General features: G+C 43.9%; 1 long non-coding RNA gene across 2 annotated transcripts; it reads right to left on the reverse strand.

Moving 5' to 3' along the window:
- Window positions 1-35,739: 35,739 nt before the first annotated feature.
- LOC144141931 (uncharacterized) lies at window positions 35,740-53,392 on the reverse strand. Of its 2 annotated transcripts, none has more exons than XR_013316756.1 (4): window positions 53,265-53,392; window positions 52,916-52,945; window positions 51,138-51,230; window positions 35,740-35,854 (listed from the first exon to the last, which is right to left on the reverse strand). It is a non-coding gene; the product is annotated as an uncharacterized LOC144141931 (long non-coding RNA). The 2 variants fall into 2 exon arrangements; XR_013316757.1 differs by lacking the exon at window positions 35,740-35,854 and adding an exon at window positions 45,831-46,452.
- Between the last annotated feature and the right edge of the window lie 7,556 nt (window positions 53,393-60,948).

Genomic DNA, 60,948 nt, shown 5'->3' on the forward strand with positions numbered 1-60,948 from the left:
TAAAATGTCGCATCACGTTTTCTTCAATTCTTAAGTCCACAGCTTAAGTGAAATGCAGGCTTTTTAAAGAAAAATTACTGCCGTCTTTCCCTTGTGGCAAGGCTATCCGATGCTGCCTGTTGTAATTCTACGCTTTGAGGATTGGTAACAGCCGATTTGTTCATATCAATGGATTTCTTACTGAAACAAGTTGGAGGTCCTAGTTACAAGGAGGTTTCAGGTTCAATGTGAATGCTACAAACCGCCGTGCGGTGCAATGCCACATTAGGTGCAGTGAATAATCTATTTATTATATTTCTTCTAAGTCGATGATTTTGTTCAGAACAGGTGTACACAAAGTCTCACATTTATGTGGGAGACTTTCATAAAATGCACAAAAAACTGGAGCCACAACTTTTGGTATTCTAAAAAAATTGAAGACGGCTTTGCAGTGTAAAGACGTGGATCGCGTCTTTCAGCCGATCATCAGGACAAAAAATAGTTCACTCTGCTCTGTGCGGAATTAGCATAAAAGAATAAAGAAGTCTTAAAAGTGTTTGATGTTTTTAATGAAAGATGTGACAGTCAAGAAACTTTCACAGGGTACTGTACGGCAGTCTTTTCATAGTTACCTTGTCGAGGGGAAGACTACTTCTGAGGAGTTTTTCTGTGTGCTTTCGTAAATCTTTAGAAACGATCACATATTTAAAAAAACGCAGTCACACATTTTCTTCATACTAAGTAAGCAAGAAAAAAACCACAATCCACAATAAAGTAGTATGTACCCACAGAATATAAATTAGGCCTCTGGTGCGGTTTTCTTTACTGGAAGCAAAGGTTTTTTCCGGCGTTTGCTAAATTCGGCTCTACGAGGTTCCTCATTCCTGCCATGCGTCCTATCGGCTGCCGAACGATACCGTATTATCCGCGAAATTGCCGGCGTCGTGGGAGTGCAAAGAATAAGTTGAACAGCACCCTCCTTTCTCCCTTTGTTTTTCACAGCGGCATCCGCGTATCACTCCGTGCCTCTTTCGAGGCTGTTTTCCACGCGTTCCTGTGTTTCCCTTCATATTGCTCCTAATAGTAAATTTAAGGAACCAAAAGTCAGTGCGCTTTCGCTATATGAAAAAGGATGACCTGCGAAGCTAGGCGCTCTCGAAGGAGTGCACAAAAAACACGTTTTGTGTTTTGCGATAGGGCGCACACATTAGCATATGTGCTGAACAAAACCTGGAAGGACTCACTGGTACAAACATGAGGCTGTTTATTCCCTCCAGCGTTGGAAGCCTCTTACTGTCTGGGTAACATATCAACATAAGCAAAACGCTCAGCCGGAAGAACAACTGACGGTTGCATAGAGCCGCGAGACTGCCACGTTTGAATCTCCTAACAACACAACGAAAAGTTCATCCATACCAACAAGCCCACCTGTAGGTGCACGTCCCCTTCCATTCACCCCCAAACGGGGCACGTATATACCGGCAATCGGATATTTGCGCGTGCTTAGGCATGGATATTTCGAGTGTAAGACGATTTATAGGTACCGTCGGCGTTGTACGAGGGCAAGTTCCACTTCACACTGAACGGAAAAAGTGAAAAGAATCATTTGCTCTTTGCAGCTACATCACCAGGTATTGGTAATTTGAGGCGGCAACAGCGGGGGCTACACGTTCGGTGTTTTCGGCTTTTTGTCATTTTTACGCCCATTCGCGCTTCTGTTGATTCTCCGCAATCATCTGATAAGGACGTGACCGCCTGTATTATCTCTTACCCTGCGTTGAAGATTACATAAATGGTGGAGCAGGGAATACAAAGGAAATACCAGGAATCGAATTTAATAGCCTTCAGCAGATTGAAAACTGGAGAGTAGGACATGTAGTCCTTCGCAGCAACTTTTGTTTTTACACGCTGTCCTCGTGTCTGTGTTGTGAGTAATCCTCATTGGGTTGGCTTTACTATAGTAGGAGATAAAAAGTGGCCACCGCCAAGAAAACAGTAGTTCTTGTTCAATTTGGCGCTTAAGGGCTAGAGCAGGTGAGAAATGGGAGCAAGAGGAAAAGAAATGGCCTTCCTACTACTGCAGTTCCAGGCAGTAGAAGAAACAAAACATAAATAAATGAGTAGGAGCTGTCGCAGGAATAGGTAGATCAGCACTTTAACGGCAGTCAAATTGAATTGCATCGAACAAATGTTTGTTCAACTCATCAAAGGACGAGTGAGACGGAAGGGAAGAGCTTTAGAGCTGGTAGCTAAGAGCGGAGAATGGCCCCAACGCCTTTAAGTGGAATTTCTTCTCAACACTTCCAACAGCCTTTACGTTGAGTGGAACTGCTTTTTTTTCTTCTGGTAATATTTTTCTTTGGGTTTGTTTAGTGGCAGTGGTCGCTTATGGCAGGCATAGGGAAAACCTGGGGCCGTAAAATGAGTGGAAGAAGCCGACAATTCTATAAGCAGACCCTTAGCATCGTTCTGAAAACAGATAATTGCATTTCGTCAAGCCTAACTAACCCTGCTAACTTTCGATTGCCAGTATAGCATTCTTGTGGCTTCTGAGGCACTTGCAGCTATTTGTTCATAATTTGATAATGGTATCTTGGGCTACGAAAGTGTTCTTGCTTGTATCATGCTCTGCTGTTGAGAGTTTTTTTTTGTTTTTTGTCCGGCATTTTGCCCATGTGCTTTGGTTTAAGATTGTTTAGATTTCTGAGCGCCCTTTTATTTAATTCTTACTAGATGTGTCTATAGCGATGTATCTATAACAATCGCCTACGGTGCGTTCAACCCCATTCTAATTGCAACAATTTTATTTTCATTTTTGTAGAAAAGGAGGCCCCTGGAGCGCATAAATTTCAATCAAATTGATGTAATTCTTCCCCACTATGATGAACTGTAGGGATGTATTTGCGTATGCCCCCGATGTAATGTCATCATAGTTATAGGAAATATCATTATATAAAAAGTTGTAGGGGACATTCACATTTAGCTCTTAACATGTAAGACGCAATACCGTTACCTTATCGTCAAGGGAAAACTTCGAACGAAGCTGCGTTAGATCGTAATTCATGGTGAAATTTATACTAACGAAAGTATCAACTACGCCTTTGTGTGAGGGAAGAAGCTTCACTGCACAGAAGCGGCAAATGACGAAAGCACGTACGCGTGTTCCCTTCTACACACCGGTATCATTGTTGGAAAGCCAACGGGCCTGCCTTCTCCTCTGCACATTCGATTTTAACTAACTACGCCTGATTACAGCATCAGGCGCGAAGTCTCTTTTGGGTGCACAAGAAGCACTTCCCAGTTGACAAAAACTCTGCCTTCCGTGGCCGCTTTATAGGTTCGGCTGATAGAAGAAAGCCTCTTTGGAAAGTCACCCATTAGCCGTGTATTGGTATCCAGTCAACAGTTGTTCACCGGCTCGTGCACCAAAGGCGGGAGAACGAACTTCCTGCGCAGATGCTACGCTATATGAGTCGCCACGCACAATATTTGTCATTTTTTGCGACGTAGCATAATTACCTGATTCTCATTTTCAGTTAACCTTTGTCTGCACCTGCCGTAGTTTCTTGTTGGCTGTGATGACGTAATTTTGTGGACACTTGATGAGCAGGGCTCATAGGGGACGCCTAGCGGGCACGGCAAAATATAAAATGAGCCTAATAACACTATCCTGTTAATTGATAAATTCGTGCGCTCATAACTGGGCATACTTCAGTCGGCATACTCACGTTGGCATAAACACGTGACCAGAACTCTTATCACTGCACCTGACGTCAACGTTGGTAGAACGGAATGAAAATGCCTACATTCAAAATGAATGCACCTCAATGGTGTCGTCCATAGCATTTTTTGGCTACTTGCTACTGACGAAAATACACCGCGCGTTCGACCAACGGCTGAGACAATCAGTCGTCCTGAGCCCTTCCCGTACTTGGATGGATTTTTTTTTCTCTGTTGTGATTCGCAAATCCCAACCCTCGGGTTTCGCAGGTACTAAAAACCTTCCGAGAATGCCCCAGGCCGCTTGTGGTTCCTCGCGTGGTGCTGAAAAAGTACACCTACGGGTTTCGAGAATTTAGGATTAGCTGCTCTGAGAACACACGTGCTGGTCTTTCCAGTCTCAGAAACCCATGGTTCGGTTCACGTCCGCCTAATGAAAGCTTTTCAATAGTGAAATTGTGCAGGCATGTTTTTCGAACGCTTTGCAGAGGTCAGGGCATCACATCTCGTTACTCCGTTTCCTGGCTCTGTCAGAGCACCGAAAGGCATCTGGATGCCAAGGGCCATTGCTGCTTTTTGTAGCCGAGGCAGAGCGAAGAAAAGAGAAATGGCCGCGCAATGTCCACCACATTGAAGGACCAACTGAAGCTTAAACACAAAAGGCAGTGGCTGTGATCCCTGACATGCCCTTGAATGAATACTGACGAAACATTTAGTCTGCAGGCTACGGGCCTTGCTTAGACCACTGTCGCTGCATTTACGCGAAGTAATTCCGTAGAAAAATCAATTCGAAAATGCATTGCTCTTCAATGCTTCATTCTTGTTAATTGCTATGACGCTTCACATTATTTCAAAAAAAGATCGCTGGGCACGCCTGTGCTACTTCCTGGCTCGCCTACCCTCCGAAGGAATCAGTCGGCCCAGCATTTAGTCACCCGTGGTCAGGGGGTAGTAGCAATTTGGCCTCTCCTTTTAAACTAAGGGGGGGCACGAATTTCAATTTCAGGAACGTGTTTTTAGTTTGTTAGGTTTTAGAATCTAACAACCTGTCAGTTCTAGTAGCGGCACACAAGAGTGTATGCCATGCTTCGCTTACTGTTACGCTAGTAGAAATCTCCAAGGCGAAAAAAAAAGCGGGGAGGTGTAATCGAAATATTATCGGTTGTAATGAAGTACATTAAAAAACCTTTGGCGTACAGAACAAAACCATGGTACAGGAGCTACTTTCTTGTGGTGGGTGAAGAATTATGGATCAGCAGCACGACCACACTTCTGCGAACGCTTTTCCGTGAGAAAAGCAGCAGCTAAACAGGAAATATAGTGGGAATTTGGGGTCGCGTACTGAACGACCACTATGAAAGAAACAATCATCTAGGCTGTTTCAAATTTCAAGTTTAATAAAAAGGATAATAGCTATACATAGGTAGTTACCATTTCGGGCACTGGAAGCTCTGGCTCATGGCCGAACGGTCTGAGAGCGCTGGGCATATGGTTTTGCAAGTATCAAGGTCGAATCCAAGGTCAGATTTTGTTTTTGGCCGATTTTTTTAAATACCAAAATCACCATTTTTACGCTCTAACGTACATTGCTCCACGAGTGCGCACTCTGACACTGAAACGCCAGAGAATTTTTGTTGGAGTGCTGTTTCCATAGCACCATCTGGTTTCGGGTAGTTGGCACAGTTCCGAATCAGGCGACCTTTGGCAGGGTGTAAACATGCCTCTAACTATACAGGCACTGGCCAGGCAAGCTTCAAAGCCAGAATAAAAGCGGGTAGCGTTTGAGTGTCTCCGCTCACGAGGAGGGCGGACATATACTGCAAAAGCTTTGGCTTGTGATTGTTCCGATTCAAGCCGTACTGGTAGGCTTCTGTGACTTACGGCCTAAAACATGGCAGAAGCGCCGTATGACGAATATTGGGATATGGAGGATACCCAACTAACGATAACGTAGGTGGCACAGCCGGTTGCATCACATAACCGAAACCATGACGCTTGAATTCCAATCTTGGACATCGTCGAATCATGAGGAAGCATTAGGTAGGTGAGTGCTGTTGCTTTGTGCGTCCGCTTCAGACCGCAAAAGAAAGCTTTTCTTTTTTTCCAGCTTTTTAAAATAAATACCGCCCTAATGCCTGGACAAACAATAACACAAGCGTTTATATAGTTCAGCCTACGTGGTGCGAAAAAAAACACGATTTGAAAAAATTCATTTCAGTGTCCTCTTAAGAAAATAGGACAACGTGTTTGCGGGAAAGTTATGGTCAGCGCTCCTCGTAGGTTTCCCAGCTTGTAAAAAGAACCTGTCCCGTAAAAATACATGGGTTTCAATGTCTATCAAACGTTCAACACCGTACGTGAAATGTGTTCAAAATGCACGATATTGGATGTCCTTGCCGTGTAGCTTGAGCTACGTGACCCAGAGGGTCCAGTGCTCTGATGGGTTGGTCGTGAACGTGACAACAGTGTACTTAATGAGAAGGGAAGCTTTCTGGTGCCTCGGCACGGCAGTGGTGAAAAGGTTGAAGTATCAGCGAGCGCGTTTACAAATCACTGAGGCTGCTCAGATGGTGCGTGAAAGGAAAGTAAGCAAACCGTCGGTTGCGCTATCTAACCGGGGGTCATCCACAACAGTGGGGGGCCATCCCCAACAGGCTACAGTGACTGTGAAATAAATTCTGCCCATGTTGGACGTCTCCGCTCTTTATCTGCCAGCATTTGTACCTGCAAGAGAAATAGATAATAATTAGCAGTCATAAGCATAAAAAATCAATTGAAAGGTAGCTCGTGTCTGTGTGTATGCTTCTCGTAACTGTGTGTTTTTTTCCGCGCTACTTATCCCCACACTCCTATACAGACAGGATAAAATTTATGATCACCATTATTATGTATGCATTTACTTCACAAAAAGCCATGAGATGTTTTATTCCGGTTTCATCCTGTTTAATGCTGCCACTTTGTCTTTCTCTCAATATGTTACCTGAGGTGTCTGACTGCAGATATTCCACCCATTTTTAAAGTAATTAGTACAAAGACCGCCACTTCAACATTTCTACGATGTTACTTTTTCTTTCGGGTCCTGTTTGCCACCCCCTTAACCAATGAGGAGGCGCTCGCGCGTGATACTGTAGAAAAGGTGTAGTTTTCGAGCGTAGTGTACAAAGAAACAGGCGCTTCATTATTGTCTTTACGACGCTGATTTAGCCAAGCTGCAGCTATTTTATAGTAGCTATAGCTCCATTTGTTTCACTTGAAAGCCCACTGTATTTGGGGTGCTAACGCTGCTAGGTTTCGTTAAAGGGTTAAAAAAAGGCTTAACAGCAATATTATGTCTACAATCATACACTCAAAATCAGAGAGTCCACGAGGAGATATTGGAGCTTCTGTAGAGCGTGCTACCTCATTTATGTAACTTTAGTTATCTGGACATTTGAAATAAAATTGGTCACTTTTGGTGGCGTTTTACAGGGTAGCTACTTTTTGTTTGAGCATTTGAAGCCGCAATATTTGGTTAATATCTACGTGGTCTGCAACCTGGTGGGAGCTTAGGCGGCGTCATGGACGTGACCCTTATTATGGAGGGGCATTGATTCTCGGCCCGTCTTAAAAACTTCAGCCACTGAAATACATAGCTAGCGTGGATGAACTGTCAAACACAATTTTCTTTTAAGGTTAGATATTCTACTAAAAAAACAAGAAGAATCAATCGCAAAATGGTAATTACAAAAAAAGATCATCCCTTGCTAACAAAAGTTGAGAGAAACGCAAAACTGATGATGTTTTTTAGCAATAAAACGCATTTTCGAGCAATATAAATGTTTGCTGATACATGATGTATGATATATACACTTTTGCGCCCCTGCTTTATGATAGATGCATGAATTGTATTTTCTAGAACTATTGGTGTGCCGTTATTTTCGAGTAACCTTTTGCAAAGAACATAAGCTGGGTTTCCACAAGAAGCGTACACTGAGTGTTTAATTTTCATGTGATTTCTAGCGCGATACTCTTTTAAGATAAGATTTACGGCCGTTTTGTGTAGAGCTACTCGTTTCGTATGACGCCATGTTTCTTTTGAGAAAAGGCAGCGTAGGAAAGCCAGCCTACAAATACCAAGTTGCCCCGATATCTTGAAAGTCCACTTCACCTAATTACACAGATTCATTCAAGGAACAATACAGGATGTCACATTTCGAACTTTGAAGTTCCTGAGGCCTTTATATCGTTATTAAATTGATTTTTTTGATTATAAGAGCTTCTCGGTCGGCCAACTAGTCTATGGGGAAATGCAAATCATTTCTGACAGATGGAGTGGAGAGCTCTTAAATTTGGCAAGTACAACACGGACGAGAAAGAATACTAACGACTGTGAAGCAATACTAATAACTGATTTATTACCGCGTGTTGAACATACGTATACGTTCTTGTACGAAAAAAGCTACAAAAAACAAGCTTGAACAAACGTGATAAAACTCTACAAGGTTTTACATGGATCGCATGCTTAGTTCTTGCTGCGACAAGAAGTGTGTTTCCCTTTTTGCAAGGATGATCGATCGTGCGCTGACGTATCCGCCTTCGTTTCCAGACACCATACAGTAGGGTTGCCGTATCTCAAGCTCCATCTTGATCCTTTTGCTCAGGAGCACTGATGTTTTATGGTACGCCGGCATGCATTCAGGTCTTCCACAATGCTGTGCCAAGTTACGTTGCGCGTTTATGAATTACCACCCGTACTTACGTTCTCGAAGCCGTTCACTTGGGAAGCGACAATTATGGGCGATATATGATTTGCCAGTGTGAAGGAGAATTTGTAGAGAACGCCTTGTTTTCATTTCACAAACATCTACACGCGTTTTACAAAACAGGTCAGGTCTGCAGTGTCAGCTTCGGCGGGCCAGCAACAAGTCAAGTTGTAATAACCTTAGTGAGAGCATCACCCTAAATGAAAAAAGACGTATAGATGCAGGGTACCCGGAGTAAGTGTTGCATCAGTCTCCTAAAAAGTGTTGAAGATGGCGGTGAATAGGTGGAATGCGCAAAAGAAGGGCAAAAAAAACGAAAAGAACAAAAACGCCGTTGCGGTAACATGCATTCTTGCTATATTGCACAGACTAAAAAAAGATGGCTGGCGCACTAGACGTGCGTGTTGTCTGTTAGCGTGGGTAGCACGGATGTATGGCAACACCACTGGCATTTTTTGGTTTATTTTTCTTTTTACCAGGACAATATAAGCGGTAATTTAAATAAATTTAAAGGTCCTGCGCTGGTTTTATTACGTTTTTATGGTTTGGTGTATTACTCTGAACGTTTGGCGCACTCTTCAGTCGTATTGAAGTAGCACTGCGTAGGCTATGAATAGGGCACACATGCAACTAACTTTTAAGGCCTCTGTATCTTCAAGACCACTGTGTGTAAGCGATGGAGAGACTCTATTTGTACTACACATTCGAATCACATCCACGGCACTAACCCCAATACGACACATACACTTTTCCAACTCCACGAAGAACAAATCCTACTCTACCCATCGTTTTTTTTTAAACGACACCATGCTTTTTATAAAACGTGTTTTTGCTTATTTAGCAAAAGTAATTCGGGAAATCTCCTTTCATACCATGCATAATAAAAAAACAGACCCTATACACTAGCCATCAACATTTTTGTAATTAGAATTTCCGATTGGTCTGTCTTTCAGGTTTTGGGCTCTTTGGCTTAACTGGCATTGCACTCGACCAATCCAACGATTATCATCTTCATAATCCTTTTCTCTGCTGGGCACCTGCACCTATGGAAGGTGAGCCAGCAAGCAGAGTATTTCGCCTTGCGGAATGCTGGTCTCATTACCGAGATGTTGGAAACAATTGTGTTTGCTACAATGCTAGAGGTTTTTCACGTTTTTACGCACACGCACACAGAGACACACACACACGCGCGCACACACTTATAATATCCAATAGACTAGTCACATTGAAAAATCATAGTAATATTTATTCTAACGTTTGGAGGGGGACCAGTGTTTTATGGTACAAGTAGTGCATGTCTGTTCGGTTTACATACAGTTCAACTGTGGGCGGAACAAAAAGATGTATCTAGCAAAACGTCGGCTCTACGCGACACAGAAGCGTACGAAGCCCCAGAACGCAGGGGTGGGAAAAAAGGGCGTTAGATTGGTGCCGGGGTGCAGAGGCGAAGGGGGCGTATCAAGAGACGCGAGGCTATAAGATAACAGGAAATCGTTGCATGGCACTGAAGTCACCACGGGAAAGCAAGAAAGTGAGGGACTTAGGAGGGGCTCGTTTCCTGCTCGTTTTTTGACTGGATATTAACTGCTTAAGAGAAAAGGGTGGGAGAGCCTAGAGTAAATTACGCGCGCCTAGACCAAGAGCTAACCCACACGAAAATAGAAAGCAAGGAAGGAGGAGGGGGATAAAGACAAGCGAGGGGTTTTTTTAGCGGGAGGGGCGAGGGAATGACAGTGGGGAAATGCGGGGATAAAAGAGGTTCAAAAAAAGCCCCAAAGTACACGGGGTTTCACAGAAAGTGAAATCGTGGAAACGTTTTACGCAGGAAAACGTTTACACCCGTCTACACCTGTTTACACCCGTTTACGAGGCGGACGTATAAAGGCACCGTCATGCGATTCAAGGAAAATGCACTGCAAAGTAAGGCTAATTTACGCGTTAACAGGACATAAGAAGAAACTTGTGGAACTGTGCAAAGGCTAATAAAGAGTCAGGGGACAAAGTTTCACTAGTATATGATAAACTCCGAATAAACAAAGTCTGGTATCAATGGGATGAAGCAAAAAAAGACAAAAAAGCTGTACGTACCGACTCGAGTGCTTCTTCAATTGAAAAAAAGCAGCAAGTCGAAGCACCGGCACTACGCCCTCGGCGCCCAAATCAACCTGCCAAACCATAGACTTTGCCAATGTGAACGCACGAAGCATTCTAAATAAATCCAAGGCTGTTGAATCGTTACTGCTTTGCATAAAACCCGACTTCTTAGCAATAACCGAAACATGGCTCACACACGACGTTATGAATTTTGAAATTACACCGCCCGGCTATGTTATCGTACGGAAAGATAGAACAACACGTGGAGGAGGCGTGGCCATCCTTATTAACAAAAAATACCTTATACTGTTATGCCTGAAGCTTTCGATGTAGAGGCAATATTCTGTAAACTGATGTTTGGTTCATGTAACGTTATTGTAGGATGTGTTTATCTAAGCCCCAATTCCGGAACAGATAGCTTGCAAGCCCTGCATGGCTACATGCAACGACATGTTGCCGGTGCAAGGGTTATCTTGTTGGGGGATTTCAATCTCCCGACTATTAACTGGGAAACATTACGATTCCAGTGCGAACGCTCGGAAATACGTTTTGATTTAATGTTGTCCTTTAACCTCAGCCAGATCGTGAAAGAGCCAACACGTGTTCAAGGAACGAAATCAAACATACTTGACCTGATTTTACAAGCAACCATTTCCCAACACATGACTCTAAAATTGAAATAATGACCGGTATATCAGACCACAAGCTAGTTCTATGTACCTCCCACATTCAAAGAAGTAAAACTGATTCAGTATCACGGACCACATTTGCGGACTTCAAAAACGCTGATGACACAACTATAATTGATTATCTTTCCTTTCAGTTAGAGTCATTTGTAAATGCTTCAGATCATCCCTCCGCCGATATAGATACAGTGTGGCAATTATTTAAAAACATTGTACTACACTGCCTTCACAATTACGTACCCGTAAAAACAAAAAGAACCAATAAGCATAACCCATGGATAACGCGAGACGTTATTCTTGCCAAACGCAGGGTTAAACGACTTAGGAAATCGCTGAAGCATAAACCTAATCCTTCTAGGAATTCACTTTGCACTGCCATAGTTGAAATGAAATCTAAAATTAAGATGGCGAAATGTCACTATTTTAAAAACGTTCTACCGAGCTTTATTCAAAACGCGCCAAAGAAATTCTGGGATTATCTTAACCCTAAAAAACGTACTGACAAACCGACCACGGGAACAAACCGCACAACAGCAGAGTCCTTAAACACGTACTTTACATCTGTTTTCACAATCGATGATGGTAAACTACCGCATATTGACTCATGTGACGAAAATCACCTCGAACCAGTGTCTGTAACTGAAGCAGGCGTACTCAACCTTTTGCTAAGTCTTGACATAAAAAAAAGCCCTGGCCCTGACAAGATTCCAAACCAATTCCTAAGAAGGTATGCCGAATGGGTAGCAAAGTATTTATATGTCATTTTCAACAAATCCCTCCTGACAGGTACTGTTCCTAAAGAATGGAAGAAGGCAAAAATAATCCCTATACCTAAATGCAATAACACAAATGATGAATCAAACTACAGACCAATTTCTTTAACATGCACAGTATGCAAAATTTTGGAACACATAATTCTTAAACATTTGACCACTTACCTCGAGCAAAAACGCTTTTTGTCACCTTCCCAACATGGGTTTCGTAGAGGGCTATCGACAGTAACTCAGCTAGCTGAACTGACACATGACTTGTCTTCGAGCATTGATAACCAAAAACAAGTAGACCTCATCTTACTAGACTTTTCAAAAGCTTTCGATCGTGTCTCACACGAAAAATTAATTAAGAAACTTCAGTCAGCTATAGGAAATTGCTCGGTTGTTCGCTGGATTAAAAATTACTTATCTGATAGGACACAGTACGTCGAGATAAATAATGAAACTTCCTCTATAGCAACAGTAACTTCCGGAGTACCTCAAGGCAGCGTCCTAGAACCTTTGCTGTTTCTTATATTTATTAATGACTTACCCCTGAATATTCCTGTTACCGTAAAACTTTTCGCCGACGATTGCATACTGTACAATGAAATTAACTCCCACGAAGATCATATAGCGCTAAACAATGCCCTAGAAACAGTGTCAAAATGGTGCGGTGATTGGCAAATGACAATTAACGCCAAAAAATCCGCTCTGCTGACAATAACTAGAAAAAAAAACAGGTCTAATTTCCCCTACACAATTAATAACATTCCCCTGCCACGAGTGTACGAACATAAATACCTCGGCCTAACAATAACCCAGGATCTCAGGTGGCACTCCCACATATCCATAGTAACCTCAGCTGCGTTACGGCGCTTGATGTTCCTTAGACGACGCCTTCGGTTAGCTCCTGCAGAAACAAAACTAATTGCGTACAAAACATTCGTCAGACCTGTGTTAGAGTATGCCAATATTGTTTGGTTCCCATTTTCTGTCACTAAAATTAACAAGTTAGAAGGAATTCAGATGAAAGCAATCAGGTTTATATACAATAAGTATCGATTATCTGACTCACCCACTGAACTTATTAAAAAAGCTGGAATCCTAACTCTTCAAAACAGAGCCAAACTAGCACGACTACGGTTCATGTGCCAACTGATACATGGAGAGATAAAGATTAATAAATCCAAATTCATTTCTATTGCACAAACAAGACTGACACGTCACACACATTCCGAAATGCTTGACGAGTGCTCATTCCACACAGATTCATTTAAATATTCATTCTTCCCATTGGCAACAAGGGAATGGAACCGGCTGAGCCCTTCTATAATACACTGTACTTCACTGGATAATTTTACTGCGGCAGTAAGAGAGCATTTACAAGGCGACAACGAATAACCAGACTACATTACAGATTCTCTGAATTACTCGTGTTCTGTACGAATTTTGTGCTTTTGTTAAATCAATAAAAGAAGGTAGTTTGTTTCAGGTTGTCATGGGTACAAGTACGAACATTGTTTGTTGTTTTATTCTATATACTGCGAGACTTGTTTGTCATGCTACGTCATACTAGGTACGATGCAAATTATGTTACCCCTTTACTGTTCATTCCTTTTTCAAACAATTACCCTGTGCTACAAAGTGACTAGCTCTCAACATGTATTCCCCTCGTGTACGTATGTGTTATAACTTGAAAGCCCAAATGATTTGTTTTTTTTTATTATTGTTTACTTTCTATGAAATGCCCTTCGTGCTAAAATCCCAAATGGGATTGGCAGTATCTGTAAATAAATAAATAAATAAATAAATATATACAGGAACATTAGTGTACATAGGGGTCACTAACGCATACAAAAAGGGAGATATACAGTGCCACATTCAGTTCTCGAAAAGCATTTTTGCAAGAATAAATTCCTAATAGCAATTGTTCAGTGCAAAAGGACACAATTAATCACAATAATAGAAACAAAAATAAAATAAAGCAAGTGGTACAATGGTGAAATCTATTACATTCGTGCTTATGCGGTACGGACTAAACACAAGCAGTACACTGACAGAGTACAAAGTACGTTGCACTACACAAAGATTTGATAAAAGTCAAAAGAAGAAGTAAAAACACTTCTCTTTCAGAACAAACTTTTCTCAGTTGCTCGTTGCATTACCCTTCTCCAGTGCTTGAATGGGCAAAGAGGACAATTGGTCCGTGCTTTCTTTTATATACATACACACACATAATATGAGCCGTTCGCCATGCGCTTTCGGCCCTGCAAATGAAGCATCCATGTCCACAAAAATACGTCTCTGCTTCGACCAGGATGCAACGACTAAGTCAGGAATATTTGAGGGCTGGCCTAAATCTGTAAAATGGCGAACGTGCAACTGAAGTCTATAAAGGAGGAAAAAGATTTTACGGCACACTGAGGGCCATCGACTGAAGTGTATAAAGGAGGACAAAGATTTTAGGGCACACTGAGGGCCATAGGATAATGGTTGTATTTATTGGAGGTTGCGGCTATACAACACTAGGGTGGCTAATATTGGTCTGGTGAGGGAGTGCGTTACGGGCAAAGGTCCCCAGGTTTTTTTTAATCTGGTGGGATATGTTTAGAACCGTGATTAGAACCACGGTCCATCTGCACTCGAGGCGGAGGTTATGCCTCTACTCCACCGCTACGCCACAAGTATACGGAACATTGGATTGAGAATAGGTGGGAGAAAAATAAATGAAGATTACATCAGTAACCTCATATGTGCTGATGACGTTGCCTAGCTAAGTGACTCGAGGGGCGAATTGCAACCAGGCCTAACGCACTGGAAGAAAAAGAGCACAACCGTGGGCCTCCAAAATATAACCCAGAAAACTAAAGTAATGATGAATAACCTCGGGTGAGAAAAGCGTTTTGAGATAGGTGGCGAGGCAGTACATGTGATAAGCGAATATATCTACATATGCCAAGTTGTGTTCCCGGATCCCAATTATGAGGCGGAGATAATTAGAAGGATAAGTTTGGGGTAGAGTGCATTCGGCGGGCATTCTCAGATAATAAATGACAGCCTACCTCTGTCCCTAAACAAGAAAGTGTGTGACAGCTTCATTTCTCCGGTACTCACGTACGAGGACGAAACTTGGAGGCTCACTTAAATTGGTCAAACCTAAATTTACAAAAATACAGCGATCAATGGAACGGAAGATGAAAGTTGTAACATTAACAGGTAAGACTTGAGCGGAGTGGGAAAATGAAGAAACGCGTGTTAAAGACGTAGTAGTAGAATTTAAGAAGAAATAGACGTGGGCAGGTCATGTAATGCGAGGGCAAGGTAAGCGTTGGTCATTAGGTTAGCAGAGTGGATTCCTACAGAAGCCAAGCGTAGCCTGGGGAGGTAGAAAATTAGATGGGCAGATAAGCTCAAAAAGTTTGTGGAGTAAACTGGTTACGGTTAGCACAGGACCGGGATAATTGCAGATTAATCGGAGATGCCGTTGCCATGCAGTGGACGTAGGTAGGCTAAACATATTGGTGATGATACTACCGCAGTGAAGCAAAAATGAGACGCAGAGACAGGAGATGTTGCGCCTGCGCAGTAAACTTCAAGCACTGCCCAGTCGGTGATACTTGACAAAACGTACACTGGCCGGCCTCAGCTGACGCCATCACACCAAATTGTCCTTCCACCGTAAGATACACAGATACAAATTTCCAGTAATTCACGTGCCGAACAGGCAAATGGGCTACGAGGCATGGAGCAGTGGAAGGGTGGAGAATAATTTAGACTAACTGGAGGTCTTTAAAGTGAGGCGAAATCTCGACACACATGCGTTTCAGTTCTCTTCATCCGCTAAAATTCGGCCGCCGCATCCATGAATCAAACTCTCGTGCTTGGGTTAGTTAAAAAAGGCCTTTAGCACTAAGCCAACCCGGCGCATTCCGTACAGTACCGATGCCGGCAACATCATTAGGTCACCCGTCTAAAACGGGGGCAAAGGATTAAGAAAGACATTGATTAGTAGAAACGAAGTAAATAAAAACGCAGTCATCATCATCATCGTCATTATAACCATCATCAGCCTGGTTGCGCCCACTGCAAGGCAAAGGCATCTGCCAAAGATCTCTAGCTACGTTTATCGAAGACACGCCATTCCCTCCTTTCCATTCTTCATTTCCGCGTTTTCACCACCTTTTTTCCCCTCCGCCCCGGCAATAAACTCTATAAACAATATAAGAGTCAACTAAGGTCTCAATGATACGCTAAGCTGCAAAAACGCGGTGTATATAGGGTTTAATCACAAATTTTACAACTATTTTTTTAAGATTCTCGTGGCTGTGTCTCCTTTGCAAGCTCCAGTTGGCAAACGCCGGAGGGCTCGACGTCGCGAAGTTAAGCATCATCCACAAGCAGGCAAAAATGTCCTTCCAGAGAACAGTCACATATGAATGCTCGGTGTGGCTTTAAGTCAAGCAAGAGAGCCGAACTTACTTTCGCCAAGAAGGGAAAAAGCCATTTATTTTCGCCCGCATCATAAAACGCGTAGCCTAGAGAAAAGCAGAATAAAGAAGGAGAAACGTTGACTCTTGCAGCCACTCATAATGAGCAGGGTAAAACAAGACCTACACTGCAGTAGAAATTTACTCGCAACGAAGAAATTCAAAGAAACACCGTAATCAGGACAGGCTATAAGACAGTCCTATAGTCGCAATTTTGATCCTGAGACGAACTGACAATAGGTGCGCAACAAGTGGCCCAAATTTGACTGCCAGAGACGGCTCTGGAAGAAGGAAAATGTGTTACTCAGTAAGGGTTAAAATAAAAACATTTGAAAAAAATCACGCCATATCCACGGAATCAATGATGATATGTGGGTCGAAGCTCGAGAGGGGGAGATCATCGGTAACCGTAACTTTCCCGTGAAAGTTAGTCCATTACATCATTAAGAAAGACGTAAGACTGTGTGCGTACATTGTACAAATCAACTTTTATTTTCGGAGTCAATGCCCCCAGGCCCAGAGCTGTTGAAAGACCTCGCGCCATCGAGGACTATCCCGCACCTCTACCACAATGTGTCACGTAGGATGGGACACAACGGGAAAGAACTTTTATTTAGGGCGAACTTGTGCCCGAACAAGACGAGAGGAAACGAGCAAAGGTCCTTGCGTCTTGTTCGATCTCCGAGAACGATTGCCTGCGTTCGTGGGGTGATCTCTTGCGTGATCTCCCCCTCGCAGTGCACGTGCGCTCGCGCCTCCGTTGGCGAACACAGACAAGCTCGCGCTCCCGGTGCCGAGTTTGCGCTGCCGGTTGCAGCCGGTTCTTGCGCGTGCAACGCGGCCCACTTTGCGAAATCTCCGAAAGCATGCGGCGGTCACGTGCCACGAGACACAAGGGATGGGCAGACCCGTGGCTTTAGGAGCTTCGCCCCTAAAAAGAATGGGCTCGGGCAGCACAGGAAAAGAGCGGTGACGGTGACTGGGAAACGCATTCGTACTGGAGTCGTCATAAATAGGATGTTAATGATGATGACGAGGAATGTGCCCTAAAATTTTGTCTTCATAGCGTTTTTGGAAAAATAAGAAAAACCAGTCTCCTTGCACCCAGAGAAAAACTGGCAACAAATAGGGATGAATAGGGATGAACATGTCACCGATCTGAGCCACTCCTCAATAATTCTCCTCTATCAAAAACGCGGGTCAAAATTTTCACCAGAACTTGCTGATATAAAAGAATGAAGTTCATTTCAGGAAAGTTCTGAAACATTGACACCACAAATATAAAGCGCCTTCAGCATCTATGAAAGTACTATGACGTCAACATTGCCGTAGTTGCTTACGTTGGCCTTTTTCGCACATGGCCCTTCGACGTGCAGGAAAAAAGAAGCGAAAGTTGGAGACATCATGGCAATCTTCAGAGCGGAAGTAAAGGCTAGGAGCTTAAACAATATTACATACTCTCAAAGGGAATTTAAGTGTTTCTGCATGCAGAATGCACCTAAACGCTTCGGTAGGAATCTTCCTTGTACAAATCAGAAGGTTAAAATCTCCTCCAAAGCCGGACACAACTGTCTGGACGAGGTTGAGGCACAAACCAAGAGCCACAAAATACCACATACCGTGCTCCTTGCTACTACGACTACAGCACATCCCTACAAGGAAAGCCTGAAGAACGTCTCCTCATCCTACGCTTGGGAACACGATTTTCCCCATTGCCTCAAGGGGTTTTAATGGCGAAAAATCGCAAATTGCGTGGAGGATAAACCAACGCTATCAAGTACAAATCTATGTGGGCAAAGATGTTAGGTGGTGACATCACGCAATAACGAAAGCCTCCGAGTAGTAAAGTCGCAGAAATACCCACCCTCTTTCATGGCTTGTTACTTGAAATTCAGTGGGAACTGATAATGATAACACGGGAAGAGAAGAATCTGTTGTATACTCCACCCTAGACTTTATTTCCAACCTTAGGCTCTGTGCATGCCTTTTCCCCCTTTTTCTACACTCCAAATATTTTACTGTAGTTCAGATTTCTCTCGCTCTCTCTCCGCAAAGCGGGAAAAGGCTCAGTCCGGAATACATATCAGTTCAGAAACACTTTCAGGTACTGGCATTTACACATTAACTCTCAAACTGATACACACCCCGCAGCCGCTACCTTTGACGGCCACATCATAAGCCAAAGAAGCGCATAGGGCATTGTCTGTACTGGGAAGCCGGGATTAAAACTCTCGCGGCTACTCTTTCTCTTTTCGCTTGCCTTGTTGGCACGTGAAGCACAGATCGCAGTAACGGCAGCTGTTTCGAAAATGCTCCCTGGGAGTCGAAGCAACGACATCACGTTTTACACCTTAAGACCAAAATATAAATGTCGCCTAAACTTTGTGGTTCTTCAGCGACTCCGTAAGGGTCACTCACCAACATTTACCAATCTTTCATTTTTGTTCGTAAACCACAATGACAGCAGCCTCTCCAAAACTTACGCGCATTTTCGTTCATGTATACATAGTTTGATGGTGTACGTGTGTGTATTTTTCTGTGTTTGCGTTTGTGTGTTGAAGTTTGTGTGTTTAACGAGCCCAAGTAAGACGTCATATATAAGTCGGGCCTAAGTAGAATGCTGCCGATCATTGGAACCATCTGCGAATTTTTCTGGGGGTTAAAATCTCCCCACGGGTGTTTTCGTTTTTCTCTTTCAAATAAAAAAGCAAGGAGTGTTGTCGCGTCTGAACTCTCATGACCCATTAGGACAACGTCCCTGTTCCCAAACGATCCAGGGATTTAGTGCCTCATTTTGCAAACGCTGTGTGTCGCGGGATACCTATTCCAGCCGACCGCACGTAGTTACGTTTTGCGAATGAATCAACGCAATGCCTTCCAATTGTCTCTTAGACAAAGGAGAGAATAGATGTTACAATCGGCAAAACAGTGGAGTTGCGGTTTTAAAACTTTTTATATCTACCTAAAGGCTGGTGTGCACTACCGTCTTCACATAAACACAGCAGGGAAATGTTTATGCCTGTTTGTTTGTATTTTTTCCACAGTACAATTGTTACCAGGATTCTAACAACTTTATATTGTATACATATACAGCTGAGGCGGTAACGTAGAAGAGATCCTCCGCCTTCCGTGAAGAAACACCATGGTTCGAATCCCGGTGCCGGACTATTCCAGCCGAATTTAAAAAAAAAACTCACCATCTTCCCGTAGGGGGACTCTGAGTAGTATGCGAAACAGCCATGGGGTCGTCCCAAGTTCCCACTTGTTTTTAGTTCGATCGCGGCGTTGCGGGACAAGAATGCGGGGGCGGAGCGCACGAGCGCGTCATTTATACCGCGGAGCTACACTGGAGCCACAGCGTTGTATGCAGCGGCAACCGTGGCGTCAATAGGCCTAAGATTCTTCGCATTATTGCACGACTAGCCGCAGGAGTTGCCTTTTGTTGCGGGATCCCGTAGAGGAGGGGAGCTTCGTAGAGGAGAGTAGAAATGCTGGAGAAGAGAGAAGGAATTCCTCGCATACTACTTAGTGTTCACCTACGCAAAGATGGTGAGGGTGGTTGAACGCGAAACTATCTCGTGATGGATTGGTTGGTTGTCCAGTCCCAATGGGCGTCCGGCCACAATCACCATCAGCGGTGCTGGCCAGGCATGCGCAGTGGGGCTGCGGACGGCCGACAACGACGAGAGAGGAATGGATTTTTTGGTTGGCTAATCGCTGGAAGCAATCTGCCACAATCATCATCAGCGGTGCCTGGGCTGGCATGCGCAGTGGTGTGGGGCACTCAGGGATCCCCTATAGAAGATGATGATGGTGGTTAAACGCGGAGCTATCTGGTGATGGATTCTTTGGTTAGCCAATCTGTAGGGGTATCCTGCCAAAATATTCATCTGTGGTACTGGCCAGGCATGCGCAGTGGTGTTGCAGATGGCCGACAACGACGAGGGAGGGATGGATTTTTTGGCTGGCTAATCTCTAGAAGCAATCTGCCACAATCATCATCAGCGGTGCCTGGGTATTCATGCGCAGTGTGGTGTGGTGCTAAGGGATCTGCTACCGGAAGATGACGACGGTGGTTAAACGACGCGGAGATATATCTGGTGATAGATTCTTTGGTTGGCCAATCCCTAGGGACATCCTGCCACAATAATCATCAGCGGTGCCAGGCCAAGCATGTGCAGTGGGTGTAAGATGGCGGACAACGACGAGGGAGGGAGAGACACAGCCCCGAGCATGAGATGCTTCGCATCTAAAATCCGCGTGTTGATGGAATCGCAGATCCAGGCGTCGGTTGCGCCCTGACTCCGGCAACCATTGCTGGTAAAGGTCTCCCTGAAGAACCTGTATGGGTGCGTTACCCATCGGGGCTAAGGTTTGGTTGGTAACGCCACCAAAATGCTGTAGCTGGGGAGCACGTCCGCGAAAGAGCTACGATGGCAACCCGGCCCTTTTACTGCCCTGCGCTTCAAACATAACACAGAATGCGCTAAGAAGCTTGCACAATAACGGCATTGCGGCACAATACACATACATCTTGTCATCAGATATATGTGTACACCAGGTTACGAGAGGTATCAGTATATATGGTTATTGTTCTTGTCCACACAGCCAGCGATATTTACGCTGAATATTCTTTGTGGAACAATATTCGGGTATCGTATCATCTCCGCGGATCATCAGCAGCAGCTTATACATGAGCGTTTCTTAACTATGTCTGTGAATTGTCATCATCATTGTCTTTTTTTGGTTGCCTAGGTTTCAAGATTACCATGAACGTAGTTTTTGACCTAAATGTTCATATTTCTTTTCTTTGCAACAAACCTTTATTTATATTCAGCGCCTCGTTCGTTCCACTCTGATTTCTTCGTAGCATTTCAAGTGCACAATGTGAGGATACTTGCAAGGTAAGACGCGCGAAAAGGCCATATTTTGCAAAAGTTCTCAAATGTAATAAAATTTCTCAAGAAAATATTTCTACAACGCCATAAACGTTATGGTATGGTATGTTATGACTTATGCCCTCAAATTTGTATTACTTTGCACCAATTAGAATGCGGAAAGTTTCTCGTTGAGTTGTTTTTTGGTCAGTTGTAGGCTACCATGGCTCTGCATAAATATTTTTGTAGAAACATCCGTAGAGCCGTATTTAGCAGACCCCAGGCAATACCTTTTTAGGTTGAAACAAAAACAGCCAGACCAGAAGCCTACCTGATATATTGCACGTACATTGTCATTTGGTTCTTTCATTGCTTAAATAGTATGAACTGAATTCGTGACCGTTTTTTTAAATAAATAGCCCACCGTTTTGCAGGAATCTGTGATAGCGTACAGAACAACTCCTCAGAAGGTGTCTCCCCCATTGACAAAGTAACTATGCATAGACTGGCGTACAATAAAGTCTGAATATTTCTTGTGTGTAGCATCATTCAATAAACAGCTCAAACACGCTTCAAACTTTATGGTATTTTTATACTACCTCGGCAGAAAGCAGAAGCAACTATTTGATGGTCTGATGATAGGAAGCACACACTGCTCCACGTCGTTGAGCTGTCAATCCACTTTCGAACTTTTACAGAAAACTGAAATTTGTGGCTGCAACTCTGTATGCATTTCGCGACAGTTCCTCACCTAAACAATCAAGTATGACTGCACCTTTTACGAAGTAAATGACCGACTATGAAGGCATAATTTTAAGTAGAGGGTTCACTCCACATTATGCAGCATTAAATTGCAAGGTGGTCTAAAACATTTACACTGCACCTGAAACCTATTTGAACACTGCAGCTCCAATACTTTTCAGTGACAAAACACTTGCACTAAGAAAAAAAGGCAGCTAATCAGTTCTTGAAGCCTATACATACGACAGGTAGATACCAATGGCCCCAGCCACAACAGAAAGCCTGCAGTATTTTCTCCTAGAAAAATTCCTGCGCTTCACTTTTAGCTGTGCACTGAAGAGTTGCAAAAATGCATTGCCAAATTCAAAATTTGTAACTGTTGCACTCAGTGTTCAGATTGCCACTTTGTGGCCGATGCAAGTGTTTTATTCAGTTTATTTAAAGCCACAAAATAAAATTTGGTATTGTTTGGTGCTCTCAAGTTCCCATGCTTCAATGATCAAATATTGGGTTTGATATCCTACCTTTACTCCAAGTCTTCTTTCACATCCGAGGCTATCCGCGTATATATTATGTCAGTGGTAATCTCAGTGACCGATTCCTTCTAAAGCGACGTTTCCTCAAGGAACAAACATAATTGTGCAAAGGGGAACACTGTTCGAGATATGTGTCAAGTGTCAGGAGAGAAACCCCAATCTATATTCCTCAGCCAGCTTGAGCATCAGCTTGAGAATTATTACTCATCTTGATCACACAACTGTCACCCAAAAATTGTGCTTCTATATGTTAGCACAGACATCCCATTGTTGGAAAATACAGGTGAATTCCGTATTCCTGTTTTTATAAGAATAAGTGGATTACTGCAAGTATTTGTCACCAAAAGGACGCAGCTAATTTAACACCATATATATTACAGACAAGAATTTCTTTGAGATGAGAAAGTGAGAATGATTCAAAAATTTGGATTGGCAGTCACGTGGGTTTTCTATACTGAAAAGTTACGTCCCCCTAATGCATAATGTCGGTTTTATTTATGCGCACCCGAAGCAATGAGTCAGTTTCAGGTTTACGTTTCTCGCGTTGAGCCACGTATATATTGTGGATGAGCTAGGTCGGAATAGAAAGCTTGAATTGTTTTGTTTTTTAGACATAGTAAATTGTTATATGCAGTGCTGAAAATTGAAACAAGTCTTGAACATCCTGAAATCACCCCGCCCTAAGTACATACCATGCATTCCTACCATGGCTGTTCCAACAAAAAAAGCCTTTCAAAACATTTATTTGCTGTACCGCCGATATTTAAAACCTTAAGAGATTGATTGCTTTCTGTCTACTTTTTAACAAGAATATGCTCTTCGGGTTATCATTCTACCCCTGCGTTTTACATATGCAGTGAACGAGTTAGGTTTAATACACAATTATGTAAAAGATAATAAAGTAAAAGTAAAAGATAGAGTAAAAAATAGAGTAAAAGATAATAATAGGAAGCTTAAGAGGGTTCAACGTTGGTCGACCACTATCGATATGTCGTAGACACTCGAGTCACGGCCCGGGGGTTCAAAAGAAGGTCCCCTTCACCCCAAGAAGTAAGAGTGGCGCTGGCTACCACCCCCAAGCACAGGAAAAATTACATTGACATAAATACCCAAGAAAGTGGAGGAGAAAATTAGCCCCGCCGGTAGCGTAGTGGTTAACGCACCAGACCGGTATTCTGGAGGTCGTGGGTTCGGATCCCACCTGGCGGGCACTTTTTCTCCACTTTCTTTCTTTCCAAATTCTTTATCTGTTTCTATGACCCACATTATCCTCCCCTTTGCTTTCCAGGGTTTTCTTGACTGCCAAACTTTATTGTTGTCTTATAAAGGGTACGTGAAGACAGAACCACGAGAAAAACATCAAAGAACACACGGTTTACTGATGTTTCAGGAAAAGGACTTTCGTTCTTCATAATACAGAATAAGTTGGTTCAGGGTTATATATAAAATAAATGTAGCAAGGGCGAAGACAGGGTAAGAGAATTGAGAGTTTGTGGAATGGGATCATGGTTGGTAGGCAGCGGAAAAATGAGAGAAAACTTGAAACCAACTCATTCTTTACTCTAAAGGGCTCCATGGCAGCACAACCTAACCTCGTGCCTGCCATGTCTATGAGCCAACATAACTTCATTCGCCCGTTTGATGCGCGCAGAGACGACCGGGACACTTACCACCTCAGGTTCCAGAGGGTCGCTGCATCTCTAAAATGTTCGGATGATAAATAGGCCGTCGGATTGAGCACATGCCTCACGGGAGATGCGCTCTCCGTCATCGGGACGATGACGCCAAACGAATGTCTGGATTACCAAGAATCAAGCTGGCATTTCTTCAGCGGTTCCGTTTTTCCCATAAATGCTACAATGACGAATTCCGCAATGCGAGAGGTGAGGATGGCGAAACCAGAACTCAGTGCGCGACGCGACTTCCCGGTTATTTTTACCGAATGTTCGAAATGCCTGGGGTTCCCAAGACATTCAAATAATTACGCGACATTATAATCGCGGAGCAATTTTCTAAGTGTTGCTTGTCGGGGCTGGCCATTTTCATCAGAAAAAGGGACTGCAAGCCCACCAAATAAATGGCGGTAGCTTGGGATCGCTTCCTTGAAGCACAAGCTCTCCAAACTTTGGAAAGACCAGGGACTAAAGAAAAGAGTCGCAAGGAGACCATTCTTTAGAGGAAGCTCCCACCTGCTTTTTATGTGAAAAAATTAGCACAGCGAGCCTAACTGCTGAGTAGGAGGCCTCAACACCCTCTGTGAAAACTGCAGAAAACAAGGGCATGATGCAGGCTGCTGTCGCTCTAAGCCTCCTGATGAAGTGCAGGTGTCGGCTTGCGGTATGGAGAAGTGTCGTCACGACAAACGGCAACAGCCCCACGGTAATAAAGAAACAATGGCATGGGCACGTTCCCAGCGTAAAAAACACCGTAAGCTCCAAACGGAAAGTGCTGCAAGGCGTACGCCTGTGTTAAACGTACAGATCTATAGACAAGAAGTTTCCGTTCTGAGAGACACCGGCAGCAACGCCGTCATTGTGGGATGAGACCTCGTCACTGATAGGTGCCTTACAGGCCGTGCATCAACCGTCCGTTTTTTAGACAATACCACATAGAGACTGGAAGAGGCTTCCATCCACGTGCATACACCATACTTCACTGGAAAAGTCCTGCCTAAATGCATGGCGGATCTCCTGTATGACCTCCCGATTTGAAACGTGCCAGACGGTAGGAACCTAAATAGTCTTAACGCTTCATGGAAGCCACAAAAAACAAGGCATCCAGGAACTCCAGCGGTGCCCAGTGGTGAAGCAAATCCTCCTTCGGCAGACGAAAACACCACCCACATCCATCACAAGGTACAGCTTAACTCGGCGGCAAGTTCCATCTTTTTCTCCGGTGTTACGAGAAAAGAGATGCGCCTACAGCTGCAGCTGGACAAGAGTTTAGGCAACTGCTTGAAGATGGCACCGGCAGAGCCCTCTTCCAATAAAGAGAAGCCCCGAAAGTTTGTTTGGCAAAAGGCGCTGCTTTACTGTCGGTACGCCTTACCATCTGGCCGCTTCATTCAACAACTTGTTCTGCATTCTTTCAGAGAAGCGGTCACGAGGTAGGCTCATGAAGGAGTTCCAGATCATCATGGATTTTTAAAACCAACCAGAAGAATTTTCGGGAGTTTTAACTGCCAAACATTTACGCCGACAGCAGATAATTTTTTAGGACCTGTCAGCCGTACAAAACGGAAAATCAAAAAGCGAGGAGGGCATTGCTCTTTCGAGAAGGATGCCTACTGTTGGCCTGTGCGTAACAGAAAGTTTTTTCCAAAAAAACGACACGCCCGTAACGCACCGACAGGCCACGCCGAACAGACGCATACGTGCTCTGAGGTCAACCTGTTCAACCTTGTTGAACTGGTCGTCTCGGCTGTGTCGTCTCGGCAGTGAGGTTTCGTGGGGTCCAGGCGATGCTTCATGCCGGTAGGCAAAATCTGTTGACTGTGGGAACAATGTCTTGTTTTTTTTTCCTGCCCCACCTCTCGCCCACCGGTATCTCCTTAAAGTGTGTGTGTGGCTTCACCCTAAATCACTTTCCAAAATTGTGGGAAGTCTAATGAAACCGCCAATCCCCGATGGTGTATGCTTGCAATTGACCGACAATAACGTACTCACGCGGGAGCGCTTGGGCGGACAGAACGCGACGGGGACCACCATCTCGGTGTGTGCTTGGACAGCACCGAACGTGATCTACACGCACTGATGGCGCCCGTGCTACCGCGCGTTGAGGTCGCCAGTGACCGCCGCATAACGGGGGCCGTGCCGTAGCGCCGGTCACTCGTACCCACCACCACACCGGGCACCCGAGCCTTGCGCCGGGGTGCCTGGTCATCAGCTATGAGGCTGGGCTGCCATTAGTTCGAGAGGACCATACTTCAGTGCACCCGCCTCTGCCTGCCTCTCATGGGCTCCCGGGTGATGGGTCTGTGATACTGCGACGGGCCGCCTCGTGTTGCTGCTGGGCTGCACCACCAGGTCCAGCCACGTGTGGTTCGATGGATGTGGGGTTAGCCAAACGGGACCAACATTTGTCTGACCCTTGGCTAGTGTGACTGCGACAACCCATCTGATCCCACTACAGATTGCACGCATATGTGGGGCGTTTGCTACCCTCATTGTAATGGGCCTGGCGCGTGACTGTTATAAGGTGCAGGTCTGAATATTCCTTCTTGATTTTCTCCTTTCCTATTCGCGTTTGCAACGTGTGTCAACGTTTTGGTTTCTTCCTGCTTTGAGCCATTTGAGCCGTTTACGCTGCATATTACAATGCTCCTCCGTTTCCCCTTCGTGTTGTGACCTCTGTCGTCATTGAACCCGTGTGCACGCTTCGTGGTTCCCACCAGCGAACACTTAGATCATCACCAGAATACCGAACGAGTGAATAGTCCAGAGGACACAGACATAGCACCAGTCACTACATAAGAAGTGAGGAAGGATTTGAAATAAAGGCAGGGAGCAAACCACCTGGTGAAAATCAATAACAGCAGACCACATGCAGGATGGCGGGTAAATGGTACTAGTGAAACTGGCACACCTGTATCCGCAATTCCTATGACCGCGAGTACCGGAATCTTCGAAGCAGGCGAACATTGTCCTAATCCCTAAGAAAGGGGACATGAAAGACTTATAAAATTTCAGGCCAATCAACTTACTGTCAGTCATCTACAAGGCACTTGCAAGGTAATCGCTAACAGAATTTCCTCCACCGTAGATTTAAGTCAACGCAGTTACAGGCAGGCTTTCGTAAAGGCTACTCAACAATAGAACATATTCCTGCGATGAATCTGGGGAAAGAGAAGTGCGTGGAGTGTACTCAACCCCTATACATATCCTTCTTAGATCATAAGAAAGCATTTGACTCAGTCGAAACCTCAGCCGTCATTCAGGCATTGGGGAACTAAGGTGTAGACAACCATTAGAGTAAAAATACTAGAGGATATCTACAATGGGTCCACAGCTACCGTCGTTCTCTATCATTATCACCACCAGCACCAGCGTATCTACGCCAACTGCAGGGCAAAGGCCTCTCCCATTATTTTCCAATTACCACGGTGCTGCGGTAACTGTGACCGATTTATCCCCGCAAACTTCTTTATCTCATCTGCCCATCAAACTTTCTGTGCCCCTTGCCAGGCTTGGCTTCTCTAGGGATCCCCTCTGTTACCCTTAAAGACCAATGGTTATCTTGCTTTCGCCTTGCATGCCCTGCCCACGTCCATTTCTTCTTTCTAATGTTTACTAATATCTCCTTCACATGTGTTTGTTCCCTGTCCCACTCCGCTCTCTTCTTGTCGCTTATTGTTACACCGATCATCTTCCGTTCCATTGTGCGCTGAGTCATCCTCAATTTAAGTTAAGGCCTCTTAGTGAGTCTCTAAGTTTCTTCCCCGTAGGCGAGTACCGGTAAGATACAGTTGTCATATACTTTCTTCTTCGTGGACAATGGTAGGCTACCATTTATTATCTGAGAATGCCGGCCGAATGCACTCCACCCCATTCTTATCCTTCGAATTTTCTCTGCCTCATGATTGGTATCCGGGGTCACAACTTGGTGTAAGTAGAGAAATTCGCTTACTACTTCCACGGCCTCGTCCCCTATCCAAAGCCGCTGTGCCACCCTCCCTCTCGCACCCGAGTTTATAGATCATTACTTTAGTTTTCTGCATGTTATTCTCAGAACCACGGTTCTACTCTGTTTGTGCAGTGCGGTAAGCTTGCTTAGCAATTCCTCCCCCGAGTTGCTTAACAAGGCAACGCCATCATCAAATCTGAGGTTACTGAGGTATACTGCATTAGCTCTTACCCAATTAACTTTTTCCGAATCTAATCTTCTGAATACTTCTTGTTAACATGCTGTGAATAACATCGGAGTACGTGTTTTAGAGCCACGGGCTGTGTGAAGTGGCGTCAAGACGAACTTGTGAGTACGAACAGTGCAGTGGTGTATACATATTAGCTTGAGTTTTGGTGGTTTCGAAAATGACGGAAGGGTCCGAAATATGCTGTAGCGATTTTCAAAAAACGAATACCCATCTTTGAGTAGCGCAAATGCTCGAAGTAGTGCAAAGTACTATTTCTTGATGGTACATCGTTGCGCGAATCGGAGATCCGTTAGTACTATTGTGTCTACAATATTGTGTTTGTACAGATACGCCCTAGTATATGTAAAATCTGTCAAAACAGTTGACGTTCGGCTTTGGATGGTTCTTACACCGTCGCTAGAAATTAGTTTATTAAATAGAGAAGCAAAATGTAAAAAAGCGAAAATATAGCCAAACAAAACGTCGCCAAGCTTTGCCACTTACACTCAAATCTAAGCATTTGTTTTCGATACCAGAATTTGGTTAACGTGGTCTGTCTTAGCACACTAATATCAACCTAAATAAAAAATGTACAAACTCTGCCACTACGATACAAAGGGCGACCTCTTAAGTACCCAATAATTTAAAAACAAAGTGGGAAAAACAGAAATACAGAGAGACAATAGCGCTAAATAAACAAGCGAAATAACAAAGCTGAATGTATAACCAAGCATATTTAGGCAGTTTATGCAAAAAAGAATAAAAGAGTTCGTGTCCTTCCAATATAAAAATGTGGCTAACCTGCGAAGACAGAGGAAGTAGGTGAAGTAAGCGAAGCAAACCAAGTTTGTTCTGATTTGCTATTTAGCATAGTGTATAGCGGTTTGCTCAATAAAAATTTGGACAGGAGCTTCATTCTACGGATCAAAAATCGCCGCTGTATGTTTTCTTCCGACGTCATAGACATCGTACTGTATCTGGAAAAAACAAACGTATTCGTTCGAATGTGAAGACTCCAGGTGGTCGCTTTCCGCTCTTTGATGTCCACGTGGAAATATCTTGCCAGGAAAACCGATTGGTCATCAGAGAGGGCATAGAGCGTGCATCTTCCTGTGCCTCCTCACCCCCGTTGTCCTTCCTCTACTACCTGAGCGTTCACGCATAAGCGAGCACCACTTCTTTGTGCGTATTTAAACGAGAAAGACACTGGCAACTAACAGTTGTAAAAGACGTGTAGCTGGTAGCAAAACGGAGCTCCCAACCAGCCCAGAGTACAGCGGCTGGAGCAGAATGGCAACTAGAGTGGATGGTTTTTCGAAGTAAAAACAGTTATGTCTTACCGATTGCAGCATCGAGAATCAACTCTTGCTGAGTTCAAAGAGGGAACTCTATTAATTCCGAAATAATTAGTCTGGACATTTTCACCCACTGATTTTGTAATATTGAATAACCATACATTCAACGCCAGTGTAGTGTTCTTTTCAATGCAGTTTCTTGTGTAAATAATTATTCATCTTCGTGCAGGTAACATTCAATTTTCACGTCTGACGCGCCGTATTTTGACTGTGCTTTTCAAGGCCAAAGTGAAACGTTTCATACGTGTTGAAGGTTTATTAGACGATCACCAATTTCAATCTAGTAGTGTTTGCAGCACGCTCGGTGATCCCTTCAGACCGTCGCTTAGGAGTATTTCTTCCATTCTCTTTTATCCTTGGATTATATGCTGCCGGTGGTGTTCATATTGTTATTATATACGTACTTTGGTGCGAGTTTTATCTTGCTCACTTTAGTGCCCCTCATCATTATCCAACACTATCTTATATTAAGACACATTGGAATGTCCCAAGTTACTCTTTATGCGTTCCTTTTGCATTAACTCAAATGTGAGAACACGTTCAAAATTAGGATAAAAAGAGGAAGGGGAATTGGTTCCTGTTCTAAAAGATGCGGTCAAAAACGAGGTCTGATCGTATAGTATGAGGTGCCCCGTCACAATAAAGCATTTTCATGGTACAGCACGCTAAGAGCATAGAGTTCGACCACAAAGAACGCATACGCGTCAATCGACGGTACCTAGGAAGCACTATCACAGAAGAAATAGAAGTATACAACCAAATAAACTTGACACAGACTACCAACAGCCCCTAATAATGTGAAGGCCGATCCAGAAACGTGGTCAGATGATTCCGGTAACGAATCTTTGATGTACATCTTGTTGCGTTCCGTCTCCGCCCTGAGTCATCGTTTAGTGCCTCTACTTTGTGTATTTTAAATACTGTTTGCCTGACATGTTCAATAGCTCACGAGTAAAATTTTGGAAAAGGTAAACTCTCAAAGGAATTGTCATTAAAACCATAAAATTATTAGTTCGTGCATGCCTGCGTCATCTGCGGATTTAAAATCACCACAATTTTGGGATTTTCGACGTACCTAATTACCCTTTGTGTAATGTTTTATATTCTGGAAAGGTTATTCTTTTGCTTCTGTAGGCTTTGGTCGTCATCGGAGAAAATTCTGATGATGACCAAATTCTGAATCGGCAATGAGCCCGTCACTTTTCTCTTTATACCTGGTAATTTCTGTTTGATAATGTAGAAGTTCCTTCCACGGCTCATGCAACCGAATAAAAAACTACTTAGGAATTCTTCAGAGTGATCACTTAAAATGTCTTTCGTGAGGAGTCCCGTTTAATAATTAATTTAAAATTTCAAGCTTGAAAACCATGCAGTTATATAAGTTGTGTGCCGATAAAGGGGTGTATGATGTTATGTTTGTTAAAAACAATCGCTTTGCGAAACCCATCACCCCAACCTCGAGATAAATTTACGAGTAGCACCTGAAGAGGTAACGTTACTCCTTCCACAGTACAGTTTTTCAGATGACGCAAATTTATGGGACCGCGGAACTTGGCTCCGCACGTTTTGCTTTGAGGGGCAGTTTGCTTTTCAGTGACTTCGACTTGAAATACAAAATGTGGTATTCTTCTAAAGCAGCAAAAAACAAGCATGCATAAAGATACATCAGGTGGTGCAAACGAAAAACGCAAATGTGGGGCCATCATGCTCTGACTTTTTTATCGCATTTTTTCAAAAGCCTCGTTAACCTCAACACCCAATTGCGGAGTACGTTAATACGAATGTTAAGAAAGTGGCAGCGGAATAACGGGAGGGAATGGGCAAGAGGCACGCACAACGTTTCTGTCAAAGATACGTCCAACCGCCGCACGTTTCACCCCTCCTGACCCAACTACCCGTTCGGTGTTTCTGACCTTCAGTAGAAAATAGTTATTGTAAAGGCAGAAGTTCGCATTTTGTTAATTAAACATCATATGACATTCTTGTTTGAGAAAAAGCATCGTTTGCTGCTTTATTGCGAAGGTCGTCAGTGATCAAGCTTGATGGCTTGGTTATTGATGGCACCTAATAGACTTTCTGTAGGTTTAAATGCCATAACTGCACCTTACGTGTCTACAGCGTTCTCGTGAACTTGAAAAACCGCAGAGAATACTTTTTCCACTTGGGGCTTCTGTTGCTTCCTCGCATGCCACACGATCACATCACACGTTACTCTCCTAGAGTTTTTAAGGCAACAGCTTGTGGGAAAAAATGCGGAAAATGCAAAAAAAACATGATGTTGGGCAATGTCAGTTTTGTATAGAAGATAAATTTCGGGAGGTTCTGCCATAGTATTTTTTGGACGTTAAAGAACAATTCCAATTTCAATGATCCGTTTTGGAGGTCACGAGTTCTCGATATTCAGTTTTTTACGCGCAGAGGTCACAAATACTACAATACATGGTTTGTGGCGAATATATTCACATATTTTTGAAACAATTCTTACGCCGCGGCTGGTGATAATTAACACAGATTATGGATGAAACTACAAACGCTGTGTTTAAGCAGGGGGAAACTCAAGTATCTGCTTCGAAAGTTTGCTAAGTACTTCAACAGATGTAACGATGGCTATAAACTTTTAATATTGGTGCATCATGATTGGCAACCAAAAACTTCCCCTAGACTCTATTCTTGCACTAAAGGAGTTGATTGAATATAATGTGAACTGATTGTGTACCTAATGCTCATAATAGCACTCCTTCGTAAAGCTTTTTTGACAACTTGCACGTTTAATTTTATGTGATTACTATAATGGCAGGGTATCGTAAAAAATAATCAGTTGGAAAAACCAGGATACAATGGCATAACTTTACACGATAACGGCTCGTTCTAATATTTGTATTTGAACTTTGCACCATGCTGCCAATATTGGTTCACCGATAATCATCTATTCTGTGACTGTGTAACTTTGGCCGTAAAATTTGTAGAATCAAGTCATCCTCATCATTATTATCATTTTCATCAGCCATTGAGGGTCACCCACAAGACATAGGCCTGCCCCACTTATTCCAAAAGCTACCATCCTGCGCGTGCTTTGTCCATTCTTTCTTTCCTTATCTCAGTTTTTTTTTCTTTCCAGCGATTTTATGCCCTTCCCCTTTTTTTGTATCCTCACCCACTTCACCCTCTCTCCAACCACTCTGTTACAATGCTGAAATACCAGCTGTAATTAGGTCTCAATACATGGTCATCCTAAGTCAATTTTTACAGACGATAGTCTTCCATGGGCTACTTACACGCCGATATTTCCTTCCGTCTGTCTCTCTTGGACTGAATTCAGCCACCCAGTCAGACTGAAATACAAGCTGCCCAAAAGGATAATATTCCCACAGCCGTCTAAATGCAAAACTTTTCCGTCTACACGTCTATGTCCGGTGTCAATTTGATATTCACACCTGTCAACATTGTTGAACAAGTACGGGACATTAGGCAAATTTAAGGCCGGAAATACATATAAGTGATATTCGCAGCGTTTTCATATTTAAAATCTGTGGGTGCTTGATTTTTGCGATAGCAAATAATACCAAATCAACTGCCGAAAACTGTCGCCTGCTGTTACTGCGCTATAAAAGATACTGGCAGCGTTTACGAATCAAACGAAAACAGCAACGAAAGATAGCACAAGAGAGATTCCACGTTCCGCCTGAAACGCCACTGGAGTAGGGCAACCTGGTTCTACAAACGTTGTAGTAGGGTGCCTCAACTCCTGCGTGTTTCCGCTCTGCGGCATCGAGACACACTACGCGGGGCGGCAGTAAAACTGGTAAAGTTAAATTTACTTGAGCAAACCTATAGGGCGTTATCTTGGGAGGAACGACACTGGAGAGGAATGTCATTAGAGCTGCGCGGAAAGTGATATCAGGCATTTGCTTGCGGGGCGCCAGTCGATTACCGTGTTTCATCGACATTTCCAACACATCAAGCATATCCGCAGCCCTTTTTGTGTTGGTTAGGGTGGTGCTGTCTCCTCTTATGTTTTTTTTATCCATGAAGCAGGTTTCCACATTATTAGCCCTATTTCTGTCATCCTTGTCTTCATGGCCTGTTCAGATTCCCTAAGTTTTCTTTCCAGTTCCTTGGTAATTAGTAAAGTTCTGTCCCTGACTGATCACTGGGAGCACGCATTGGTAGCTCAGTTTTTTTTTCAGTGACAGAATTAGCTTTTTTTTATTTTTTTGAAGTTCTTGGTGTGTGCACCCTATCACAAATCTGTGTTGCCACGGACTACTTCCTAATGTCTTGGAGAAGCACTTTTAATGGTTGAAAAGTTTGGTTATCGAACTTCAAAGGGCACCACAATGCGGTTAAGAAAAACCAAGGAACTGGGTACTTTCTCCACAAACGATACCCTGATGGCGAGTGGGGTCCCGGAAATCCCTTCCAGGATAACAGCGAGAGAGGCAATCTGTTCTTAGCGCCAAATACTCCGACGACCACAGGGCGTGTTTCTGTGCACTGGCACTGTAAATATCTCCCTTTGTCATGGTGTATTTCAGGTTATGTTTGGAAGGAGGAATCGACCATGACTCTTCTCTCGATATCTTTATTTGACAAGGTGTCTCAGGCGGGGCACTCCAAAAACACACGTTCATTTTGGCAAATGAAGAAATGGACGAAATACGTCGTGGTTCCACCATGCAACTTTGCAGACGGAGGAAAGTGAAATGAATGCCCTAAAAAGTGTATTGAGCCATGCGTGAAGCAGTAGAGGTCTCGTCTCGTAGCTGTGAATAAAACTGCTAGCGAATTTGTTCGGTTAGAAAATTTGACATTAGGAATTACGAATTCATATCAAACTTTGTTCACGTGTACCGTGTCCGGCATATATTTTACTTAAATATTACATACTCAAGAACCCTTTTGAAATCGTATGATTAAAAACTTACACCCGAGAGTAAAGGTTTATTTTATCATTTTGTGTAGACCATTTGGGTATTTAGGCTATCATCTTGCTCACTGTTCCTGCAACATTTTTCACGCATTCACGGAGGCAAAGCAGTGTCGTATTGCTCCAACTGCTGGCGGTAACTACAATATCTTTAGAGTAAGGGCACAATATTGTGAGAAAAATATTATTGAGTGGGCGTTTCTCCATTGCGACCTCGCTACATAAAAATTTAATGGACTTTCTTTTATTCTTAAGATAATATAGTGCCAAGATTTCGTATAAAACTACTTTTTGAAAAGTACTCCGTGTAACCACTCGCAAGATAGTGCTCAAAGCCAAAAAGATCAAGTGGCTTCACCAAAATACTTGTGTAATATTAGTGCTACACCGGCTCTCCATTATTACTTTCCCTTAAATATCTTTTTTGTCTGAAAGAGAAGTATAAGCCTAGGTATCAAAAGAGGATGATCATTCTTGAAAACAAGAACTACAACTTATTATACTACCAAAAAAACGGCATGGTGCCCACATGCATTATCATAATACAAAATAATAAAAAAATTGCGCCTTCGTAGTAGAATGACAGAGCTAAGACGCCAGTGCTCCTATAAATATTGGGTTATAGCGATTCAATGATTGGGCTACCCAAGTACGTGTTCATCGATCAGAGAATTGCTTGAAATAGTTTTGCCACTTTCAAACCATCAGCCTTTTCTGGGCCGGCTGCTTTAGGGACCTTCCACTTAAGACAAAGTTCAAATTTTTTTTCATTCCTGTGTGTGAATTTCTCGTCATTCTGCAAGCACGCACGTTTTAGTAAAAGTTTTTGCGAAGTACGAAATACACCATGCGGAGACGTAAGCTCCCAACAAAACTTCGCTTTGCGCCAGTGTTGTGTTGACCACAATGTAGGAAATTGTTTGGGAAGCGCAGACTTTCAAATTAGTAAAACAAAGCCATGAGCCTGAGTAGTATTGTTGAACAAAACAGCCGTTTATTTAGCACAACTGCACGCTGTTAATTCGGCGTTAGGTAAAGGCATCGATTCACGCCGTAGTTCTTGTTGCACCATAAATAGTCACAGCACTCCCACTGATAATTACACTGCAAAAAAACCACGTCAAGCACAAAAAATATACTCAACAAATACTCAACGTCAAGCATCAACTAGGAATACAAATATACATCTAGTTCAGAATAAAAATACCTTATAAAGGTGCGATGATTTGAGTTTCAGTATTTGTGGGCAAACTGCAAGTTTACACACTAGTTTTTCATTATTGATGATTGTTCTAGTATTTAGAAATAACACTAATCATCAGATGTAAAATATCTTGCTAAAACAGTATCATAAATTGCACTTGGGCTGCATGCTGAAAAGCACAGTGCATCACAGATAACAACACTGCGGAAAAACTCCAAATAAAAGTGGAGTTTGTTACACAAGGAATTGTGGGTAAAATAACCTAGTAACGGTGATCAACTTAAAGTCCTAGGTGATTTAGGGAGTGTCACGCAAGGTTGTACCTTTAAAACTTCCACTTACGCTGAGGGCAAGCTGTCGCAATTCAAAACAGAAAGATAAACCAATGTTTTGATATTTAAAGCTAAACCTCAACATATGAGGTTTGCGAGACGGTAAAAAATTTGGCGTATGGCCGATGATGCAATAAAGAGAAAATCTTCAGTGTGGAGGCTGTTTCGACTAACCAAAAATCCTCATTCGCACTACGTTACACTTTGTTTAAACTTTTGGCTGAAGCATTGCAATTGTAGCAACAACACAGTCGAAAGAACATCATAAATAAAACACGGCACTCAAAATGGTAACAGAACATTTTTCTCGCCATGTAGACAGGAAGGGCTTCATAAACAAACCAAAATACCCGCTAATATTGTTTACACACTATATTCACAGCTTCCTGGCCCTAAACGCATAGGCCAGAAATGACAACAACTTGACTGAAAATCGCGTCATTGTTCGACAACCGTACACAACAGGAATACTAGAATCACCACCTGAATCTCGGTAGAGACTTTAGGTTTACCAAAGTGCAACTGGGGAGTGTCCGGTCAGCCAGCGTGTTTACAGACGACCTTTGCATTGGAGGAAAACCAAAGCAGATGACGGTAGCGGGGTATGGGCGCGCTTTCCGCCGCACTCTGGGCTCACCTTGGGTGTAACGCCTCAAGTTTTAAAGCAAAGTGTTCTCTAAGCGATGTAGCCGACGTGATTGTAGTAGCTACTTTGCAGCGAACTCAAAGACGGCTCCAAGCCATTGTTTTTTTTTTGCTGGTGAAAGCGGCGCTACCGAACACAAACATACAATTTGAGGCTTTGGTACACCGGGGCAGCTAGGGTTGTCTATCGAACTGAGCATTACGCCAAAACGTAAGGGCGATGCACCGAAAGCTCACTAAAGACGGAGGCGGACCTGGTCCAGAGAAACCTCCCCACGTATTTTCCCCCCCGCATGAATTCTTCCGGAAACAATTTGTACATATGCAAGATGACGACAGCACACAATCTCAAATGTAGTCTTGCACTTCATTGCTCATCATGCGGCTGCGTGCCCGTCTGGATGGCTGCGCCATTTTGAAAAGGTACACAGATACGGACACGAGGGAGATACACGAAGCATTCGACATTGCGATAAAGAAATAAAAATTCGTCAGTAGGCCATCGGTTGCTTTAACACTAAAAGAGATAAATTACCTCAATGGGTGTTTAAGTATGACAAGATGTAATTACGTCTTCTCATGGTTGTGTACATTTTCTGGTTTTGTTGTAATGTATTTTGTGTGAGACAACCCTATTTATAAGCAAGCTGCAATAAATTACGCTCAGTTGTTTGTCAGCGCATATCTATGCCTTCTTTCTTGGTCCTCGTCTTTGGCGCTGTTTTGGAAGAACCGAAGTGATCTCCGCGAGTTCTATATTGAAATAAGAAAAAAGAAGTGAGCATCCATTTTTATGGGCTATTTGGAGAATAAAACGGTAGTTTGAAGTTGAACGGTCAGGAACAGAACTCCTGAAAAAGAGAAATGATAAATATTGCTCGCCCCCTCCCATAATTTTATAACGCCAGCAGCTGGCAGTAGCAATCCCAGTCTGAAAACCAACCTTGAGCTATGTATATGCTATAAATAACCAACCTTGAGCTTTTTACAAACATCCGTAGTGCAATTCAGAAGCACAAAGAATTCTCGTCAGTCATTCATGACTGCAACGCTGATAACGTTCTGCTAAACTAAGCATGCTTTTCGACTAAAATTCCTGATTATGAAAGTATTCACTGTGCGAAGGAATTTAAAATCCGTCACGAAAAGGTGGCGGTGTCTTGATTCCTTGCTCACACGAAATACAATCTCAATTTATACACATTGTGGGCCACCTTCAATTTGTGTGCGAACGGGTTACACTTCATAGGATGTGGTTGTGTGCGGGTGCTATCGCTCTCGTAATTCTCTTACACGATATTTAAATAAACTAAGCGTACGCTTCCAGAATTCCCGTTTTTTTCTTGGCTAGTTCAACTTTGTTTATGCTTGTTGGGGTTCCGTCCCTACGCTATCTGTTTCGAACTCGTCTCAGACGGCTCCATTGGTTACCATTAAAGATGAACTTATTTTAACCCAGATATTCGATCCGCGTCATTCGGTGCGCGTCAATCCAATTTCTGCTAATCTCTTAGATTTGACTGTAACCAAAATGTCTGGCCGGAGTCAACGAACATGCATACTGCACTTTATCTGCAACTTTAGGCTTCCCGTCATGACTCAAAAAGTGTTCTCAACAAACATCAGCATGGCTTTATGAAAGGTCACTCTTCTGAACCCAATGTCTACTGTTACAAATGACCTGTTTTCTGTTCAGCACCACGGGAGCATCTTTTACAAACGCCGCCTGCATTCACTGCATCATTTTTTACTATGAAAAAGCCTTTGATACCGTGTTGAACTGCCTCCTAATATAAAAATTAGGTAAACTTTATATAATTATCACATCCGGATATGGAATAAAAACGCCCTGCATATTGCAGCCAAGAACATTTCTAATAACAATTACAACTCACCTGCGTTCCCTGTACCTTCCGGTGTATCACTATGTTCTTTGTTGGGCCCCTTCATTTCTTAATATACCTTAGCGTTTTAGCGAACAACAACGCTTTTTCAAAGCGACTATGCGCAAACGATTGCGTAATTTACCGATGAATAACTAAAAATAATGACGGCTCAGCCTATCAGATAGTACAAAGCAGCGCTTCTTTTAAGTGGGAAGATTGGTTAATGACAATGAATGTGCATAAATTCAAAGATATGCGAATTGGACCAAAGGCAACAACAGCAAGCTTCAACTTACCTACAAAATCTTTGCAGTCTCTACGCTGTTAAAATTTACAAACGTTCTGGTCACATAACCATTAGGCTCTTGTGGCAAACGCATGTTGATCACGTAACCAGGAACGCAAATGGCGTGTTCGGGTTCTTGCGCCGTAACTTTTTCCTTGCGACTAATTTTTTAAAACTACTGTTATACGAATCCCTCGTCAGATCTAAAGTAGAATGTGCCTCTCCTATTTATTATCTCATTAATTTTTTTCTTTCTAACCCACTTGAATATGTTCGGAACCGTGCCGTCATTATTGTTGTGTGCAACTTCTCTTTAACCCCAAGTGTATATTCAATAAAAAGGAAGTACCTGACCTTTCAGTAACAAGAAAAACAGCCGGATTGTACCTTTCTTATCAAATCTATTCTACTTAAAGTGACGTCAAGCGCGACCTTTTTACTTATCCTTCATACGTTTCCTCACGCATTTACAACACATTCATGCTTGCAGTGCCATTCTGCCGCACCAGCGTGTGCTTCAACACCTTTGTATCAAAGCCACCGCCGGAATGCAACCAACTGCCCGCTTTTATCGAAAGCATCACATATCCTTTATCGTTCAAGGCAGCCATGTATTACCTCAACGTGTATTACCTCTTTTCTCACGAGAGCCCTCTATGCCCTGAAGGTATTGTAATAAGCAACAAAAAATAAATGAACGATAGACCATATGCACGGAATAAATTCGTAGCACCGTATAATTTGAAACAGTGTTTTTGAGCGTGAGCAGCACTAGTGGCGGCAAACTTATCAGTTCGAGGAGTCCCTCAAAAGTAAAACGTAGACAATGATGAGCTGGTCAGTCAGATAGCTGATTTGATAGGCGAAACCAGAGCCGCCGGAGACGTGGACGCGGGTCATCGGGTCCAAATCGGGAGGCTTGGAAGTCGAACTATGACGTTATATTTACAAATACTGCAAAATCGATTGAATTGTAAAGATATCCCGCAAATTGATTGGAAAGAACATCCTGATTGGAATCTCGGATGAACCACAGTGTTTTCCAAATGAACATCTTTGCCCAAAATCGAAGCTACTCCTAGCATAAGCTATAATCAAGAAAGACGAATGCTGATGACGATTTTTCTTGATTAGGAATGACGAGAGAGTTTCACGCAAACTGAAAGACACCGATAGGATTCGCATTCCGACTGACGCTGACATAACCAAAAATTGTTCAGCCCTGCTGAAATCTACCTGGCAACTAAAAACCCAATCACCATGCATAGCAAGAAACTCGCGTTTTCAGAACAACTACGATTTCTTTCCTGCGCAAAATGTGCAACCTCAGGCACTACTTTTACGAAAGTTCTCCATTGTGTAGAAAAGGTGAAGTTTTTGTACTCCTTAGTCATATAAATTTATTTTTTAACGACCTCATGTTTGCAGACACGTGCTATCAGATGATTGCGACATGCTAGTTCTTCAAGGTTATAAATACTACTTTATTTTCGAGCTAATTTACGCGGTGGCGGTGAACTGAGGCATGTTCGCCGCCGTATGCCTTGTGAAGGTAGCACACAATTGAAGTGTTGTACTTCTGATTTAAAAATACAGTAGTTGCAACACAAAAGCAAAATTTTTACCGTTATTTTTTGTCCTTCGTTACTCAACTAACGTGCGTTCTTGCGGTTTATGAGACAGTTACTTGACTACATAAGGCTAAAGCAATACAACGAACTTGACGCGGGCGACTCAAACATAAATTTGATATAAGACCACATTCTTCCACGGCATTTTACCATAAAAATTCGCGCATGCCGGTTCTAAACCCCACTGCCTCTGCCCAATGAAGTGACACAGACCAACAATTTCCTTGTTGATGTTTTCGCTATCAGGTCTCAAGACATGGTTCAAAAGTAGCGATCATGGCCCAACATTTTGTGCTAACACATATACGAAATCAACGCAGACTTGGAGATCTCCTCAGTTTAAATATAGGTCATTTTAAAAGGCTAAGATGAACGCCTTTCGGTTGCGTGTACTGGAGAAGAACTTCTCAACAATATAAAATAGGACCAGGGCAAAGTACTCATATGGAGAAATTTTTTATACATTCTTTCGGTTATATAAAACATTTTTTTTAAACAGTGAAGGGGGAAAAAAATTCGGAATCCTTTGAAATTGACCTATCAAACAAATGTGGTCCGTAAAAACGTAACTTTAAAAGCCGCGTTTTTACACGTGAGATTCCTTATAGCTGGCTGAATTCTAAAAATATAGCAACACAATTATTTCGGAATGAAGAAAGGCAAAGTCGATGTACCATGAACATTCCTTAGTGCACAATAAAGAACAAAACAGTACGAATATTGGCAAGATTGCTAATAAAATCTTGAAAAGGCTTCAAGTAAAAAATTCAAAGCTAGCAGAAGTAGCCCTAGCAGATTCTTTGATTGCGAAATTCGTCAACTCGAGTCTACCTCCGACAACATCAAATCGCTCTCAAAATTCATACCAGCCAATTAACGCCGTATTTCCTCCCCCAAAACTACTACGAAATTCTACCGCATGTTCATTGCGTTAAAAAGCAAACGGGCCACCGAAGTATATGGTCTTCAACTTTCTCTGGTGTAGCCTATGGTTGATGCTCGTGTTGCGCATCTTGCACATATTGTTAATATGATTTTGGAACCAAGCTGGTTTGTTTGTGCAATTACACGGATGAAGTACCGGTAATTTTAATGTGGTGAGAAAAATAATGTCAGCAGCTACACAGCAGTCTGTTTACCTCGGGTTTTTTTTTTCTAAATGTGAAGAAAACATTTTTAAGATCAAACACTTTTTAATAAAAAGACACCATGACAGAACGATGACATAACTTGTACTTGGTGTTATCGACTGAAACGGCGTTGCTACTATGAAAGAAATGCTAAAAAGAAATGCTCATAAAAGTGAGCTTACACTGGCGATCTTCGCAGCCTTCAGAAAGGCGTTGTATTTCTCAAGCCACGAATTGATGATGATGAAGATGGTTTGAGTTTATTGGCGAAAAGCCGACATGAGCAAAGAGCCCCCAATCCAAAGCTATTTGATAAGGAGGGAACACAAAATAAAATAAGTTAAATATATGAGCACGACTGGTGTAAATCGCCAGGGTGAAAAACAGGAGTCGTTAAAAGATAAATAAGGTGGTTGGTGTATAGAACCAGGGGTAAAACTATGGGTGGTATGAGACGAGTTGTAAGAAGTTAACTTCTGATAGGAACCTAATGGTGCGCTGAACACAAAACATAACATCGTCTCCGAAGAAGTATAACGGGTGTGGTGGAATATGTCGTGTGTGGAATAGTGGGAAGTGTTTGCATCGTGTAATGTCGAGTGCCTTACATTGTATGAGGATGTGGATCATAGATTGGGCATCTTTGAACCTGCTGCACAGAGGTCTTTGACATGTAGTGAGTAAGTGCGAATGCGTGTCATGTGTGTGCCCTATCCGTTTTCTAGCCAAGGCTCCATCAGTGTATCTATTGCGTGTGTCGGTGGTGTATGGTCCCAAGTATAGGTTGGTTTACGTGAAACTCTTCTGTTTGTTCACTCCAGTGTGTTTGCCAGGTTTTGCGAAGTTGTTGTCTGATGTGTGGTTTCACGTCGCTGTAGGGTAATGTGGTTATGTCTGCTGTATTCAAGAGTGTAGCAGCAGCAGCCATCCGATGCGCTGCTTCGTTAACAGCTATACCACAGTGGCCAAGGACAGAGCAGAGGACCAGTTGAAATTTTTGGACCTACACAGATAATAATACCATTGACAATGAGATTGACGACATGGTTTTTGGAAGACTTTGTAGACGACACTGCCCGCCCTGCACTGAGGGGATCTGTATATATAATAAAAAGTGGGGTGCGGCTTTGAAGTATATGAATAACAACAAGAAGTACACCATACGCCTCTGCCGTAACGATACTAGTACAACTATTAGGCGTTTTAGTGACAGTAAGGCCGGGTCCATGCACCGCGCACGACCCAGAGCTGGCAGTTCTAGAGGCGTCCGTAAAAAATTCAGAACATTGATACTTCTGCTGCAAATACAAGAAGTACGGCAGAATTGCACATATGGGGGCTCGGTTTTTATCTATATGTATAAAAGATGTGTCTCATGACAAAGGGGCGGATATGCCATGGTGCCGTAAAATCTGTTACAAAAGATTGGATGGCGTTTAAAAAGGAGACAGCAAGATCTGACCCTTCCTCTCTAAATCTGTAAGAGAAGGGCGCAGAGAACGATGGTCAATTTAAATTGAGTTCAGTCATGAATGTATCATAGAAAACAGAATTAAAAGGATAGTGAGCAAGGATGAAATTTTAACAGCATAAAAAAGATCTGTGTATGCTTGCTGACGTTGTAGGTTCCACTTGTAGCACTCTACATACAGAATTTCAACAGGACTAGACCGGAAGGCGCCAGACGCCAGGCGGAGCCCCAGATGGAGCACTGGGTACAGCATTTTGAGGGACGTTTTACTTGCTGACCCAAAAACATCACTACCCTAGTGTAATCAGGAACCTAAAAAGCTGGTGAAAACACGAAGAAGCCGTTTGTCAGCTCCAAAAGAAATGTGCGAGAGAACCTTCAGGATAGTCATGGTTTTTAAGCATTTCTGTTGTAGTGTTTTATGTGTGAGATGAATGTGAGCTTTTCGTCGAAGATAATACCTAAAAACTTGTGTTCCTTTTCGACAGGAATCGAGACACCATTGAGTTGAATGCCTGGATCTCGCCGGATGCCACGCCTTTTGGAACACAAAACACAGGTGCACTTCCCCGGATTAAGTATAAAAACATTTCTATCAGCCCAGCCGGCTAGCTTGTTAACACCAAGATGGACTTGGCGCTCACAGACAGACAAGTTACGGGATTTAAAAGACAGTTGAACGTCGTCTACAAAAAAAAACAACAGAAAATCAACGGTGGCAGTGCGTTCCTAAGAAAATTCATTTTCATAAAATAAGGGTGCAACTTAAACCTCTACCTTGTGGCCCTCCATTTTCCTGCACATAAACCGTTGAGACTGCAGTTCCAACTCACACACCGAAGGTTATTTCAGACAAGTAGCTGGCAAGTGTGTTCATCATGTTACCCGACATGTCGAAGGATTTTAGTTCGCTTAGGAAGCCTTACCGCCACGCGGTATTGTACGCTTTTTCCAGATCAAACAATACCGTCATACATATTGTTTATGGACGAAAGCAGCCTTTATGTAAGTTGATCATTAGTGGATTGCCCTGCCCTGAAGCCAGCCTGGCAGCTATCTAGAAGACCGTTGTACTCAACAAAGTACACGAGTCTCCTGTATATCATCTATTCGAGGAGCTTGCACAGGCCGCTTGTAAGGGCGATGGGCCAATAGCTACCGGGAGGGGAAGGGTCCTTTCCTTTCTTCAGGAAACCACTACTACGGCCTCCCTCCAAGAGCGAGGAACGTGCTCCGAAAGCGATTTGTTGTATAGATGTAGCACTGTTTCAAGAGTGTCTGGGTGTAGGTGTTGTATCATGGTGTATGTGATTGTTTGCACCAGGAGCTGAAAGCTTACATGTGCTCAGAGCAGCCTTCACCTCATGAATTGAAAAAGGAGAATTGCAAGAAGTGTGCGCCTTGTTTTCACGCCGGGACTTCTTTTCTACAGATGTTTTGTTTTTAATGAAAGTGTTTCTGTAGTGTGCTGAACTGGACACGTCTTCGAAGTGTAGTGCGAGTGTGTGAGGCTGATCTTTCAGTGTGTACCCTGTTGTACTAACCAGGGGCAGGCTATGTGTTTTTTGTCCTGTTAGTTTATGTATTCGTGTCCAGACTTTGTGTGTGTCTGTGTAAGAATTTATGGATGTCAAGAAGGTGTTCCATCTCTCTCGTTTTTCCTCACGGCGCACACGGTTTTCTAACGCCTTGGCCCGATTCAACAAAATAAGGTTAGCCGACTTGGGGTACTGACGAAGGATACCCCGTGCTTTGTTGTGGGCTTCTCGCGCCCGCCTACAGTCCTCAATCCAGCACGGCCTCCTCTGGTAGCACGGGGCAACAGAAGCGTGAGGAATAGACTTTTTGGCGGCGTCGAGGATGTGCACCGTGAGACGTTGGGTAGTATCTTCAACGTTCTGATGTCGTATGGATGTGTGGTGCAGTTTGGATGTCTCAGAATGTGTGTTCCAGTTCGCTTTTGCCTTATCGAACCTGTTTTGGGAAGATGGACTGCATGGGCCTTTACCTATGTAAGTTAGTGGGGTGGGTAAGTGGTTACTACCATTTGGGTCAGTGCCCACATCCCACTCGAGAAGAGAAAAGAGAACTGTGGAGCCAATAGACAAGTCAAGATGTGAGTGTGTGTTGTGTCCTATAATAACGTCTGTGGGCCTAAGTTTGATGAAGAGCCATGCTCCTGAAGATGTAAGGAATTTCTCTATCAGGCGACCTCGGGCATCTGTGCGAGGAGATCCTAAAGAGAGTTGTGCGCTATAAGGTCACCTGTTAAGATGTATGGTTCGGGCAGCTGGTCGACCAGCGCCTCGAAGTCAGAGATTGAAAGTGCATAATCAGGAGGAATGTAAACGAAGCATACCATTATCAACATATTAAAAGTTATTGTGCGTATTGCTTCAGCCTCAAGGACGGTGTTGAAAGCGATAGGGTGGCTTGCTAGAGATTTCCGGGCTATTATGGCTACACCACCCAAAGAGTGTGTGCAGCCCACCCTATCCTTTCTCAATACAATACAGCTATTTAAGAACTTTGATTGATTAGAATTTAAATTTGTTTCTTGGGCACACATTAAACTTGGTTGATTAGCATGCAGAATCTTATACACGTCATCAAGGTTATTCAGCAGGCCTCTTGTGTTCCATTGAACTATATTTTGTCTTCCTATTATGATGTGTTAAAGATACTGGAGTGTGACTGTTTATGTGAGGTCTTTCGGGGCTTGCACTCTTGGGAGAGGTTTTTTAATCTTCTCGGGATGTTTTGATAAAGGAACCTGCTCCTTCCGCTGCGAAGCAGACAGGAAAGGTCCCACATCAATGTCCTCATCAGATTTTGAAAGGGTGGCTGGCGGAGCAGACCCCTTGAACTTTGCAACCTTCCCGCTGCCCTTCGATGGAGTCGCGACGGCCGAGGGCGTCAGGAGCGCCCCGGGTGGCACAGCCGGTGCGGCGGGGGTGGGAAATAAAGTGGTTTCTTCCGTGTCAATGTCCTTCGGGCCCTCGGGTGTGCTTTGGGCTCATGGAGAGGAGAAAAGAGTGGTTGCAGTAGCATCCCCACCGGACGTGGATGCCATCACTGCCGCTGCTGGCTCAGCGAGCGGTGCGGAGTCGCGTTGGGCTGCAAGAGTCAAACCAAGGAGGGGGGGTGGGGTTTGTGGGACCAAGTCCGACTCACGGTACTGGGTCCCTGACAAAACTAGACGCCGCTCCGCCCCCCGGCGAGCTGCGTCGGCGTACCTGCCCAGATGGAAGGAGGCGAACCTTTTCCGCGCATTTGAGAAGGTGATGTTTTCAGTGGCCTTGATGTTTATAATTTTCTTTTCGAGTTGAAATTTTTCACATTTCTTGGAGTAGTCCGCGTGTAGACCGTGGCTGTTTCCGCAAATACGCTGTTGCGTGTTACACTTTTCAGACGGGTGGTCGTGCTGGGCGCATTTCGCGCACGTATTTTGGCGCGACAGGAGGCTGTGCCGTGCCCAAAACATTGGCACTTAAAACAGCGCCGCGTGTTCGGGATGTAAGACCGGACTGGACATCGCACCAAACCTGTATTGGTTAGGATGCACGAAACGTTAGGATGAGGTGCTTCTGTTGGTATGTGTTTATCGTCTATTTGTACAGGTATTCTTCTGACCGCTGTTACACCCTGGCCACGAAGGCCCTCCAGCAAGTCGGCTTCAGTTTCATTCAGTGGGTCATAGTCCGAGACCATGCCCTGAGAGCTGCTTATGCTGCGGTGGGGCGTGACTCGGATGGCCAGATCTGCGATGCTGGTTTGCACATGAAGCTTACTGGCCTGATCCTGGCTATGCACCTCGATAAGGATTTCACCGGTTCGATGTTTTTGGGCCTTGTACAATTCTCCAACGATAATCTCAAAAAATCTTGAAATAAGAAATACCGACTGTGAAGCAAGAGCTTTTGTTGGGTCTACCAATTCCATCATGATGAATCGAGGATAGTTGTTAGATTTCCGAGCAAAGAAACTTCGGTGCAGCCCCTTTTCGGGGGCGTATGACGTTCGGGGAAGGGGGGTTAAAGGGTTAAAAGGGCACCGGGTGCATTCTTCGTCAGCCTTACTCTGATAGCTGAAGTGGTCCCGGAGCTCCCATCCTGGTAAACAGACCGGGAGCCCGTCCGCCGGAGCCTGACCTCGGATCCAACGGGCACCGTTTGAGGTTTCTACAATTCACCTTAAACACACGTCGCCAGTTTTGGACCCAGCTTATGTATGGAGGCTCAGGGTCCGCGGTGTCGCCAACACCGTCACCAAGAATGCTCAATGTGTCCCGTGCGGGGTCAAGCCCAGGAATTACTCCAACACAGGCTAGCTTGCAACCCTGTGAAATATCGCCTGAGCTTTGAAAACATTTTGGTGCATTGGGATACAGGCTGTTATCTTCTTCGATATTTTCATCTGGGGGGCACCACGGATCCATTTTGGGGCAAATTCTGTTTTTTTACTGATTTGGCTAAAATTGATAAAAATACCTTTATTCGTTACGCGTTTGACACCATAATATTTGTATCTTCGAGAAGTACTAAATATAGTGGTTAAGCCTAGAAACGGCATGAGAAACTTTGGGATTGGTCTAAAACTAAAATTCTCAAAATAAACGCCCGCAAGGCAAAAGCCATTTCATTTCAAGCCAAAAACACACGCATGCACATTGATAACCAATTTAACCTTCGCGACACGCCTATTCAAGTCTGCAAAAACACAGAGTTCATAGAGCCGCCTTCTCATTTAATACGTGTTGAAAATTTCCCTCTGAATCATTGCCCAAATCTCATCAATCAGCATCGAATGCTTTATCACTCTGTCGTTGATTACAGGATTTAAAAGAGAGTTGAACGTCGTGTACATAGATTGAACAGGAAATCGACGGTGGCAGCGCCTTCCTAAGGGAATTCATTTTTCCAAAAAAAAGGGTGCAACTTAAAACTCCACCTTGCGGCACTCATTTTTCCCGCACATGAACCTTAGAGAGTGCAGTTCCATCCCGCACACGAAAAGTTCTTTGAGACAAGTAGCTGGCAAGTGTGTTCATAATGTTTCCCGACATGCCAAACGACTTCAGGTAGCTTAGGATGCCATACCGCCACGTGGTATCGTACGTTTTTTGCAGATCAAAGAATACCGTCATACAATATTGTTTGTGGAGGAAAGCATCCTTTATATAAGACTCGAGAACGACGAGTTTTATTGTTAGTGGACCAGCCTGCCAGGCCGCCCACGAGGAGATCGTTGTACTCAAATGCCACCAACAACATTTCGACAAGGTATGGACACAATGCCAGCCATTGAAAATGTCACACCTTTGTTAAATACGTTATCGATGCTCATATCGTTCCACGTATCTTCGATGAGCCCTTAACATATTTGAGTCAGTCGTAGAGGGCATTCTAAAATCAAGCCTAACGCACAAACCCAAAATGCGCCACTTTTCTTATAAGGTTATAATTTCAACCACATTGACAACGCCGACGGGATGCTGCCCGACCCGGAGAAAACCTTCAAAATTGAAAACTTTTTATTCCTAAATATAAACATGACACACGAAGATTTCTGAGACGGCGCGACTACCTGCGCCTCCTTTTAGCAAATTACTCAAGGGCCATCTACGTGGTTGACAAAATGCAGCGCACTTTTCAGCTGGGACTACGTGGAGCCAGAACCTTCCGTGAATAGCAACAACGCTGCAAAGCCAGTTTGTGGTCGGTCATTTCGACAAAAATGCCGATACAAAAAGCGCACAGTCACCATTGATGAACGCGTGTGTGCCAAAGCCATCAAAAAGTGGCCCAGAGTCTCTGCCTTAATGTTTGAAACGCCGATGCTTACAGCGAAGCTGATAGTTTTCCCTAATAAAAAAACTACTCTTTACCCAGCTATACAAATGCAGCATATTCTTCTTTTATTACGCCTGTGTGAGCGCACAGCGTCGCTGGCGCTCACGCAGGGCGCCTTCTTTGGGAATGCAGGCGACTTTAGCAATTTTAGGAACATTCGAGACGCCACCATAAAGGGCATTCATATATATGCGTGCCCTGTCTAGTCGGCTGTCCCCTTCTCATCCGCTCCTAGAATCTGCCCACATGCGCTCTGCTCCCGCACACGCTCTCCCCTTTGCGCTGCAGTGTGCCTGGAGTTTGCTCTCCCCCGCGCTACACGATGCTCTCTCCACATCACTACGCCACGTTACCATTCCTTTTTTCATGAAATATTCAACCAAATGCCACTTCGCTATTAAAAATATAGCAGCCGTGAGGAACTATTCGTATACAGAAGCCGTAACCTGACCCAAGGCAGAAAATCGCGTCAGATTCCTCCAAAGAGCCGTGGCTATTATAACACTTGTTACCCATATTTCGGTCGTATGTTTATATTAGACAATACGGTTTAAGCAACTCTTCATTTTGTATAATGGCTTGCGAAAATGAAGAACCATTCTGGCCGTATTGAGCGTTGGATGTGCCCCTGTGTGTACTCGATGTTGGCTTCATCTACAAATCTAGCAGGAAATATCTGGAGGCATGACTGTGTCTTCCGCCTTTCGTCGATTCACCACACCAGGACTTTCATGAAGATGGCGCGCTCTCAGGGTGAGTGAACTGCAATCCTAGCAACCCGCTGACATCATATTACACGTAATGATCGACTTAGAAGGCATACGTGATTTCGCCTTTCCAAGGGCCTTCATCCATTTCGCAATTCCTCTACAACAAAGCGTCGGCTCTCAGACGAGAAGAAATTATTTTCTTGTTATGGCCCAGTGATTTTTGTGTTAAAATTTGAGATCGTGTCATCCCTCCACCCATAATCGAGCAAGCAACACTTCTTCTTACACCAAATATCTTTCAGAGCAACCAGAGCTGCTCCAAACATAACCAATGTGAACTGCCGCCGAATAAACACGTTACTGATGGTGTTATACCCGTCTGGTAAAGCTGTTACCCTGAGGCAGTTGCCACCAAAGTGTCCGTCAGTCCGTCGACATATTTTGTACACGTCTGTTTCCCTCAAGTATGGTTTGTCAGATCTTTTTAAGTGGGAATGCACTTCTTAAACAACCCTGAACCTGCGTCCACCGGCGATGTCCGCGCACGTGGATATGGGCGCGCGCAGCCTGGCCGCTGACATGGCACGTACCCACGTGGGGGATTGGCCAGGAATCTCCTCGTCTTCCTTGGCAACGGAGGGAGATGGGCGCGCGCTGCCTGGCCGCTGACATGGCACATACCCACGTGGGGGATTGGCCAAGAATCGGGCGTGAGAAGGGCTAATGCACCTGCTTAAAGGAGTACTGACACGAACTTTCAAAGCTGAGATACGCTCTAGCAATCAAGTACAACGACAACACAAATAGGTGTCTGTGAATAAATGCATCTTTCTTTCTTTGCAGTTGTGTGTGTGTGTGTGTGTGTGTGTGTGTGATCTCTCTTTCGCGAACATTACCGAACCGCGCAAATTCGAATCGTGCATTCGCACTTTCACAATCTTCCCCTCGGAGAAATGCGGGGAATTTTTCCGCCAACACGCTACAATTTACAACGTGGTTTTCTCAATAATAACACCTAATAATGAATGAATCAAAGTACACTAAATACAATAATGGGATTTGTTTTGCACCTTCCCTATTGCTCACTTTATTTGCACACATGAAACTAGGTTTTCTGAACCAAATATGGTGTGTGCCATTAGGGAATAATCTTTGCTGAATTAACTTAGAAAACAAAAGGACAACAAACGCGTCTAGAAACTTTCCACTGCGCTACAATAAAGGTAAACATAATACTCACTCTCTCCCTATACTTTTTGCAAACTCCGTCTGCTTCGCCGCGGATGTCGTTCAGAGCAAAAATAAAGATCACGGCCAGCAGCAACCTGAAAATCTGTTCAAAATTGCGGTTTCTTTAGTGTATCCTGAAAAACATACTGATTTTGACTCGCTCTGGTGATACTAAAGTAAATAGAAACATTAAAGTCCAACTTTCCGTAAGTCCTTATCAAAATCTTTCCAAGCTCCTCTCGTTTTTCTTTCTTACGAACGCACTTGGCCTTGCTGATAACTTGCTGTTACAGTAAACAAAAGTGGTACAGAAACACAGGCAGATCAGTCAGGCCTTTTAATGAAAAGAGATGACTCTGCGCTAAAACAGTATAACCTCCCATGCGGCGTTGTCTTCCTAACAGTTGTAAAACAAATATAACCCCCGCACTTCCTTTGCTTCCGTCACGCTTCGGAAAATATAAGCGCCTGCAATGTGATTTCCAAATGACCTTGTTTAGCAATCGCAGTGGTAGTGCTTTTTTTATACACTTCTAAGTGTTTCATTACTAATGTTTTAACGTTGTGGAAGCACAGGACTGCGCCCTTCGAATTTTTCGAGACCTATTTTGAGTACGTTGGGATGAATCCGCTGAATATCACAAAACCCCTCGTTAAAATCACAAACCTTTCTCCTTTTTCAATATAAAAATATTTTAAGCACTTTTTGTCTTATAACTACAGTAGCAACAAGTGAACATTACTGCCGTCCAGCTTTAAGACTGTCCCAAACATTTTTTACCAAACCAAGCATTTTTCGATATACTGGGGGTTCAAATAATTTACATTTAATAACTCTTCGACATCTAGAAAATTATATCCAGTTTAGCAGCGTAATGTTAAGCCATAGGGTATAAAATTTTGTTTTGATGGGTCAGAACTTCAGAGAAATCGTTTTGCAAATGTTCAAATTTCAGGTTTTTCGATCATTTTTGAAACTTGTTTTCCTTGCTAAAAGATATTTCACTGGAGAACAAATGGTCGTTGCTAGGCGTAGAAGTTCAGCCCGCTCCTAATGTAATGGAATATTGCCTATGCTTGTGGCAATCATTTTAGACCAAGGGAAACAACGGAAAGGCAGCTTTCTTCGTAGGGGACGGTAACTTTATATTAGTTGTTCTTGTATTGTGAACGGAGCTGCATAAGACTCTAACATACTAACGGTAATATTAGCGTAGAATGCTGCATTTGGACGTGCATTTTCCGTGCATTTATTGCGCAATTTGCCGGATTGTTCATTTTGTGTTTAAGGCAATTGTAGTTTACAACGTCAATTTTCGTTGTCTTACACAAACGTAATCATAGAAAGTTTGTGTGTCTTTATACCGCTCGTTCTTTTTCTTTTATGGCCCAATAAGTATAACTAGTAGTTTTAAATTACCACCGCTGCTTTGAACAATTTATTACGCAAAATATGCAATCGAATGCTGATGCTTTCTTTTATTCCGAGTCGTATTGAAACGAGTGGCTTTGGAGAAGAAGTAATGACAAGCTAGGTGTACTTAACCTATATCACTGAGCAATAACTGGAGATATCAGAACGGATTGTGTGCGAAAGAGGTGCGTATCCTAACAACTCTATCACATTGCATTTGCGCAAAAAAATGGTAAGTCATATTTCCGAGTGCATTTCCAGAAAAAAAAAGTACTGCAAATATTTCTGATTTTTAACTAGTTCGGGATTATCAAAAACGTTTATTACAGTTTTTAAGGGTAAAGGCAAGAACACAATATTCTGGCCATACGTACGTAATAGAGACTCATTTTGTTCAGTCAGAGCTGAAAGTGAAATATTTGTTATTGTACATGCTGTACTGTTGTTTTCGTAATTTGTACTTTAATGAAGGCAATGAAACGTGTATTACATTGTTTATATTACCTAACCTACGCACGCCAAGTCACATTTCCCCTAAATGTTAAAAACAATAACACTCGCAACATACTATTTCCTCTTAAAATTTCGAACCAACACAAAAAATTCTCTTGCTAACTGTAGCTTGAAAAAAGTCCTACTGGTATAAAAATTTTATAAAAAGTAGGGCATACTTTTCAACTCAGAATAAAAAGATTTTTATTATTCCAAAGATTTAATGATTACCTGTAAAGTTACCTGTTTCTTCAATTACTCCGTGCGAATATAGTCACCACCACGACGGTAGAAGTCCTACAGCAGAGTCAACGTGGCCACTGATCGTAATATAGGAATCGCTGGCAATATGTAAAGAAATACAGCAATTGTACTGTTCCACGATCGTCATTCAAATGAGGCTCGAGAACAGCTGGAGCGTGTCAGATTTGATGCTCCCCTAAGGGTATTGTGGGTTAAAGATTTTTTGTGATTTGGTTTTTCAAGATTCTTCTGAAAGCCACGTGTCGTGTGTGGAGCAAATTTTTTCAACGCGTGCACTAAAAGGTGCAAGTTTTCTAAGAAAGCGTAAACAAAAACATTATGCTAAATTATGAAAACAGGAACGCTGAAAAGGGCAATGTTAAAACTCTTCTGTACCCAGTACAAGAAAGAAAATGATCTGCAAGCGTACATCTTCCAGATGTTGGACGCAAAACTTCACGAGTTGCGTGAATTGTACACGTGTTTGTCACAGTTAGTTGCGTATAGAGTTTTCCTGAAACTAATAATGCTCGTTTGTGTTACACTTGGGCGGCGTGAGATATGCTTCCCGCGTTGCCAGAATTTTTCGGAAACATAATGCTTATAAGGTAAATCAAAACATTCCTAATGACTAGTTCAGCAAGAAAACTAACTTTAGTGTCAGTGTGCGTGTGACAGGGGAAAAGCGTCTTCTAGACAACCTGCCTTCGAAGCGTTCAGGACGGACTAGAGACGGGGTTCCAGGCACACCGATGCAACCGGAGAGGAAATGAGGAGCCGAAGATTGCAAAATAAACGCTTAGCAAAATGTTTTTATACTGAAAACTCGCAATACCCGGCGTAAAGATCGAGCCGTAGCACAGAACTCTAGAACACTGATCCATTGACGTACAATTGGACTGCCAGACAAAGAGCCCCAATCCGAAAATGGACGAAACCCTTGACGTAGGCATGGCTGAACAAGCGCGTATGCTTCCATTCAAGGAGGAGTTATATCACTATAACAGCAAAACCTTTACAAAATTCTGTTCAATCTCCATGCTATCTTGAAATGCCCGGGAAGTTACAAGTTTCTTGCCTCTACCAGTTGGTGTAGGTAGCAGTGGTTTTACGTTTCACGTTGCCCAACAGGATTTTTTTAAGTTCTCGAATACATATTTAACATACATCAATCACCTATATAAGTGTCCTAAATTCTGCAAACACTCCAGTAAAGGCATTCAGCGCCCAATTTCACAAAAACCTTGTTATTCGCGTCGGGTTGACAGAAATTACTATGCTATCCAAAATAGACAGAAATATGATCTGACGGGATGTGAACCCGGCTTTTCAAAGCAGCAAGTCAGTTTCACAAGTTTACACGCTTCCAGCGGTTCGACAAATGTTGTTGTAGCTGCAGCGATTTTGTCTGTGGCTCATCCCCACTGGAAAGAATTGCCTGGAATCAGCATCTTTGAAGGGCTGATGTGCCGGCGTATAAAAATGTACGGCAGGCTAGCACTACGGGCGTGACGATTGGGCAAACAGTGAGGTGGCGGCCCCACCTAGAAATCCTTGGTTTAGCTAAGGGTGTGCTTGGTTATGCGGCCATTCTTGATTAAGAAAAGTGTATGATTGGTTACGCTTGGAGACTCCGCGAAGGTTCCAGCTTCAATACGTTTCGGTACTCAGCCATTGTTTATGCGTGATGTCCTCGTTATCCCCGCAAGGAGCAATAAAATCTTGGTGTCTTAATTAAGTACCGAATTTACTGGCCTGTAACGCGACGGGATTGCAACACGAAGGGCGGGTGTTCATTGCATTTCAAAAAACCTTTTACGTAATATGAGGGTAATAGGGACAAAAAGGGGAAATAAGAAAGAAAAAATAGGGAAAACAGAAATAAGGCCTTGGCTTGTCGTGGATCCAAAGGGCTTTGGCAACAGTTGCCATCATAGATCGCGTCATGTTCCCACCTTTAGACGTAGCTTAGAAGAAGGTGAATTATTGCACTTAACACTAAACGTGCCTTTCGGTATTCGATTGCAGCGCGGGGTAAATTTCAGGTAGCAACCATTTGAGAAGAATAAACCTCGCTTTACAATCATGTTAAAACACTAGAATATAACTGTATTCACTTTTTTGCGGTGAAGCTCCCAGAGCAGCGGAGGGTACAGCTCAAACGTTTTAAACTCGTTCGCTGGCCACCATTTGGCTTAATGGACTTGCATGTGGGCACTTTTAAGAATTTGATTAACGTAATGATTCTCACCATTTTAACAATATTTGATATCTTTGCTCAGTCAACACTGCGCCGTTCTTCGCAACACACGTTACAGCAAGAAAAGCCGCCATGCGTTTCCAAAGCCGTGATTCAACCAGTTGTATGTGGCTTCACCGCTAACCGTTTCACAGCCAAGCTTCTACCATTTCTATCGCGCCTCCTACAGGTGGCGACACGCATAACACCCGTTCCTGGTGAGGCAAAGCTACTGTGAAGCGGCGCCGGCAGGAAAGATGGCGTCATCGCTAGCCGATGTTTACCTGCACCCATTCTCGAACCCAACCACCACATTACAAAGCATCGCTGCCCAAATAACGACGTCTTTATTTCGACACGTAAATGCCTTATTCAGTGCTTCCCGGAATACAGTCTGCAAGCCATGACACCTCAGCAGAAAGCTCGGTTAACATGACTGAATCCGAAGAATAAAAATACAAAGAAACACACCCAAATGCGGTATACCATAAATACATGTTGGCAATACGCATTGCCAGGCTTTTGCCTTTAAAAAAAAATGGGAAGACGAGTACACGCATGTTTGTTGGTATCGCACAATTATGGTAGGTCCGTCTAAAAAACAAACACTGGAACGAAAAGTATTTGATGACGCCACTCCTGAGCAGCACCAACGGAGTCTTAGTTTTTTTGGTTATTAGGGAGGCATACACTTGTGCCTTAGGTTTTTTCCCAAAAATATGTCGAACGTCTTAAAGTTAAGAACTATGCAAAGAGCCATCAAACTTCGTTTCCTGCGAGCCTTACACCATCTTTAAAATTATTTGAACAGTATTAGCCCCGCACGGGGCACCTTGAGTATTCATGGTGACGGTGAGCAGTGACACCGCGGGCCCCGAGCTCCCAACATAAGCCGTGTCCAACCGTGGCGAGGTGTTTAAAGGTGAAGAGTAGAAGCCGTAAACGGTGGCCGTCGGAGCCTTGGTCAAGCTCCGGATGACGGGCTCCCTGCCTGTCTACCAGGCAGGGAGCTCCGGGACCTCTTTGACTACCAGGGTAAGTCCAAGGAGAAAGTACCCCCGTCTCCCTCTTTTATACTATGCTTTATGGTATTGTCTAAACCCCCCCCCCAACCGTGATCGGCCTCCTAAGAGGGGCCGCACCAAGGTATCGTTTCCCCCATTGCCATCTTTGACATTTCCTGAACCAGATCATTACCCTCGATTTCTTGTCATGGAGTCCCTGAATCCAACCCACCCTCTAGCATCTCAGTCAGTCTTCTTGATCGCCAAGTATCTTGAAGCAGTAATAGAAAAATCATATCAGCCCAAAAAACAAACAACTGGTGAACTCCTCATCGAGGTAAATGACAAGCAGCAGTCCACAAAGCTTCTAGCTCAGACTAGACTGGCTAATCTAGACATCAGGGTCACACCCCATCGGAGCCTCAACAGCTCGCAGGGTGTGGTATCCGAGACAGACCTCCTGAACGAAACGGAAGCGGATCTCCTTGCCGGCTTGAAGGATCAGGGCGTCACGGCCGTGAGACGCATCACTATCCGTAGAGACGACAAGGAGATTCTCACCAAGCACATCATCTTGACCTTTGACCGCGCAGTTCTCCCACAACATATATATGCAGGTTTTATCCGGTGCTCAATACGTCCGTACATCCCGAACCCGCGGCGCTGTTTTAAGTGCCAGCGGTTCGGGCACGGTCGAACTCTTGCCGTGGCCGAACGACGTGTGCAATATGCGCGGCGCCCGATCATCCTAGTGACAACTGCCAGTCCGAAACCCTAACTTGTGTAAACTGCGGTGGGCCGCATGCAGCGTACTCTCGCAAGTGTGAAAAGTTCCAACTTGAAAAAAAGATAATCAACATCAAGGTAACTGAGAACATCACCTTCCCGGAGGCGAGAAAGAGGTTTGCCTCTTTCTCTCTGGGTAGGTACGCTGACGCGGCTCTCCGGGGGGCGGAGCGGCGTCTGGTGTCTACAGGGACCCAGTTTAGCGAGTCTGACCTGGTCCCGCCTCCGCACCCCCCCTGGGTTGCCTCTGGCAGCCCAACCTGCCATCACGCCGCTTGCTGAGGCAGCAGCGGTTGTGGTGGCAACCTCTTCCGTCGGGACCGGTGCCGCTCCCGCCTCTGTCTCCCCGTCCTCCAGTGCGTTGGAGGGAACCGAGGTGATGGACACCACTGGCCCCGCACCGGTTCCCACCGCACCGCCCGTGCCACCTTTGGCGCCCCGGATGCCCTCGGCGGTGGCGGCTCAAACGAAGGGCTCTCGAGGGGGGGCCAAGTCCGGGTGGCCCGGTCCGTCGGGCACCCCTCGGACATCCGACGACGAAATGGATGTCGGGCCGTTCCTGCCTGCAACGCAGCGCAAGGAATGCGTCCCGACGCCAAAGCCTCCCGACAAGCCAAAAAAGGCGAGAGTCACAGCCCCGAAAGACGACACATAAACAAACCCACACACTCCAGTAGCTCTCACACTAAATAATGGGAAGAGAAAACATAATTCAATGGAACTGTAGAGGCCTTCTTAAAAATATCGACGATGTATACGAAATACTGCATGCTAATCAGCCAAGTTTATTGTGTGTTCCTGAAACACATTTGAATTCCAAGCATACAAATTTCTTGAATAGTTACATGGTCTTCAGAAATCACAGGGATAGCTGCACACACACTTCTGGCGGTGTGGCCATAATTGCCCGGAAATCCTTAGCTTGCCACCCTGTCACTCTAAACACTATCCTTGAGGCTGTAGCAATTCGAACAATATTATTTAATAGGTTGATAACGGTATGCTCAATATATATTCCTCCTGACCATGCACTTTCGAGCTCTGACTTCGAGGCGCTGGTCGACCAGCTGCCCGAACCATACATACTAACAGGCGACCTTAATGCGCACAACTCTCTTTGGGGCTCCTCCAGAACGGATGCCCGAGGTCGCCTGATGGAGAAGTTTATTACATCCTCCGGAGCATGCCTCTTCAACAAAAAACAGCCTACATACCATACCTTAGGACACAACACATACTCTCATCTTCACTTGGCGATTGGTTCCGCAGTTCCCTTTCCATGTCTTGAGTGGGGTGTGGGCACAGACCTATATAGTAGTGACCATTTCCCCACTTCATTAACGTATATAGGTATAGGCCCGAGCAGTCCATCTTCCCATAACAGGTTTATTGAATCAAGCGCAAACTGGAGTATATTCACAGAAACATCTAAACTACACCACACAACCATAAAACACCTACACGTGGAGGAAGCAGCCAAACTCGTCGCGGCACACATACTCGAAGCCGCCGAAACGTCCATACCCCAGGCCTCCAGTGCGTCCCGCACCGCAAGGAGGCCCTGGTGGAATGAGGACTGTAAGCGGGCGCGGGAGGCCCAGAACAAGGCGTGGGGTGTCCTTCGCCGGTACCCCACGCCAGATAATCTCATTTTCTTTACACGGGCAAAGGTTCTTGGGAAGCGTGTGCGTCGTGAGGCGAAAAGGGAGAGTTGGCGCGCCTTCCTCACTTCCATTAACTCATACACCGACACTCACAAAGTCTGGACACGAATACGCAAGCTAAAAGGACAACAGACACACAGCCTGCCCCTGGTTAGCACAACAGAGGACACACTCGAAGACCAGGCCAACACGCTTGCACAACACTTCGAACGCCTGTCCAGCTCAGCACACTACACCAACACTTTCATTAAACAGAAAGCATCATGTGAGAAGAAGTCCTTGCGAGACACTAATAAGTCGAACTCATCCTATAACACCCCCTTTTCACTTCATGAGCTGAAGGTCTCACTTGCTACTTGTAAACCTTCAGCTCCAGGTGCAGACAGGATTTCATACACAATGATACAACACTTACATGCAGACATGCTTGAAACACTTTTTCACCTCTACAATAAAATATTTCTTTCGGGGCACTTCCCACGCTTTTTGAGGGAGGCCACAGTAGTGGCTTTCCTAAAGGAAGGGAAGGACCCTTCCTCTCCCGCAGGTTATCGCCCCATTGCCCTGACAAGCTGCCTGTGTAAGCTCTTCGGGGAGATGGTAAACAGGAGACTCGTGTACTTCTTAGAGTACAACGGTCTTCTCGAGAGCTGCCAGGCGGGCTTTAGGGCGGGGCGATCTACGAACGATCAACTCGTTGCGTTAGAGTCATATATTAGAGATGCTTTCCTTCATAAGCAGTATTGTATGACAGTATTCTTTGATCTTGAAAAGGCGTACGACACTGCTTGGCGGTACGGCATCCTCAGCGATTTGAAGTCCTTTGGTATGTCGGGTAACGTGTGGAACACGCTTTCCAGTTAGCTCTCTGAAAGAACGTTTCGCGTGCGTGTTGGAACTGCACTCTCTAGAGTTCATGTGCAGGAAAACGGTGTTCCGCAAGGTCGAGTTTTGAGTTGCACTTTGTTTATTGTAAAAATGAACTCTCTTCGGAAGGCTCTGCCACCAACCATTGCCTGCTCAATCTATGTAGACGACGTGCATTTATCCTTTAAGTCATGACCTCTCTATCTGCGAGCGCCAAGTCCAGCTTTGCGTTAACAAGCTAGCTGGCTGGGCAGATAGCAACGGTTTTAAATTTAATCCAGTGAAGTGTACTTGTGTTTTGTTTTCGAAAAGGCGTGGCATTCGGCCGGATCCAGACATCAAACTCAATGGTGTCTCAATTCCAGTCAGAAATGAACACAAGCTTCTAGGTGTAGTCCTTACGAAAAGCTCTTGTTCATCCCACATATATAAACACCTAAACATAAATGCCTAAAGGCCATGAATATACTCAAGGTTCTCTCCCACTCTTCTTATGGTGCTGACAAACAACTGCTTGTACGTGTTTTTACTAGCCTGATAGGTTCACGATTACACTATGGAAGTGTTGTTTATGGGTCAGCAAGTAAGACATCCCTCAAAATGTTGGACCCAGTGCTACATCTGGGGCTCCGGCTGGCATGTGGCGCTTTCCGGACTAGCCCGGTCGAAAGCCTCTATGTGGAGTGTAATAAGTGGAACCTACAACGTCAGCGAGCATACACAGATCTCCTTTTTGCTTTTACAATTTCATCTATGCCACACCATCATTTTAAATCAGCTTTTTATGACACGTCTATGACTGCACTACTCCTAAACTGACCATCGTTCTCTGCGCCCTTCTCTTACAGAGTTAGAGAGGAAGGGTCAGAGCTTTCTGTCTCCTTTTTAGACACCATACAAAGTTCTCAAATAGATTTTATAGCACCATGGCATCTCCGCCCTGTCTTATGCGACACATCTTTCACACATGTCGATAAAAACCGAGCTTCCACGTGTGCAATTCTGGAGCACTTCCTGTATTTGCAGCAGAAGTATCAATTTTCTGAATTTTATACGGACGCCTATAAATCTGCCACCTCTGTGTCCTGCGCAGCGCATGGGCCCGGCCTTAA

This window comes from Haemaphysalis longicornis, unplaced genomic scaffold, assembly GCF_048455015.1.
Source record: "Haemaphysalis longicornis isolate Haplotype H1 unplaced genomic scaffold, Haemaphysalis longicornis Haplotype H1 scaffold_6, whole genome shotgun sequence".
Taxonomy (NCBI): Eukaryota; Metazoa; Arthropoda; class Arachnida; order Ixodida; family Ixodidae; genus Haemaphysalis; species Haemaphysalis longicornis.